Source organism: Bacillus rossius, chromosome 14 (assembly GCF_032445375.1).
Source record: "Bacillus rossius redtenbacheri isolate Brsri chromosome 14, Brsri_v3, whole genome shotgun sequence".
Taxonomy (NCBI): Eukaryota; Metazoa; Arthropoda; class Insecta; order Phasmatodea; family Bacillidae; genus Bacillus; species Bacillus rossius.
Window position 1 is genome coordinate 32714135 of NC_086341.1, and position 72089 is coordinate 32786223.

Genomic DNA, 72089 nt, shown 5'->3' on the forward strand with positions numbered 1-72089 from the left:
TTAAATTCGGGAAAAATTCCATAATTCATTTTATAATTTCTTAAATTAATATAGGGTAGGTGACCCAAATATGAGACCCGGCCTTAATATGAGACCCATGGTTATCTTGAAAAGTAAGAGCTGTTACCTATCAGCCGCTCTTGGAACTACTAGCAGCCTCCATTTCCCGACCACGGATAGAGTGAGACATTTATCTGATGCGCGCGAGATCAAGAATAAAAGTTTATACGATTTTCTTCATTTTGAGTTTTCGTGAGTGGCATCTTGCAGCTTTATTATCAACATAGAGGTACGTTTATATTAATTATCCATTCATACTTTCTTATGAGCAGTGAAGTAAGCTTCCATGTGTATAAATAAGGAACTATGGCAGTTTAAAATTTCAGCCTTGTTGATGTGTTTTGTAGCGGCCATGACAAGGTGCCTAATATGAGACCACTTACGTGTCCTAATTTGAGATAGGGTCTCATATTAGGAGTAAGGGTCTCATGTTAGGTGATTTAGATTTAAAATAATACTGTCGCTGTAAGAACAGTAACTAATAAGTTTAATTATATATAAAATATCTTAAAATTTTGTGATAGAACATAGTTAGATATGTAGGCCCTGCTGAGAAGGCCAGGGAAAGCCACGTTACGATCATCTGCTTACCTCCACACTCATCTCATAAGATGCAGCCGTTGGACGTAGGTTTTATGTTCCCTGTCAAGACATCTTATGCTCAAGAAGTAGAAGACTGGCTGTGCCGAAACCCAAATCATGTGGTTACAAACTTTACAGTGGCTAAACTTTTCAGTGCTGCATACCAAAGAGCAGCAACAATGGAAATATCTGTTAATTCTTTTAATAAAACAGGCCTGTTTCCATATAACCGAAACATATTTCGTGATTATGAATTTGGTGCTTTCTCTAAATCATTAAATGGCCAAGAAACTAGAGAAGAAAATGGAGCTCAAGAGAATTCAGATACAGCCATTTGTAGAGAAGACCAGAGCCACCTAAGAGAAACTTCCATGCAGACAGATCAGCCATGTTGCAGCAGTGCAGTTAGGCCCTTTATCAGACCTGTGGATATTTCACCACTACCAAATTTTCCTTCAAAAGAAACATCCAGTAGATGTGGCAGTGCTAATGTTATCACATCATCGCCATACAAAACAAGCTTGGATGAAAATGTCGCAAGAAAGAAAAAGGCTGAAGCTCGTAAGAAATTGGTTCTTGGGAAACAGAAAGGAAACGAAGCTAGACCTACACAAACCAGATCTCGCAACACGGACAAATTAAGGATTACTACCAAATCATTCATCGCTGTAGATTCTGAGGACTCCAGTGACGAAAATATTTCTCTGCATGACAGTTCAAATGAAAGTGATGGATCTGAAAGTGATGGATGCAGAGTGTTTGTTATGCGGCTGCCTTTTCTCAGAAGACAAACATGGCGAGAAATGGTGGCAGTGCCTCAAGTGCTATGGGTGCGCTCATGAAGATTGCGGAGCTGATCCATGTTTTGTGTGTCCTATGTGTAACAAACAAAAGTGCAAAAAGTGACTAAATGATATCAAATATGGAATTTGTAACATAATGTAGGGGGTGTCTCATATTAGGAACACATTTTTGTTTTCAAAAAATTTCGCATTTTTTTTATTTCTTAGTTTAATTATTTTCTGTATTAATACAAGTGCCCAATCCTGTTTTGAAGTAAAAGTGCATTACATAATATATCATATAAGATAAATAAATCTACCAATAGTGGTTTTAATAACAAAATATAAATATTTTTAAAAAGGGGTCTCATATTCGGTACACTTGCCCTACTGATGGATTCGACCGATTCCTGTCCTTTGTTCGATCCCTGGGCGATGGAAAATAATTTATTTTAGACATAAACTACTTATTCAAAAACATTATTATGTTACTTATAACATCTTAATTTATTTATATATGAGTCTCTAGTAAGCTGATATATTCGCCATCTTGAAAAATTTTAATTATTTTGTTATAAATTCGAGAAAAATTTCAAAATTAACCAAAACAAATCACTTATTAATATACTAAGAGAATCGGTGGATTCCTGTCCTTGCTTCGATCCTTAAAAACTGCAAATAAATGTATTTTAATTAAAATAACCACACAAGTAAAGGTTTCTAGAAATAAAACACCGCCAGTTATTTTACAAACATCAATATTATTACATCAATTTTACACTTATAAAAGTAAAAAAAAATTACTGAAGTCTTTAGCATTTGTTGATTCATGCTTCTGCTACCGTTGAATTAAAGCGAATAGGAATCCACGTCACTTGACGTAGGATCTACCATTTCTTACTTTGATAATATTCTCCACCAAGTACGTATCGGGATACATCCTTGACTGAATCTCTTCGGCATAGAAACCGCCACGAATAGCCATGTGGTCCAAATCTTCAGGTAGTAGGTCCTAGGCTCCGATTCACTAAAATGTGTCACTCGGAAAAGTTCGGGATTCCAATCCGCTGTAAAACCTTCTCGAATATTCCTTTCTGTTGGGAGATTCGCACATATTCACCGAAGTTTGCTTTACCTCTTTTTAGTGTTGGAAAACTCTGTTCGAAGCAAGTAAACATCCGTTATGTCATTAGGAATTATTTAAGTGGTAGAATGCACTGTGGAATTTATTGTATTCGCTTATAAATTTCGACAGGATATCAAGCCAATTGTAATTTCTGTTAGCCGTGAAATGTTCCCACATCTTGGTGCGACAAGTTCTGTTTAACATTTCGACAACGGAGGCTTTGACTTTACTAAATGAAAATAGTGTTTGATTTCATACTTCATCATTAAAGCCTTGAAGGTCGCATTATAGTCTTCTTTATTGAGGTACGTTTGCAGGTGTGACGGTATATGACAATCACGCAAAATATTGGCCATGGCTTTGGCTACGTCAGTTGAAGTCTTTGATTTTACAGGTCTAACCCAAGAAAATTAGTATACATATCGATTAATTGCTACAAGTTATTGAAACCTTTATTTAATCTCAACATGGTCCACCTGGAATAAATTATTAATTCCCTGAACTACTACTTTGCATCGAAGGTATTTTCATCTTGCAGGAGCATAAAGTTCTCGAGCGATTCAAGTTCGACTCTTTGTATGTTGGCGGCTTTCCTCAGTTCTTCGAGTATAAAGACTATTTTTTTGATGTGCGAATAGTTTCCTGCGCTAAGCGCAACATGTACAAGTTGAAGCAGAAAAACTATTCATTGGGGTTGTCGTAATACACATGGTCAAATTTCCGACCACTTTCTAGATTTTTTGAATCTTCAGCATTAGTAGTGTGTAAATGGGGCTCCTGCGCCAGGATGCAGGATGTGGTGCCGTGTGCCGGGTCAATGACCAATTGCTCTGACGTCACGGCGGCCATCTTGGACTCAAAAATTCCTCAAAATTCCTCAAAAATAAGGAAGAAAAGCCATAACTATGATGACAAAAATTTATGACGAAATGCTAACTGCAAAGAAGAGAAATATTAGCCAAATCGAAAAGAAGAGGAATACACGAACACAGAGTGTATTTACAACAACAAATTACGGATAAGAAAACACCAAATTAAGGCAAAGGTCCGGCCATACCTGATAACTTTCATGTGTCGGAATAATCACAAAGCCTATTGAGTGTACAGAAAACAATGGTGGTTCCTTGTTGTTAAAGAAATAGTATTTGTACCAGGAAATAACGTGCGTGTAGAAGTGTTCAAAACGCATGGGACTCCGGGTCAGTACATATTGCTGTTTTCCAGGGGACCAAATGGCTATTCTCACAAAGATTCATAAGAGTAATAAATCTTCTAAAGCTAACCAATACATACTATCACGATAACGATCAGGAAAATGGCTTTTATAACGACGAATATAATGAAAAAATCGTCATTCTCACTAATCTCTTCAGTGAACTAGCATTGCATGGTAGTAGTGCGCCAGGATGCAGAATGTGGTGCCGTGTGCCGGGTCAATGACCGATTGCTCTGACGTCACGGATGCCATCTTTGACTCAAAAATTCCTCAAAATTCCTCAAAAATGACTCAGAATGACACAAAAATTTGTTTCAGGAAACATTTCTCGTTTTCTTCAACAAAAATTCGAAAATTAGGATTTCGAAAAACCTCAAAAGTCGTTTTGCCTTAGTAACCACAAAACTCCTAAAAACGTTTAAGCATCAATGTCAACAGCCTCATATAAGCATTTTGTAGGAATAAGGATATCATGACCGCCATATTGGATTATGACATCACCGTTGCAATTTCCGTTACATCCGCAATCTTGTAAATCTTTATTCATTATCCGTTTTTAATGAGAAAAAATCAATTAATAAAATGTTAATAAAAATAATTTAAAAAAAAACATACATTTAAGGCACGGAGCTCGGATTCCTCGGTTAGAACCCGACACTGTTGTTGCTGGCAGGCACACCCCCGCCACTTATGTCAAAGTATATATCGTCACTTAGTATGACGTCATGTCCGCCGTCTTGAAAATCCGTAATTTTTATGTTAGAAAATCGGGAAAAAATTTAAATATCATAAAAAAAATTAATTCATAGAATTAAACAATAAGAATATAATATATTACTTAAAACCTATGTTGCACTTATCGTTACGGTCGCCATATTGGATTATATATATTTTTCTTTTTTCATTACACCCGCCTTCTTATTTGAGTACTATGTCATTGTTACACTTTACGTTATGACCACCATATTGGATTCTACTAATGTTACAATTCGCATTACGGCCGCCATCTTAAAAATCCGTTAATTTAATGCTAGAAAATAGGGAAAAATTCTAAAACTCATAAAAAAATTCACTTTTTCAAGTAATGATTCATTCAAAACTTGGTTCGATCCCTGGTTAATACAAAAAATAATAATTTAATGTAAAATACCGTTATAATAACAGGTTCGAAAATAAAACACCTCAAGATCTTTAAAAGACATAATATTTATTACATATTCTAAATTTTACTACAGGATCACTTGCGAAACCCAGCAATCTTATAAATATTTAGCCCTGCATAGGCGTGAAATGACCAATTCTTAGCTCCAATCGGTTTATACTAGACAGATACCTTCCAGAACCTTTACAGACATAGTCCTCTTCTTGACAGAGTTTCTGGATACCGTTTTTAAGAGTTTACTTCACATCATCAAAAGTGTAAATTACGGCAGCCGATGTCTTGAATGCAAACTCTTTCACTTTCTCATTGAATGGATATGGCTTTCCATATAAAAAGTCCAACCACAAGTTATACTTCAAAGGTCAGTTTTTTGCTGCGTCACCAGTAAGCTGATTGATTCTCTTCTGTCTGATATCGTCAATAAAATAACAAATGTCTTTAGACTAACTAAACGTATTTAGATAATAGTTTTCTTTCGTCGTTTAACGAAATGCAGACTGCGCATCTTACCGAGTTGAATGTAAGTGAGAATGTACATCCTTTTCGATAAATGAGCTTTCGTTTTGTAGAATGTGCTTCCATTTTATTGACGGTGGTTCCTAAAAATGCTTCGTTTTTGTTGATGGTTCTTCTATTTTTATTGTTGTTTTGACTCTAGTATTATAAAAAAATTTTCTCGATTTGAATAGTGTTTTATTCCATCCGGTGCATGTATATAAGCGAGTCCTAGACGTCTGGTCGCTCAGTTTGTTACTGTCGTTGAATATGTAAGGATCACTTAGATTGTTTCATCTGGTGCATAAGTCGTATCAATTACCTGTACTTGCGAACTCGATTGTATCTTTACCGTATTTAAAGACGAACACGATGGACATTGTACCATCGACTACGTGAACCTTGACGTCAGCGACGATGGTGGAGCAGATCCCATTGGCAACGACTACGTCAACATTGGAGGAGACTTTATCAGTCGTGGTACCACCACCCGAAGAGAGATAGCTGGCTGGAAACCACGGCGAACGACGAGTCGACCTCGATGGAGACTTGAATGGATGCTAATTTGACAACAACTAACGAACATCGGTGCTGTTACTACGACAAGATTTTCTCAAACAACACCAATACTCGACGACACGAAAAGAGCAAATTTGCCAAGAACCTATATCGTAAAATGATTGGCTGTGAGAAATGTCATAAGCATTTTTTCAGAAAAGATTCTATGAAAACGCACATGAAGACATGCAAAGGTCCTACTGTGCGGCAGAAAATAAAGGTTTTGGTGCAACAACGATGCATCGATGTTCATAAGAGTATGCCTAAAAATGGTACTACTGTTGCAACGCCAGAACCTGTATCAGGTCTAGCGGCTCGTCTTCATTATCACGGTATCCTTGCAGCTACTGTGATACGTCGTTCGCATTTCCCATGATATACGAATACATAAGTGGAGGAAATGCATAAAGAATTCTTCTCGCATGAAGATTCGCTGTAATGAGTGCCTTAAAAGGTTTATTTGAATTGACAGTTTGCGACATCATGCGAAAAAATGTAAATGTGAAGTCCGTGCGCCTACTGCTGAACTACCTGCTGACATTTCGACTCCTCGCTTTAGATTGGAGACACGGAAGCGTACAACCAAATAAACAGATTTGCAGCAACCGATTGCTATGACGTCTGAACATGGAACTAAACCTAAGACTGTGTTCGGAGCATTACAAGTGAACGATAATGGCTTCTACTTGGCGCAGTCTGCATTTCGTGTAACGACGAAAGACTACTATTATCTAAATACGTTTAGTTAGTCTAAAGACATTTGTAATTTTATTGTCGATATCAGACAGAACAGAATCAATCAGCTTACTGGTGACGTAGCAACAATCGGACCTTTGAAGTATAACTTGTGGTTGGACTTTTTATATGGAAAGCCAAATCCATTCGATGACAAAGTGAAGAAGTTTGCATTCAAGACATCGGCTGCCGTAATTTACACTTTTGACGATGTGAAGTAAGCTCTTAAAAACGGTATCCAGAAACTCTGTCAAGAAGAGGAGGACTATGTCTGTAAAGTTTCTGGATGGTATCTGTCTACTATAAACTGATTGGAGCTAAGAGTTAGTCATTTCACGTCTATGCAGGGATAAATATTTATAAGATTGCTGGGTTTCGCAAGTGATCCTGTAGTAAAATATAGATTATGTAATAAATATTATGTCTGTAAAAGAACTTGAGTTGTTTAATTTTTGAACCTGTCATTATAAAAGTATTTTTACATAAAATTATTATTTTTTGTATTGAGCAGGTATCGAACCAAGTTTTTAATCAATCATTATTTGAAACAGTGAATTTTTTGATGAATTTTAGAATTTTTCCCTAATTTATAGCATTAAATTAACGGATTTTTAAGATGGCGGCCGTAATGCGAATTGTAACATTAATAGAATCCAATATGGTGGTCGAAACGTAAAGCGTAACGATGACATCGTACTCAAATAAGAAGGCGGGTGTAATGAAAAAAGCAAAATTTATATTATCTAATATGGCGACCAAAATGATAAGTGCAACAGAGGTTTTAAGTAATATTTTATACAATTTTTATTATTTAATTCTATAAATTATTTTTTTTAATGATCTTTAAATTGTTTCCCGATTTTCTAACATAAAAATTATGGATTTTCAAGACGGCGGACATGACGTCATACTAAGTGACGATAAGTACTTTGACATAAGTGGCGGGGGTGTGCCTGCCAGCAACAACAGTGTCGGGTTCTAACCGAGGACTCCGAGCTCCGTGCCTTAAATGTATGTTTTTTAATTGTTTTATTAACATTTTATTAATTGATTTTTCTCATTAAAAACGGATAATTAATAAAGATTTACAGATTGCGGATGTAACGGAAATTACAACGGTGACGTCATAATCTAATATGGCGGTCATGATATCCTTATTCCTAAAAAAAAAATGCTTATCGGAGGCTGTTGACATGGATGCTTAAACGTTTTTAGGAGTTTTGTGGTTACTAAGGCAAAACGACTTTTGAGGTTTTTCGAAATCCTAATTTTCGAATTTTTGTTGAAGAAAACGTGAAATTTTTCCTGAAACAAATTTTTGTGTCATTTTGAGTCATTTTTGAGGAATTTTGAGGAATTTTTGAGTCAAAGATGGCATCCGTGACGTCAGAGCAATCGGTCATTGACCCGGCACACGGCACCACATTCTGCATCCTGGCGCACTACTACCATGCAATGCTAGTTCACTGAAGAGATTAGTGAGAATGACGATTTTTTCATTATATTCGTCGTTATAAATGCCATTTTCCTGATCGTTATCGTGATAGTATGTATTGGTTAGCTTTAGAAGATTTATTACTCTTATGAATCTTTGTGAGAATAGCCATTTGGCTCCCTGGAAAACAGCAATACGTACTGACCCGGAGTCCCATGCGTTTTGAACACTTCTACACGCACGTTATTTCCTGGTAAAAAGACAATTTCTTTATCAATGAGGAACAACCTATGTTTTTTTGTTAACTCAATAGGCCGTGTGATTATTCCGACTCATGAAAGTTATCAGGTATGGCCGGACCTATGCCTTAATTTGGTGTCTTCTTATCCGTAATTTGTTGTTGTAAATACACTCTGTTGTAAATACACTCTGTCTTCTTCTCGATTTGGCTCATATTTCCTCTTCTTTGTAGTTAGCATTTCATCATTAATTTTTGTCTTCACAGTTATGGTTGTTTCTTCCTTATTTTTAAGTTCGTAGAGACGACTAGCAATTGGTTTAAATATTTCTTCATTTTTCATCTCATTTGCAATTTTGGTTGTTCTAGCAAGTAGAGATATTTCACGAACAGACTGTATAGCTCGATGAAGGTCACTGTCTAGGTGCGTAATTGTACTGAATAAAATTATTTCACAAAAATATATATTATTCTTTTTTATTCATCTCCAGAAACTTCTTTCTTGTTGTTGGCAAAATCTGCTTTTGTTGTCAATTCAGTAAGTGATGCATTCATACTAATTCGCATCTTTTTGCTTTTTATATTTACATTACTTTCAGAATTCAGGATAACTAGCCTTCTACACGCTGGTCGATGGCTAGCAGCTACTCTAATAATTCGTTAAACACGCTTTCTACTTTTTAAACCAGTACCTACCGAAACATATGTCCGGATATCGAAGTCGTGAGACTTAAGAAAAGTATGCAGTTTGGTAATGCGACTGCCACGAAGCGAATTTCTGAATGATAAGACCCATGTTTGACGATAAACTAAATGAAATCTTGTCTGTACTTGCCCTTATAAAGAGGCCAGTACTTGACTATAACTATGTTTCCATGTTAATTTTTCTAACTCAAGGATCACATATGCTTTTATTCCTTTTAAGTCATGACAGTATTAACGTGATCGTCATAAGCGTGAAGGAAATTAAGTTCATACATGTGAAAAATTACTATGATGTTCGCGTAGTCTCGTAGTAGATGTTTTGGAATACGACGGTACACATGACACAGGTAAATGCAGTCTAATTTGGTGTGTCTGCACATGAAAGGGTACTCCTTTTTATTTTGCCTCGCTTCTTGCACATGACATCATCGAAAACAAAGATCGAATATGCTTTTGCTTCGCTTGGAGACACCACATCTGGATTATCATTAATTTGAAAATACTCTAGAGCATCCACTGATTGTAGAACCGTAGCTGGACGTAGGTACTTTGGCTGTTGCAACGATTAGGAATAGAGGTACACGTTTTCAAACCTAAGGCCGTTTGGTTCTTCCAGGAAACTCAGTAGAACGCACATTTTCCCGCAGTTGGATGGGCCCGACACTATGCATCGTCCAGTAGAATGCAACAGTAAGCCATGTCACGATTCACGGGCACTGGCTTCGTCATCTTGTGTAATGCGCATGGGAAAAACACTTATTGTTTGATGACTTGCATTGTACTGATAAAATGGTGTAAAAGCAAACACATTTATACTTTCTGCTCAGTTGTGAATAATGATTCGAAGAGGTAGGAACAAAAAACACTTTGGTGCAGGACTTGTAAAATTGCTAATAAAAAATCTGCCTGTCGAGCTACACATTTCTGGCTACAGGTTCTGTGGTCCAGGAACGAAACTAGCCAATAGGCTAGCTCGTGGTCATGTAAGCATTAATTCTCTTGAATAAAAGTTCAATCAAAACGATATTCCCCATTCCCCCCGGCAAGAATATGGAATCAATGCACTGAGTTGACGAGATATTTGCACAGGAAGCCGAAGATGTAAGTAAATCACCGGACGCGGGACTAGGAGAAATAATCACGTGCTGGAGCGTATACAAAATTATGAAGGCCAAGACAAAATTAGCAGTGGATGCTCGTCGATCCAGATCAAAGAAGTAAAAGACTAATTTACGCAAAACCAAGCGCAAGCATAGTGCAGGCGTGCATAAAAAACAAACAAAAAATACAGATTCTCGACGAGAATAATTTTGGAGGAATTTTTCCTTTGATTTTGCCTGCATTGGGTGCTCGCGGTGGCCTCATCGGTGCCACTAAACACTGGTATAGAGCGGGCAATCAACACTTAGAAGAATGAGCGCAAGCAGTTAAAGGAAGCACAACGACACAATGCCAGCATTGAAGCGATTGCCATTGGTAAAAAAAATGGCGCAGGACTCTACTTTCAACTTCAAAAATTAGGTCAATGCATGAAAAAATACGAATGAAAAAATCTTAATTTTTTTACTGAAACGTCCGATCACCAATATAAGTATAATCCAGTACGCTCGAAAAATGAAAATACCACATTTCCGAGGAGTGTATATGCGAGACACTTTACTTAGCAAGCCAAAGACTCGTAAGTGCTCCATTTTTAATTTAGATGTGTCTACAGGTCGTGGTACGAACTGGGAAATAAAGACTGAAAAAATGGCCGAGTACTACAACAATTTTGGAAATCTGAGACCTCCGCCAGAAATTAGACATACATGGGCCAGATCACTACTTTTTTTTTCTTTTTTTTTTTTTTTCAAAAATTACGAAACCGAACAGTAGCTTGCCAAATAAATAGCATTCATTTATTTTCGGTTTTTAAATGAAATAATTTGTATCTAGCACAAAAATTTTTCTTATATAATAACTGTATATATATGTAAATAAATCAGTCATGTCGATAACACTTACTTTGACAGGTCACGCATCAGAGCTGCGGGCAGTCCATTTACCACCCCTGGATTTAGACGGTGAATGGTGTATTGGACTCGTAGATTTTAAAACGTATAACCGTACCGAATATCGACGAAGAAAATTAAAAGAATAGCGACCTGAAAAGTGATGGGACCATTCAAGTAAAATGGTTACCTTTTGGCTATTACGAAATTGTGAACATTGTAAATTACATCAGGGAAAAATTAGCACAGGATGTAGACTTTGAAGTTCGTGGAAATCCAAACACTCAAAAACCCATTTTAACATCCAGTGAAAATGTAGACTTTACAAAATGTGGGACCATATATACGATGGTCAGATTCAAACCGAAGTTGTATTATGCAGGAAGAAGGTATGAATCTACGCGTAAAGTAAACATATTGCCTGTGAATGTCATATGAATAAACTGTAATTTGGCCAGTGGATCGCATCTCAACGTAAGAATAAACACAATGTTGCACGAGTTTTCGCCAATGGTCCCGTCAGGATATAAAATGGTCGAAGTATCGCAAAGTATCATTTACTTTCCAGCCGCCATGAAGTGCGCACAATAAGTCGTCAGAACCGTTGACAAGCGAGGACGCTTGGTGAATTTTGAAGACGAAGTAATTACATCATGTCTGCACTTGAAGCGATGGGCATTAAGTTAATAACATCAAACACTTATAAAAGAAATTGCATTTGCATGAAAAAATTCATTTCTCCACCAGACATCGATGCATTGACACCTAACAGCGAAAAATTTCCTCTTAGTATTGGACAAGTGCCGATTAAATATGGAAGACGAAATCCTCATTATGTAATATCCGGTCATTTATGATGACAATTTCGAGCATGGAACAACAGAGAACCAGCTTTTCCTGTTCAGGCCGTACGCACTAACTTCAGAAGTATGTATTGCTGTACAGCACCTGGATATCTGTACTTTATCTTCGAAGAGGAACGCTGACAAAGTAAAGGGCATACATTCGACACCATCAACATTATCCTGCAACGGTATTCTTGATTTAATCGAGCGTATTACATATGTACACAATGGTGTCGAGGTAGACCGGAAAAGAGATATAGGCCTAACATCGGTCATGAAAAATTACTTTTTGCTTAGACCAAACGAATTGTCTGCTGTAAAGTTGGCTTGTTGGGCTCTCGAGGATGAATGTTAAGCTTCCTTTTTTTTTGCCGATGAAAAGTTCGAAGTTTGCGTTCCTCTGTTCATGCTTCTGGGATTCGCTGAATACTACAAACATATAATCATTAATGTTAAAGAAGAGTTCATACTGCTTCTAGGAAACACCTTATTAATGCAAATGTCTTTGCTGCAGAAAAACCCACAGGATGTCCCGCTAACACTGCAGTCTATTGAATGGAAGCTGCCTAAGTGAGCGCGGTTGAACAATCAATATGCTGAAGAACGTAGAAAATGGTAAGAACATTCATGTACCTTTCAAACCTGGATAGTAAAGTCCATATTCGCTACGGAAAACCCAAGATACATCATCGTCGGGCTTCAGACCGGAAACATTTCAATTCCGGAGTGAGGCGCTCTGTATTCGAAAACTATCAAATATGTAATGTAAAATATTATAAACGGCGATAGCTTTCGGGACATTGATATAAACACGGACTTTGAAAACAGAAGATTTCTTCTCGCATATCAAATAAGTAGTGTAGAATAGCTGGTCAGGCACTTGGGTTCTGTGTGTGGAACCGTGGAGTCGACCGGCATCTTGGATTTCAACATCATGGCAGCCATCTTGGATGACCTTGACCTTGAAATTTAACCTTGCCCATTACCTTGACCTTGAAATTTAACCTTGCCCATTACCTTGACCTTAAAAATTTGACAAAAAATTACTCAAAATTTGTCCAAGATTCGCCAAAATCCGCCAAAATTTCCTGTATTTTTTTTAAAAAAGAATGCCGTAATATAATCTTAAAAAAAAATTAAAAATAAAAATTCACGATTTCGCGGAAAAAATTTCCGTTAAAAGAGAAAATTTCCCATTTTAGTCTTAAAAAATGCCAACGGCTTCGAAATTCATCAAAACAGCTTGAATTCCTTATCTACATCCTCCGAAAAGCCGTTTCTAGTAATAAAGATGCCTTGACCGCTATCTCGGATTTTAATATCATCGTTGCAGTTACCGTTTCACCTGCCATCTTGAAAATCTTTATTTATTATCCGATTTAAATAAAATAATTCTAAAATTTATAAAAAAATAATTAAGACATTTTTTAAATATTATTTAAAACATACACTTACGTCCCAGGTCAGCAAAAATAAAAATAAATGACGACAGGTCCTTCCTCCACAGAAGACGCAGCCAGACTGACCTCCCACCACTAATGCCAAGTTATATATATCGACAGCAAGTATGTTGTCATGTCCGCCATCTTGAAAATCTGTAGATAATTATTATGCTAGAAAATCGAGGAAAAAAATTTTACTTCATAAAATTTTTTGATTAATAGCAGTTTAATTAAAATTATTTAAAAACACCATTCCACATATCGTTACAGTCGCCATCTTCGATTCTAAAAAAAGTTGCACATTTTGTTACGCTCGCCATCATGGACTGTATGACATAATTGTTGCGCGTTTCGTTATGGATACCACTTTGGCCTCTAGATCGTAGCAATTTCCATTACGGCCACTATCTTGAAAATCCGTATTTATTATTCAAGAAATATGGAAAAAATTTAAAAATCATAAAAAAAAATTAATTAATCAAATGGTGATAAAATTTATTTAAACACAGACTTACATCCTTGGTTCGAACCCAGTGAGGTCTAAAATAAAAAAGACGATAGATCCTTCCTTCATGGAAGCCAATGACTGACTGACCTCCCACCACTAATGCCAAGGAATATTTATCACGGGATAGTATAACGTCACATCCGCCATCTTGTTTCCGTCTGCGGGAGGCCGCTATTACGTTTCCGTCTGCTACAGTGCCCTACTATAATGTTAGTTTGATTTTTATCCACTAGAGTGCAGTGTTAATATTAAAATTTAGACGCCATCTTGAATGTTGTAATTATTTAGCTAGAAATTCTGGAAAAATTTCTAATTTATAAAATATTTGCCTTTAATATACCGATAGCTTCGACTAGTTCCTGTTCTTGTTTTGATCCTTGACCGATGCAAATATTTTAATTTTATGTAAAAAATTACTTATTTAAAAAATCAAGTTCAAAATAATAAAAATCATCATTCATTAATTCTTTACGTCCGCCGTCTTGGAAATCTATAACTATGAAGCGAGAAATTTGAGAAAAATTCCAAATATCATCAAAAAATTCAATTATTAAAATAATGTTTGAAACGATTGATTTTCCTGATTGGTTTGATGCTCGGACAGTGATAAGGATAACTATAAACTTTAAATTCTGTTTCCCATTACATTTCGTGGAGTTTATTAATCATTTACTCTAAAAAAAAGACTCTATACAAGATGCCTAGCAGACGTAACAAATACAGTGTCACTATGCCTAACATGGAAGTCTAATTTTGTTCGGTACTTGGAATACATTCCGTCAAGTTCATTTAAAATGCTACACGTATATGCCAAGTGTCTTGAGATAACGAGACGAGGTCATGTACAATGTCATATGTATAAACCAGACGTCTCTGAACCACAACACCTTCTTCGTCAATAGCTCATATAACATACTTCAGCCAGTAAAGACAAAGATTTAGAACTGTCAGTCCTAAAGTATCAAAAAAATCAATTATTACAAGCATTTTGACCAAGGGATCATGTTTTTACACTTATTAGAGGACCAAGTATCCTTGGAAAATGTATTATCAAGACAAAGAGGTTTTGTAATAGTAAATTTTCAAAGCTACTACATAGCTACTACAAATTTGATTACGCGCTTTTAACGAAATGCCACACATTCAACAAAAAAAGAACACACTGTACACACAGGAAATGGAATGAACACACAGTACACACAGCAAATGGAATGAATACTCAGTACACACAGTACACACAGGAAATGGAATTAACACATAGTGCACACAGGAAATATAATGAACACACCAGACACACAGGAAATGGAATGAACACACCAAATACACAGAAAATGGAAATGAACACACAGTACACACAGGAATTGGAATTAACACATAGTACACGGGATGAAAATATAGTACACACAGGAAACAGAATGAACACATATTACACACAGGAAACAGAATGAACACACGTTAAACACAGGAAACAGAATGAAAACGCAGTACAGAAATGGAATGAACACACGCACACAGATAAGGGCTAACACAGGAAATGGAATGTAAACATAGTACACACAGGAAATGGAATGAACACACATTACATACAGGAAATTTAATGGGCATGTAATTCAGACATTGAACATGCAGTAGCGTGGACTCAGCCCTATAAATCATAATTCGTGAAATAAAAACAATCACTTTTAAAGTATTGAATATAATTTATTATTTTATTTATAAAAATACAGTTGAAACTAGTAATTATATTATGTAGACAGCTGCCCTCAGTTTTTTGCGTATTTGAGATACATCTTTGATGTGTGAATAGTTTATTTTACAAGCGAAGCATGTAGAAGTCTTTACCTGTCGACCAATATGTTAGGATCATTCCATGATGAGTAATATAATCTCTTCTGCTGCCATCTTCCATACATATTTATTATATATAATTTTCTTATCTTTTTTGTCCCAGTGATCATGGTAAGCTTTATCAGAATATTTTTTTTAATATAACATTTTCATCGTTTTAGTCTCACGACTTCGTCACAGTCTTCGATCTTGCATGCTTTAGATGCTTCAGGACTGTCTTCGATCGCGAGACCAGCTTCAGAGTCAATGTCGACATTTCCATAGAAGCGAGCGTCTTAAACTAAATAACTGTTGGATTTAGAAATCGTTGACTTAGAAGCTTCTTTATGTCTAAAATCTTCCTTTTCATGTGTGCATCATTATTCCAAATATGGAGGATCTACTGTATATGGGCTTCATTGTATTCTCACTTTTCATGGTGATTATACATCCATTAGTTTCAGTTTTCCTTAAACCATCATCATCTTTCAATTAAAGTTCTTCGTCCCGATCAGTGAGCTAAGAACATCACTTTCCTTAGTATAGGAATTTTATCAATGTTCTCCATTCCATAAGTGGGGTTATCTTTGCATATTCAACGGTGTCGTTTTAAGCTGTCAATTCATGTTAACAACTAGCTACGCCGATTACAGCGCAACATTTTGCGTCGTAATATTTTATTTAACACAATCATTCTTGTCGTGAAGTCGAGCATTTCTTCTCAGGTCATATTCCTTGCTGCAGTATCTACAGCAGCATCCTTCCGATTCAGACGCAGACAACAAACCAGGATCCATGGTAGCTTATTTGACTAATTGTTGATTGAAAATAAGAGTTTTATTTGGAACTCTTATTTAATATATATATATTTTTTAATTTTTCATTAGTGAGAGTTATATATCTTTAAACAACAAACTTGTTGCAAGTAGTTGTGCTTTTCAACAACAGATGACGCTACTTGTTGTGTAGGGGGCAATATTATTTATTTATTTTATTTGGGATGCGGGATGCTCTCTCCCGTTGCAAAAGAAGTTAATGTGCAGCCAATTACCATTTTTCGGCACAATTGTAAATTTGAATTTTTAAATTATTATTTTAACAGTAATTTTGTAGCTTAAACTTAAACTTCTTCCACTCACTGTGCACTCCCATTTAATATTTGCCAGGCTTTTTCCCCATTTTGTCCCCAGCAGCGTATCTGATCTGTGCCAACCCTCCTTGAGGGCAGCATTCAGGCTCTTCTTATCCTCGCTTCGGCGCACGTCTGGTCACTGAAACACGGCCCTATGCTATGATCAGGACTGCTTGTGGCTGCAGCTTCACAGGGAAGCCAGTTTCTCAGAGCTCACCTGAGGTGAGCACCTACTTTCAGGGCTCCCTAGCACATATGTATAGGTGCTACAGGTAAGACATTTATTACGAGCCAGCATTTCCCCCTTACCATCTTTTTACCGAATCACTGCCCAGAGCATTGACCGGTGCTTAACCCTGGCCAGCGATGGCCTATCTCAAGATCTGGACACGAGTGTTAAACAGTAGTGCCCCTGACCTCAAGTGGCGAATTTATCAATTACTCCGAGCGGTTGTCAAGCTCAGCCTGCCCCCAGGTGACTCACACAACAAACATCTGCCTGTCGTTCCTTCCCGAGTCACCATTGGGCTGTACCAGTCTACTCCATAAGCCCCATACTCTTGAAGTATTTTCGTACGATATGTACGAGTCGACTTCGTCTCGGTTTTGGCCACTCCCCTTTAGATCGTACTGTGTGTGGACGCCAGCAGAAACGTCGAGATATCGAAGTCAGTATTTCTCTATCCCTCACTCGGAAGTCTTCGGAAACTTTTGGACCTGAAGAAGAATTTCCCCTCCTTGCTTGTTAAATCAAGCACCTGTTTTAATTAAGTGTCACACCGACACCCCTGAAAACTAGTTGGTGCGACGTCAGACAAACCACTTCGTTTCCCGGCTAGAACACAGCAAGATTCACCATCGGCAAGTCCACTAGGATGTAGTCGTCTCTTCAAGGGATGTTTTCCTTAAGTTCTTAGATATTAAATAGTAAGTCTGTGTTTCAATGTAGAAATTTTTATATTTTGCTTAATTTTTATCAATATAAATTATGAGTGACTCATATTATAAAAGAAACAGCTCATGAACTTCAGAGAGTTATGTGGGTTACATTTCCACCACTGACCTTTGGACGACTTCTGTTTAAACCCCCTCTCAGGCTGTGTTAACCTTATGGCTATCATGAAAGATCCAATTACTCATGTAAAGAAAGTTGTAAATTTTTTATATTATTGTGTAATGTGATTTATTTTTTTGTAAGATTAATTAATATGTTTTAGTAAATAATTTACAACATAAATCCAAGAATTGATATATAATATAATAAATAATTAAATATTTACTTGCAAATATTAATTATCTTGCTCCAATCCAAGTTGTCCTTAATGCAGATGACTGGTCTACGGTTTCGCTTCGCCTTTTCAGCAAGCATTATATTTTCATTTGGTCTTATCCAGTTCAAAAAAGTGCAGGTTAGGTCCCAATGCCTTTCTCAAAAAATTTTTTTCTAAAATAATTCATTGTAGAGAGGTACTATGACCAAATATTTCTTTTACAAGGCTACCATATCCATATGATAAATATACATAGATTCTTTAGCCATATAAAAGTGTTACATTCCCCATAAGTAGCGGCAGGATGCAGGATGTGGATTGTGATTGTCGGTCCGCCACTTGGATTGTGACATCACGGCAACCATCTTGGATGAGTGTAACGGGACACAGCGTACCGGGACACAGCGTAACGGGACAAGTAAATCACGGCGGCCATTTAGGACCCGCCATCTTGGATCCGACATTTTGGATGACGTCATTGTGTTCTCGAAAATTCCGGTGACGTGTTTTCCGCCATATTGGATGATGACGTCACCGTTGCAGTTTCCGTTATGGTCGCCATCTTTAACTTTTTTATTTATTATCCGATTGTAATGAATTTTTTTTAAAAATTATAAAAAAAAAATTAAATAATAAAATTTTAATAAATTATTTATAAAAATCATACATTAACGACACGGAGCTCGGAGTCCTCTGTTCGAACCCGGTGAGGGCAAAAAAAATGGCGACCGATCCTTCCCCCCGGTGGCTGCAAGCAGACTGACTCCCACCACATGTTTCATAGCATATATATAATCCGGCAGTATGACGTCATGAACGCCATCTTGAAATTTGGACGCCATCTTGAAAATTTTTATTTATTATCCGATTTTAATTTAAAAAATACCAAAATTCATCAAAAAATTAACATATTTGAATTCTGTTTGATTATATCGATGCACGTCCTTGGTTCGATTCCCGGCGAGAGTAAACAGTCGATCCTTCCTCCATGAAAGCTACCTAGACTGATCTACCACCACCAATACCAAGGTATATATCGTCAACTGGTATGACATCATGTCCGCCATCTTGTCTTCATCCGCTGGAGACCACCATCATGTTTTCGTCTGCTAGAGTGTGCCGATACCATATAGTATAAATATCTGGTTACCATACCTTTGACCTTGACCTTGAAATTTGACCTTGACCTTGAACTTTAACCTTGACCTTGATATTTGACCTTAACCTAGAAATTTGACCTTGACCTTGAAATTTGACCTTGACCTTGAACCTGACCTTGACCTTGAAATTTGACTTTGTCCTTGAAATTTGACTTTGTCCTTGTCGACCATCATGGATCCGACATTTTATGTTCAGTACATGCTACCAGGAGCTACCACCTGCTGGAGTACGCCATATTGTGTATGTACTTGTATTATAGAGTACATTTCAATCTGGATAAATTTATTCTAACCTGCTACAGTGCAGTAATCATTTATTATGGAGGTGCCCCCCGTAATCTTGAAATTCTGCTGCCATCTTGAAATCATGTAATAATGTAGCTAGAAAAGCGGGAAAAAAAACCAAAATTCAATAAAAAAATTAGTAATCCATATAATGATAGATTGGATCGACTAAGGTCCTTGGTTCGATCCCTGGTCGATACAAAACAACTTTAATTTAAAAAAAAATACTAAAAAAGTGTTAGGTTTGAGAAAATAAAAACACCACAAGTTCTTTTTAAAAAATTTTATTACATAAATTCAATACACTACTACAAGTACAAAAAAAACACCGACAAATTACCAAAGCCTTTTGCATTCCTCGATTCAAACAGTCTTCTTATTGTACGGACTAAGCCTTTTACAAAACTTTAAATGTCTATCCGATCCGTTCATCACCACAGCCATAGACGGACTGAAGTTCATAGCACTTATATAAAGTCTCATTAGGCGGTACAACACATGAGTCAAATCAATATAAATTCATTATACGTCTCGGAGCATTTTTTATAATGACGATGTAAGCTATCGAGACGTAAAATTAGTTTATTGCACTTATTACACTGAAATTGTATTCTTTGAACATTATTAGATTAACCGCTTCTTTCATGTCTGCGTGCATTTAAGGTGATAGTAAATGATGCACCACAGTATTTGCACTGATGCGAAGTACGCTCTTCAATAATTGAAGTATTCAATGCTGATGAAACTTCAGCTGATGGTGGAACAGCACATATCGAAGTCTTCTCCAGTGTTGTCAGAGGCGTTGCCAACGGGATCTGCTCCAACATCGTCGGTGCCGACGTCACAGTTCCCGTAGTCGATGGTACATCCTCCATCGAGTACGACGTTAAAGTCGGTAAAGATGCCATCGAAATCTCAAGAACAGGCAATTACGCGACTTATGCACCAGAAGAAACAAACTAGGTGATCCGTACACCGTCGACGGCAGTAACAAACTGAGCGTCCTGCTGTCTAGGACTCGTTTATATACATAAACCGGTTTGAATAATACGTTAGTCAAATCCAGAACAATTTACTAAAATACTAGAGTCAAAACTACATTAAAAAAATAGAAATACCATCAACAAAAAAGGAAGCACATTTGGAAGCACCGACTACGAAAAGGCAGCACATTTGGAAGCACCGACTACGAAAAGGCAGCACATTCGGAAGAACCGACTACGAAAAGGCAGCTCATTTGGAAGCACCGACTACGAAAAGGCAGCACATTTGGAAGCACCGACTACGAAAAGGCAGCACATTTGGAAGCACCGACTACGAAAAGGCAGCACATTTGGCAGCACCGTCAACGAAAAGGCAGCACATTTGGAAGCACCGACTACGAAAAGGCAGCACATTTGACAGCACCGACAACGAAAAGGCAGCACATTTGGAAGCACCGACTACGAAAAGGCAGGATATTTGGCAGCACCGACAAAGAAAAGTCGGTAAAGATGCCATCGAAATCTCAAGAACAGGCAATTACGCGACTTATGCACCAGAAGAAACAAACTAGGTGATCCGTACACCGTCGACGGCAGTAACAAACTGAGCGTCCTGCTGTCTAGGACTCGTTTATATACATAAACCGGTTTGAATAATACGTTAGTCAAATCCAGAACAATTTACTAAAATACTAGAGTCAAAACTACATTAAAAAAATAGAAATACCATCAACAAAAAAGGAAGCACATTTGGAAGCACCGACTACGAAAAGGCAGCACATTCGGAAGCACCGACTACGAAAAGGCAGCACATTTGGAAGCACCGACTACGAAAAGGCAGCACATTTGGAAGCACCGACTACGAAAAGGCAGCACATTTGGAAGCACCGACTACGAAAAGGCAGCACATTTGACAGCACCGACAACGAAAAGGCAGCACATTTGAAGCACCGACTACGAAAAGGCAGGATATTTGGCAGCACCGACAAAGAAAAGGCAGCACATTTGGAAGCACCGACTACGAAAAGGCAGCACATTTGACAGCACCGTCATCGAAAAGGCAGCACATTTGGAAGCACCGACTACGAAAAGGCAGCACATTTGGAAGCACCGACAACGAAAAGGCAGCACATTTGAAAGCACCGTCATCGAAAAGGCAGCACATTTGGAAGCACCGACTACGAAAAGGCAGCACATTTGGAAGCACCGACAACGAAAAGGCAGCACATTTGAAAGCACCGACTACGAAAAGGCAGCACATTTGGCAGCACCGACAACGAAAAAGCAGCACATTTGGAAGCACCGACTACGAAAAGGCAGCACATTTGTAAGCACCGACAACGAAAAGGCAGCACATTTGGAAGCACCGACAACGAAAAGGCAGCACATTTGGAAGCACCGACAACGAAAAGGCAGCACAGTTGGAAGCACCATCATCGAAAAGGCAGCACATTTGGAAGCTCCAACAACAACAAAAAAAGGCAATAAGGAAGCACAAGTTACGAGAAATAAGTCTTAGTTAGAAATCAGAATACAAGAAATAAAAACATTAAATTCTTATAATTTAAAATATTTATTTTATTGCTTTGCATTATAAAAATGCAAGTAAAACAAGCCATTATTGTATGTAGCCAGCATTCCTCAGTTCCTTGAGTATGAAAGATATTTCTTTGATGCACGAATAGTTTCCTGCACACAGCGAACCATGTAGAAGTTTTAGCCGGTCAACCAATATGTTTGGATCTTTCCATGATGTGTAATCATTCTCTTCTACCACCATCTTCCTTACAGCTTTATAAATATTATGATCTCTGGTGTCTTCCGTTTTACCACCAACCTCAGGGTAACTTTCATGTTTGAGACGGTGATCATCACAAGCTTGATCAGATTTATTTAATATATCACGTCGTTTCCACCGTTTCGGTCTCAGGATACCGCCACATTCTTCGATCTTGGCAGCTTTAGGTGCTTCATCATAGTCTATGTCTTTGTCAACAGCTTCAGAGTCACTGTAACAATCACCGTAGAAGGAATCGTCTTTACCCAATTTACCGTAATAATTCGATGTTGATGATGTTGATGTGTCTTCGTCGTCTTCATGCTTCCTTTTTAGGAGTCCATCATTTTTACAAAGTAGGAAAGATCTACTTGAATTCGGGTGGAATATATTCTCACTTTTCACGTTAAGGATTCTTCCATTGTTTTCATTATTCCGTAAATCATCAACCTCCTTAAATTTAAGTTCTTTGTCGAGATCGGAAGAGCCAAGAAAATTATTGTCGTAATGCAGATCACTCTTCCTTAGGCTAGTAGATTCATCGTTGACCTCTACTTTGTACGCACGCTTGGCGTTACAAGATCTGCCATGTGTTTTTAAGTTATCTCTCCGTGTAAACGACTTGTTAAATCGAACACATTTTATCATATAGCGCAGTGTATTTTTAACACACTCATTTTTCTCGTGTTGTCTTTTATTCTTTCTCAAGATAAACTCTTTACTGCAACACTTACACCTATGTTCGTTCGATACAGCGTCAGATCCCAAATCAGAATTCATAGCAGTTACTGAGACTAATGCCAGATACCAATTGAGTGTTTTAAATTAGATCCAATACTTAAATAGAAATTTTTTCATATTTCATCAGCGAGAGTTAATTTATCTCATGCAAAAGTACTTGGTGCAAGTAGTTCTGCTTTTCAACATCAGATGACGTCACGTGTTGCTTGCAGGTAAATAATATTTATTTATTTTATGCGGGATGCAGGATGCTCACTATCGATCGCATAAGAAGGATGGCTTCGATAGTCTCCAAGGAGAAGGAAGTTCATCTTTCCTGCTAGTGCTTCTCAGATTTCTCACGGTCCGACGTCTTGGAATGCGAAGTCACAGCGGACATCTTGGATGGGTGTGACCTTAACCTTTGACCGAAACCACAGGTATGATCGCAAGCACACGGAGAAAACCATAAGATGTCTAGTCAGGTATAATCAGGAGCACACGGAGAAAACCACCATAATATTGTCAAGAATAATCGTAAGCTCACGGAGAAAACCACCATAGTATTGTCAAGAATAATCGGAAGCACACGGAGAAAATCACCATAATATTGTCAAGAATAATCGGAAGCACACGGAGAAAACCATCAGGGAGGATGTCGTTTATAAACATCATAAATTACCAATTTTTTAAAAAAGTCCAAATTTAATCCTGCTTAAGCATTATGAGAGTTCTAGCACAAGTCTGCTTGTGAACTCTTTGCTTAAGCAACATTAGAGTTCTAGCACAAGCCCGCTTGTGAACTCTTTGCTTAAGCAACATGAGAGTTCTAGCACAAGTCTGCTGTGAACTCTTTGCTTAAGCAACAAGAGAGTTCTAGCACAAGTCAGCTTGTGAACTCTTTGCTTAAGAAGGATAAAATTTGGACTTTGTTAAAAAATTTGGTAATTTATGAAGTTTATAAACGACATCCTCCCTGATGGTTTTCTCCGTGTGCTTCCGATTATTCTTAACAATATTATGGTGATTTTTTCCGTGTGCTTCCGATTATTCTTGACAATACTATGGTGGTTTTCTCCGTGAGCTTACGATTATTCTTGACAATATTATGGTGGTTTTCTCCGTGTGCTCCTGATTTTACCTGACTAGACATCTTATGGTTTTCTCCGTGTGCTTGCGATCATACCTGTGTTATTTCGGTCAAAGGTTAAGGTCACACCCATCCAAGATGTCCGCTGTGACTTCGCATTCCAAGAAGGCGGACCGTGAGAAATCTGAGAAGCACTGGCAGGAAGGATGAACTTCCTTCTCCTTAGAGACTATCGAAGCCATCCTTCTTATGCGATCGATAGTGAGCATCCTGCATCCCGCATAAAATAAATAAATATTATTTACCTGCAAGCAACACGTGACATCATCTGATGTTGAAAAGCAGAACTACTTGCACCAAGTACTTTTGCATGAGATAAATTAACTCTCGCTGATGAAATATGAAAAAATTTCTATTTAAGTATTGGATCTAATTTAAAACACTCAATTGGTACCTGGCATTAGTCTCAGTAACTACTATGAATTCTGATTTGGGATCTGACGCTGTATCGAAAGAACATAGGTGTAAGTTTTGCAGTAAAGAGTTTATCTTGAGAAAGAATAAAAGACAACACGAGAAGAATGACTGTGTTAAAAATCCACTGCGCAATATGACAAGTTGTGTTCGATGTAGCAAGTCGTTTACGCGGAGAGAGAGCCTAAAAAGACATGGCAGAACTTGTAGCGCCAAGCGTGCGTACAAAGTAGAGGTCAACGATGAATCTACTAGCCTAAGGTAGAGTGATCTGCATTACGACAATAATTTTCTTGGCTCTTCCGATCTCGACAAAGAACTTAAATTGAAGGAGGTTGATGATTTACGGAAGAATGAAAACAATGGAAGTATCCATAACGTGAAAAGTGAGAATATATTCCAGCCAAATTTAAGTAGTTCTTTCCTACTTTGTAAAAATGATGGACTCCTAAAAAGGAAGCATGAAGACGATGAAGACACTTCAACATCATCAACATCGAATTATTACGGTAAATTGGGTAAAGACGATTCCTTCTACGGTGATTGTTACAGTGACTCTGAGGCTGTTGACAAATACATAGACTATGATGAAGCACCTAAAGCTGCCAAGATTGAAGAATGTGGCTGTGTCCTGAGACCGAAACGGTGGAAATGACGTGATATATTAAATAAATCTGATCAAGCTTGTGATGATCACCGTCTCAAACATGAAAGTTACCCTGAGGTTGGTGGTAAAACGGAAGACACCAGAGATCATAATATTTATAAAGGTGTAAGGAAGATGGTGGTAGAAGAGAATGATTACACATCATGGAAAGATCCAAACATATTGGTTGACTGGCTAAGACTTCTACATGGTTCTCTTTGTGCAGGAAACTATTCGTGCATCAAAGAAATATCTTTCATACTCAAGGAACTGAGGAATGCTGGTTACATATAATAATGGCTTGTTTTACTTGCATTTTTATAATGTAAAGCAATAAAATAAATAATTTAAATTATAAGAATTTAATGTTTTTATTTCTTGTATTTTGATTTCTAACTAAGACTTAGATCTCGTAACTTGTGCTTCGTTTTTGCCTTTTTATTTTGTTGATGGAGCTTCCAAATGTGATGCCTTTTCGATGATGGTGCTTCCAAATGTGCTGCCTTTTCGTTGTCGGTGCTTCCAAATGTGCTGCCTTTTCGTAGTCGGTGCTTCCAAATGTGCTGCATTTTCCTTGTCGGTGCTGCCAAATGTGCTGCCTTTTCGTAGTCGGTGCTTCAAAATGTGCTGCCTTTTCATTGTCAGTGCTTCCAAATGTGCTGCCTTTTCGATGACGGTGCTGTCAAATGTGCTGCCTTTTCGTAGTCGGTGCTTCCAAATGTGCTGCCTTTTCGTTGTCGGTGCTGCCAAATGTGCTGCCTTTTCGTTGTCGGTGCTTTCAAATGTGCTGCCTTTTCGTTGTCGGTGCTGTCATATGAGCTGCCTTTTCGTAGTCGGTGCTTCCAAATGAGCTGCCTTTTCGTTGACGGTGCTGCCAAATGTGCTGCCTTTTCGTAGTCGGTGCTTTCGAATGTGCTGCCTTTTCTTAGGCGGTGCTTCCAAATGTGCTTCCTTTTTTGTTGATGGTGCTTCTATTTTTTTTGTTGTTTTGACTCTAGTATTTTAGTAAATTGTTCTTGATTTGACTAGCGTATTATTCAAACCGGTTAATGTATATAAACGAGTCCTAGACAGCAGGACGCTCAGTTTGTTACTGCCGTCGACGGTGTACGGATCACCTAGTTTTTTCTTCTGGTGCATAAGTCGCGCAATTGTCTGTTCTTGAGATTTAGATGGCATCTTTACCGACTTTAACGTCGTACTCGATGGAGGATGTACCATCGACTACGGGAACCATGACGTCGGCGCCGACGATGTTGGAGCAGATCCCGTTGGCAACGCCTCTGACAACACTGGAGGAGACTTCGATATGTGCTGTTCCACCATCAGCTGAAGTTTCATCAGCATTGAATACTTCAATTATTGAAGAGCGTACTTCGCATCAGTGCAAATACTGTGGTGCATCATTTACTATCACCTTAAATGCTCGCAGACATGAAAGAAGCGTTTAATCTAATAATGTTCAAAGAATACAATTTCAGTGTAATAAGTGCAATAAACTAATTTCACGTCTCGATAGCTTACATCGTCATTATATAAAATGCTCCGAGACGTATAATGAACATGGTTATTGATTTGACTCATGTGTTGTACCGGCTAATGAGACTATATATAAGTGCTATGAACTTCAGTCCGTCTCTGGCTGTGATGATGAACGGATCGGATATACATTTAAAGTAATGTAAAAGGCTAAGTCCGTACAATAAGAAGACTGTTCGAATCGAGGAATCCAAAAGGCTTTGGTAATTTGTCGGTGTTTTTTTTGTACTTGTAGAAGTGTATTGAATTTATGTAATAAAATTTTTTTAAATGAACTTGTGGTGTTTTTATTTTCTCAAACCTAACACTTTTTTAGTATTTTTTTTAATTAAAGTTGTTTTGTATCGACCAGGGATCGAACCAAGGACCTTAGTTGATCCAATCAATCATTATATGGATTATAAATTTATTTAATGAATTTTGGATTTTTTTCCCACTTTTCTAGCTACGTTTGTACATGATTTCAAGATGGTGGCCGAATTTCAAGATTACGGGGGGCACCTCCATAATAAATGATTACTGCACTGTAGCAGGTTAGAATAAAATTATCCAGATTGAAATGTACTCTATAATACAAGTACATACACAATATGGCGTACTCCAGCAGGTGGTAGCTCCTGGTAGCATGTACTGAACATAAAATGTCGGATCCATGATGGTCGACAAGGACAAAGTCAAATTTCAAGGACAAAGTCAAATTTCAAGGTCAAGGTCAGGTTCAAGGTCAAGGTCAAATTTCAAGGTCAAGGTCAAATTTCAAGGTCAAGGTCAAATATCAAGGTCAAGGTTAAAGTTCAAGGTCAAGGTCAAAGGTATGGTAACCTGATATTTATACTATATGGTATCGGCATACTCTAGCAGACGAAAACATGATGGTGGTCTCCAGCGGATGAAGACAAGATGGCGGACATGATGTCATACCAGTTGACGATATATACCTTGGTATTGGTGGTGGTAGATCAGTCTAGGTAGCTTTCATGGAGGAAGGATCGACTGTTTACTCTCGCCGGGAATCGAACCAAGGACGTGCATCGATATAATTAAACAGAATTCAAATATGTTAATTTTTTGATGAATTTTGGTATTTTTTAAATTAAAATCGGATAAAAATAAAAATTATCAAGATGGCGTCCAAATTTCAAGATGGCGTTCATGACGTCATACTGCCGGATTATATATATGCTATGAAACATGTGGTGGGAGTCAGTCTGCTTGCAGCCACCGGGGGGAAGGATCGGTCGCCATTTTTTTTTGCCCTCACCGGGTTCGAACCGAGGACTACGAGTTCCGTGTCGTTAATGTTTGATTTTTATAAATAATTTATTAAAATTTTATTATTTAATTTTTTTATATTTTTTTTAAAAAATTTCATTACAATCGGATAATAAATAAAAAAGTTAAAGATGGCGACCATAATGGAAACTGCAACGGTGACGTCATCATCTAATATGGCGGAAAACACGTCACCGGAATTTTCGAGAACACAATGACGTCATCCAAAATGTGGGATCCAAGATGGCGGGTCCTAAATGGCCGCCGTGATCTACTTGTCCCGTTACGCTGTTCCCGTTACGCTGTGTCCCGGTACGCTGTGTCCCGTTACACTCATCCAAGATGGCTGCCGTGATGTCACAATCCAAGTGGCGGACCGACAATCACAATCCACATCCTGCATCCTGCCGCTACTTATGGGGAATGTAACACTTTTATATGGCTAAAGAATCTATGTATATTTATCATATGGATATCAAATGGCCGCCGCGATCTACTTGTCCCGTTACGCTGTGTCCCGTTACACTCATCCAAGATGGCTGCCGTGATGTCACAATCCAGGATGGCGGACCGACAATCACAATCCACATCCTGCATCCTGCCGCAGGAGCCCCATTCATATACTACTCCCATATATCACTGAAGGCTCAAGGACCGAATTCCATTTCTCTTTCAGTGCTTTTCGGCCTCCATCAGAGCTTACATTCAGCGAAATTACACAATTTACAACATCTGAGAGCAACCTTTTTACTTCAACCTCAACACAATTGATGAACCAACCATCTATAATTGAAATTTCTCCTTTTTAATTTATATATATATATTTATCAAATTTTTAAGATCACCTTTTCCTGACCAAACCCTGACTCTTCCGTTAAGTGGGGTAATATGTGCTACAAATTTGACATTTTTGGCACAATTTTATTCCTTCACATAAATTATCTAACATAAACTTCGTTAGCCCACTGTTCATCCTGATCATATATTTCCTACTAGAGTCCCGCGATGATTTACTAGTGCCAAAACTGTTACTGATGTAATTTTGCAAAGCTAGTTTCAGCCATAATTATTCTTTCCGCCTCGGGCCACGAACGTGACCAGTAACAGTGTCCGACTTCGTGACCGGGATCGCATTTCTCAGCATCCTCCCAGGGCAGCCCACTTCCCAGAGCCTGGCTGAGGTTGGCAGCTTCAGGCCACATTATAATGTTCCAGGGCTGTCAGGCACGTATCGTCACCCATCCTAAGACTTTTCACACAAGCCAGCAGACCCCTCTCCTCCATATTTTCCAGGAACCACGCCCAGAGCAACTACTGGGGCCATTAACCTCCCTAGGCGACGAGGACATATCGCTGGCTGGCAAAAGTCCTGCTGTCGCCACTTCACGACAAAAAAGACCACCACAAATTTAGTTGCGCGACCTTTACCGGTCGCTACCACACCTCTCTCTAGTTCCCTTATAGCCTGACAGAGCACGAAGGAGTTAGTGCCATAAGGGCCAGGCTTATGCTATTCCGCCCTCGCTGGACATCTGCGTTTTAACACCGAATCGATTCCGCTTGTTCCTCGACAGAGCCCTTCAAGTTAATCTACCAGCCAATATTGTTATTTTTATGTAGCGAACACTTTGCGTGCTATTTCCAGTCAATTAGAGGCCTTTCTCCCCACTCTCTAAACCTTTGGGTCTCTGGCCTAAGTTTTAACTACATGCAGCCCTATAGATTGAGATATATGTCCTCCTGTCGTCACCGCAGTCGCATCTCTCCAGAGCTTATCGCCCGCGACTTTATTCACAAGCTATCGCGCCACGACTAAATTAAGGGATTTAATCCCTAAGTTTGGGCGTGTTCCCTAAGTTTTTTAATTTTTTTATTTTCTAGTTGGCAAGTCACTATTAGTTCAGACTACTTGTTACTATCGTAACATTTCTCACGTCGGGCTATCGCGAGCACTTGTGCAGCCTCTTCCGAGGGAGTTATTCTCTTCATTCTACCCACAGACTGGTAAGTGGACAATACAACGCTATTTTGGATATAGTTGCCCCTCCATTTAACTTTTTGCTCTAACTTTTCGATTCTTATTGCTTCGCAATAAATTTTCCATTGTTGAATACTCGAGCCCTTTGTTAGTTCCAGTGGGGTGCAAAATTCAGTCAAAGAATTAGTTTAAGAAATGTTGCAAGAGCGCAGGGTTTTATCTGGCTCAAGCCCATCCCTGAAGTCTACTAAATTTATGCCTGTCCCTCTAGAATGAATGCTGCGAGTATCACCACGCTTCTAGTCACCGCCAATGAACAGTCAACGATAACATATTGTTAAATCAAATTATATATAGTCCCACACCGGTTGGGCTAACAAATGTTTCAACTTCTTAATTAAATCCATTAGTGTTCCTTTTTTGTGAAAATATGATTGTTAAATTTGTAAAATTTATAATCTATTTGTAATTGATAACTTCTAAGGGCCGGGGTGCCTCCCATTATATTCCTATCATAGTAATTTTGTAATTTCTAAGATTATAAAATGAAAGTAATGAAAATCTTATGTAAGAATAAAAATGGTTAGCTTTAAGCAAACTTTTTTTATTTATTACTCCAAATACGATTCACCTTCTACATTGTAGCAGATAAAATATTTCTCAGGGATTCTTGGTCCTATGGTAGTGTAAGACATGCTTATTTAGTTGGTGTTTATTCTTGTAATTGGTCAAATCCATACTATAGGTTTGGAGAATCTTGTCTTGGCTGCTTGCACTAAGTCATAATTGTTCTTGAAAGATGTGACAGGTGTGGACGAAGGTGTCTTGATTCGGATTTGCTTGGTCAATATGCCTAACATTGTATATGTTTTGGCCTCGTTGTTCGGAGATGCTTGGTCTGTATTAGTGTCACGGTAATGACCTGGCTTCGTGGTTAGGTGTCACTTAGCCTATATGCTTGTGTTTTAAAGTAAAGTAGTCATAGTGTATATAGAACATAGCCTTTATTTAGGCATAGTGATATCGAGTAACATATTTATTCAGCCGGTAGAAGTCCTGGTATACAGTGAGGATGATTAATTAAATAAATATTTAAAATCATAAATTGAGTTTTGCATTGATCAAAGGTCGAAACAAGGACGAAAATCTACAGAATAAATATTAATAGGTTAATTTTATAATTCTTAAAAGTATTCTTTTTTTCCAAAATTTAGGTTAATGATAAATAATTTCAAAATGGCGTCCGACACGAGCGACAAGATAACTGTCGCCCTGTAAATTAATACTAGTGCACTTTATTAAAAAAAAATTAAACCAATATTACTTGTAGCTGGCACTGAAATCAAATGTGGTGGACATTACATTATTCAAGATGATAACTTCAAGCAGACGAAAAAAATTGGGGATTTGACGTCGGAATCAAAGAAAGTGACTGTGATGTCGGAATCCAATGTGATGGGCTCCAGTAGACGAAAAAAGGATGGTGGCTGGAACATCATAATCCTAGATGACGACCTACAGCAGACGAATACCAAATGGTTGATATTACATCATAATTTCAAATGTCGTTTTGTACTAGCATAATGAAAGGTGCAAAATGAAAGTGTTGGGCGGTTGATGATTGGCTCAATGTAAGGATAAATGCAATTTAAAGAAGTGGCACGGTTGATCGCGATGATGCCATAACAAAAAGTACAACATCAGGGTGTGGAACGCTCAATTTCGTGATGGTAGAATTCATTAGGGCGAAATACATGATGGTAATCAGTTCAAGAGTCAAGGTCAAAGGTCAAGTTATAATTTGATAGCCAAGGTCAGTCATGGTAAAATAAAAATGTCAAGTTCAAGGTCAAAGTCAAGGTACAAGGTCAAGGTCAAGGTCGAGGTTAAAGTTAAGGTCAATTATCACGGACTAAGTCAAGGTCAGAGGTCACGGACAAGGTCAAATGTCAATATCAATGTCAACTATGATGCCTTCCAAGGTACATACCTGGTACAGGGCGAGAAACTGCAGAAAACTAAATCGGTCCCGGGCATGCAGGTCAGTATTTATATCATAAACCATTGACGAGGGGTTAGGGGGTCATAAAATAATATAGTGTTACGGAGATTTATCCGAGAGAAAAAAAATATTGCAGTTGAAGAATTTAAGTTAATATATGCTTTGCAAAAGGTGGCGGGAGTAAGTCTTTTAGTTGCCTACACAGAGAAATTATAAAATATTTTTTACCCTCACCGGATTCAACCCGATTAATCAATGCGGCAAGTACTATTACTGTAGTAAAATTTTAAATTATTTTGTTAAAATAATTTTTAAATTTTTTCCGTTAAAATCCTATAGATATTACGGAATTTCAAAATTGTAATTGTAACTAAAAATTCAAAATTTCTAGAATCAAAAATAGTGTAAAGTTTTAATTAAAAATTGTATATGCATTTTTTAGTTTATAATATTTCTAATTAAAATTGGATAAAAAACACAAATTATAAGATGGCGGCCATAAAGAAAAGTGTCACACAAGGGAGTGGGAATTCGATTCCAAAATGTCAAAAAACCAAAATACCGGAATTAAAAATGACTGTTCCCAGATGGCCACCGGATCAAGATCCTGTGTGGACCTGACCCTGCGGGGAAGGTGATTGTCGTCAGAGGTGTCAGAGATGTTGCTGGTTCTAGTATCCGAAACATGATCCAACAGGTTCGCGGAATGGGTGCAAGGATGCGAACATATAGCCTCTCCGCACCAAGGAGCAATCCTCTGCCTCCACGTGGGCACCGCTGCTGGGGGCGAATCATGGTGGCCATATTGGGTGGGTAGCCTCAACCTCTGGTCACAGCATCGCCTAACTAAAGAGGACAATGCCGGGCGTAACCCTGTCACAGTTGCATCCTCAATTGCATGTATGCGATCAGAAATGGTGAAAGGGCTGAATCTGTGGGCAACAGCAGATTCGACTGCCGAGCCCCGGTGCATCGGCCTAAAGAGCCCCATAGTGAATGGATCAGGCCTATGATAATGGAAGGACTGAGTATGGCGCTTTGGAGCTGTAAACCGCTCTACTATGTGTGACTTGATCCCCTGGCTCAGAGGTCGGGGGAGGTACCGAGGCAACCCCGATGCCCTCCAGCATACGCACAGTTGGTCTGTCATTTCTAGCCTGGGGCTTTCTGCGATTGTCGCCGCATGAGTTCAGGCACTTTCGGGCCTTAATCGGCTGTAAATCCGCCGGGCTGAGGTACGGTGGGTCAGAGGGTATTCCGAGGAAACGAGGACATCCAGTGGAGTAACTCTGAACAGTGACGGTTTGGTTAATTGCCGGCGAACGGTCTGCTGAGTCAACGCCAAGTTGGTAGTAGTACAGGAAGGATCCATTATGCTTGAATGGTGTCCTGCTGAGGTTTCCTCTAAGTCCCTGGATTCTTGTGTGGTAGGCCTCATACTTGGTATTGGTGGTTGTTATCTCTTGGAGCAGGCTCCAAGGGTTCTCTAGCCCGATGCAGGGTCGACGGAGTGAGCGACGACACAGCTCCGGTACTAGCCCTGACAGCTAGTAGAGGTTGTATAGGCCTCCACTGGACCACGGGTTCAATGGGTGATTGAGGGGTCCCAGTGAGATGTGGGAGAACGGGGTAAGTGATAGCTATGTTGTATCTATAGAGCTTGGGATGCGGCCACTAGTCTGGTTAGCTGAGTGAGGCAGGAGGTGACGGTGGTGTCTCTACTGGGATGGGTAGCCTCAGCCTCTGGGCATAGCTTGATCTCTAACACCGCTCCTGTTACGCGTAAACGGCATATCCGTATCCACTCCCATGGGGGCCCCAGGCCGGCAGGGCTCATGCTAAGAGGGCTGGGTTAGCAAATAAAAGGGGGAGCAATCCCTTGACATTCTTGTTCCTAAATGGCAACCGGGTGAAGTTCAAATGTCAAGGTCAAAGTCATCTAAGATGGGTGACGTGACATCCTTGCGTTCGGTCAGTGACCCCACATCACACCTCACTCGTACTCCTGTACCTGGACCGGCCAAAACATACTACTGACTCCCATTGACTTGCGACGGTCCCCTTTTTATTCATCCAGTGAGGGCAACAAACGTTTCCTTCTGAATTTTTCTACATTATTGTCTCCACACGATCACGTTAGATGTTATCAGGCCATCTTCACTTGTAAGCCTATGTATGAAATTGGGACTGTGTCCCAGGATTTGCGCAATTAAAGGAAGAATCTGAGTAGCCACACGTTTGATTCTAACATTCCAGAACTTTATTGAGGATGGGAACCAGTACCTTTAGCAGACGTAGGTGGTATCCTTCCTTACGTGAAATAGTACACCCTCTGGGGCGTTTCTATGGGAAGAGGAATGAACCATCGTCCTGCCCCCACCAACAGAACACACCACAAAATTTTAATAGCCCTTGCACCCTAACCGGGCCGGCTGCATTCGTCAAATACCCCAGCCAGTACTTAAATCAGATGAAATCAAATTCGGAAACTAGAGGCTGCCTAGTGCGGCGCTGAAACAAAGTGGTCATAACAGGCGGGTAGCCTGGAATAAGGTGGAAACACTCTCACTCTTAAGTCTTTCGCAAAAAAAATGGGAGCAGTTACGCACGTAATAACTTCATATATTAAAAATAATATTTTAACACAAGCACATTTATAAAAATATTCACAACAATATTTAATTCCTTAATTTGCGTATATACTTTTAAGAGAGTAGTTATGTACCTATGTAAACACAAGGTTTGTTTAATGTACAAAATTACTTTAACTAATTAATTGAAATTTAATCCAACATCTGGAATTTTTGTAACAAGCGTTTTGCTCAAAAAGCAGGTGCGTGGTTCTTGACAACAATAAATGTTTAAAGATTTTTTGTTGGTTAAAGAATAGACAAGACGTCATGAAAGTACTTAATTGTTATTTCAATAGTAATATATTAATACATCAATGGTTAACCAACCGAATTAAATTGTTTCAGATATTTTTATCAATAATGTAATGTTATTTCGACACAAAAAACAACTCTCGTTTTTTTTAATTGCCTACAATTTATTTTAGTTATTATCGAAGCCTTACAAGGTATATGCAGTGGGTATCGGCGTCATCAGTGGCACGATATCGGCAAACAACGTAAAGATGAAATCTAAAATAGGCTCTATAGGCAAAATTGTAAATCGGATGCACAGCATCGTCACGAAATATAATGCTGAAATTAGACATCGGCTGCACGGTGAGGGCACTGAAGGTAGTATTGAAATCAGATTTCAACTGCAATGTATCGGTAATTAATAAAATAGTGACATCTGATATCGGCTGCACTGTATTGCCACGGAAAATAAGTGCGAAGTTAATTTTCGTCTGACATAAAAATATATTCCAACTATTAACGCAAAGCTTTATAGTTCTTTCCAAATCAACTTACTGGGCCGCAAATTTTAATTTACTTTTTTTGTTTTATTTTCTTGCTCCCAGCGCAACGTAACGTCAAGATGCACTCCGAGTTCCAGAACACGAGACGATGACGTCTCCAGGGAAATTCGCAGAACTCCAGTTTCTTGTCGGGTCGGTACAAGGAAGAGGGAATATAGGGCTGGAGAAAAAAAAAACCGGGGGATGGGCGGAAATGAAAGGAAGCTCATGTATGTGTGTATGCGTGTATGTGGATTTTTTTTTTGTTCGTACCGAGGCATCGTAAGATAGTCCCTCGTTCCCGTTAGCTTTCTTTTATTTTTTTGTAACCCTCTTCATACGTACGTCTTATGGCCAAGTGTCAAAGAAATTGCTCCGGACAGGAGCACACGACCCAACGAGACGCGAAGACATTTTTTTGGGGCAAGACAATATCTTTCTTTAAAACCGTACTTCAAGGTGTTCCCCCGGTGCTTAGCGTCTTATCTTCGTCGGCCAGCCCATGGCTCCATGGTTATTTCTGGAGATTAAAATAATAAAAAAAAAACATGTTAGAACGTTCACACTTACCGTCAAAAATTGGGATATAATGTCTTTTGAAACACAAAATAATTGTGGAAATAATTAAAAACATAAGTGAGGATATTTCAGAACTTGGTAAAGAAACACAACTCATCCATACTAATGATTATTTAATTTTTTTTCAGGTATGAATATTATTTATACGAATAAATAATGATGGTGATTTTCAATTTAGTGTTTTGTCCGAACTTTTATGGCTAGATATATTTATTAAGTTTAATTTATGATTTGTTTAATATCATATAATTGTTAATTGGGTTAAACATGAGCTTTTTTCAGGTATTAAAAAATTCATTAGTGAATTCCTTTTGGTTTATTTTGTGACAAAAATTAAAATTAAGAGATTTATCGTGATAAATTAACAGAAGTATTTCATAACAAATATAAATTAATCAAAATTTAAAAAAATCAATATTGTCTGCGAGTCGGACACTTCAAGTACGACATTGTCAAGGAATAAAAATAGACTAAAGTGGTGTAATAGTTTTTACCAGAGCATGAAATTAAACTTAGTTAAAATTAATTTTGGATGGTGAACTTCATCAATGTGATTTCTTAGTTTATGTTTTCATTTAGTTCACAATTAGTTTCAACGTTTTTTACCACGAGAACATTTCGGGCTAGTGATTATTGACCAACGCTTAAAAAAATGACGTGGCTGAGTCTGTGCCCATCTCTAAAAAAAATTTCAACTCTTTATAGGTTTTTATTCATAACCAAACATGACAGGAATAGAATTTTGAAGAATAAAATACCTATAATTTTTTAATGTATATTTTGTGTGTAAATTTCTTAGCTATCACTTTGTTGGTTCAGAGATGTTTTTAACTTAGATCAAATAACTTTTTCCATTCACTCAATTTTGAGAAAGACTTGGAAAACAAGCATTTTAGTTTTTTAATGGCACATTTCGTTCATTTCTGTTTTATGAATAGCGGAAACAAAACAAAACCTATATTTATACAACATAGGTCTGGAATTTAAAAAAATATCATTTTTTTGTTTTTATTACGTTTAATGTATATGCCTACTATTATCAGCTATTTTAGTCTATTTATTAATATGGTTTGCTATAGCAAATATTGCTATATCAAAATTGCTCTAACAGTGTTTAATAACTAAAGGGGAGAAATTTGAAATTTTAAAAATACTTCACGTTACAATTAATGCATATTATGGCTGCCCTGTTTCATGCGTCTACATTTAATGCAAAACAAAACAAACAAACAAAAACAAAAAAAAATTCACACCTTTTCACCCCTTACTGTAGATTATTTACAAATAAAGGAGAAATATACTTCTTAACTTTTAAAGTTAACTTTTGAAATTATATTTATTACCTCACAGTTTATTATATTCAGTGATTTGTTCTTATTACCAAACAAAGCCTACTTTCTTTAATCTTTTCAAGGGCAGAATTTTGGAGGTTGTAAGAGAGGAATTTTTGTATGTTTTCCATCCATGTATTTTCACTTCTCTTATTATAATTAAGTTTGAAATTATAATGTTTTATTGCAATAGGTAATTTTGGTTTTTGCAATGATATATATCCTAGTATATCCAAAAAAAATTATTATATCCGTCAGGCAGTATTTGCACGATGAAGGAATAATCTGGCAGTCAAACACACATCCATACAAACTGATAAAAAATTAAAACAAAAATTTATTTTATTTCAAAAATCTTTATTGCGTTTTTTTGATTACATCCTCTTTAAAATCTTTCTGCATCATACATTTAAACGATTTTATACTATGGACGAATAACGTAAATGTAAACGAAGTTAATAGGAAGTTTTGGTACAATGATAATCATAATAGTATTTTGAATAAGTAGGTGAAATATTATTATATTTGAATTAAAGAGTTTTCGCTTGTGCCGAGGTACTGCCATGCGAATACAAGTGGTTAAATTACGTGCCGAGATATCAAGCAGAACAAGAAATACCATGCTCTATGGTTCACCTTGATAAGTTTCTATCTGGGATGTCCATTCTCCAGGATAAGTTAAAACATTCACATTGCATACCTTCTTAAAATAATAAAACTTTAATACTTCTGATGGCAAAACGGATGCTTTTCAAAATTTTGTTATTTGAAACACTGAATTCTGCTAATATTTTACGAAATACTGACATATCTTAGACGCATTTAAGAGGTTTTAATATTCGGAAGTTAATCATTTCTAATTTTTTTAAATTGTTTATCTGAATTATGTAAAATGTTACAGGTGGTAAATACAAATAACACAGCTAAAAATAATTCTTAATTTTTGATACTGTGTTGTAAATGCAATTTAAATCAATAAAAAGTTTTAAAAGTATAGAAAATGAGTCCATTTTAATTAATTTTAGCCCCGCACAACAAACTGTAACATGAAATGATAAATAAGGAAGAAACTGTCAATAAGAATAATAGGCGAACGCTTTTAGAAGGAGAAGGGAACTGGAAATATAAAAGTCACCCCTTTCTCGGAGGGTGAGATAATGCGTCCCAATTAGCAAGGGGGAGGGGGCTGGTAGTGTGGTATTGTGTGCGCAGTCCAACATCCTCGTTACAACGTGAGGAAGCTTCCGTACTTGGATATGCCACTCTACCCCCCCTCCACCGATGCCAACCACTGTTACCGCTCGTGTGTGGCTGGAGAGGGAAAGGGGTTTGATTTGGAACCACCCTAACTCCCCCCCCCCACATAGGTACGGAGCCCCCTCACGGGAGAATACATTCTACCCGTCCGGAAATTGGGTGGCTTTCAGCTGCGCACACGGGGACGTGTTCACCTCTTGTCTCTTGCACCGAAGGGCGATACGGCAATGTACACCTGATAGGCGAGAGTGTACACAATGTAGTGTGTACTTGTACACGCGCGTTACAAGTAATAACTCTTTTTGATCGAAGACACAGAATTATTTTTAAATTTTTTCTAACAATAATTAAATAAAATTAATACATGTTTTAGCGAATAAAGTGGATATAGTTTATATATTTATATGCCAAACGGTTTTAACAGCTTTCAATCCAAATGAATAACAGTTAGCTAATATATCAAAGTTAAAACAAAAACTGTATTAAATTAATACACTCATGTGCATAAAATAATTATTTTATTTATTGAAATAGCCTTGTTAATTTTTGATTAATAATTAAAACAAGTGAATATTCTGCATATTTATACTAATTTATTAGTAAAATTTTTTTTATTAAATAATAACAAAGTAAATTATAATTTTATACAAGTTTTTCTAAATATATACAACTATTGCTTGTTTATTTTAATTCAAGGAATTTTTTATTTAATTGTTTTCTGAAATTTATTTTAATCATTTTGATACATAAGGAGTGCTGGTTTAGCAGGATTGCTACAAATTTGAAATTTCACAATTCCCTGATGTTACAATTTTCCAGATCTGAATAGACAAGTTTCCCTGACCTTCCAAACACACAAATTATCCCGCGGCTCACTCTGTGTTGCTTTTTCTTGGGAAAGGGGAGGGGGGCGTGTTAGATGTATGTACTTTCAAATGTGTCAAATTAGCTTAATTAACGACATTTAAGATGGATACACATGTTTGTATACAATTGCTAAATATTCACCAAAAGCTATCGAATGTAGACTATCGAACTTGTATGTAAGCATTCGGAAATTATTTTCGCTCTTTGTGGTTATAGTTAAAGGACCATTGTTTCAGGAGAAGAAAAATAAACGAAATTTTGTGATTAGTTAACTTTTGAGAAGTTTTTGAGGTGCCTGAACGTTGTGATAAATGGTATTTTCGGTTTAATTTTGCACTCACAATGAAAAATTAAAGAAATATATGGTATTTTTCCTGACTTTCAAGGTATGTCCTGACTATTTTATTTTATACGATATTCGCCTATTTTCCCTGATTTTTATAAATGTAGTAACCCCTTTTTTTATGAGTACGTAAAAACATCCTGTACATAACAAAAACTGCAATAAAACAATACAAAGAAATTATGTCAGGTCTTGTGGAAATTATTTTGTTTCATATAAATTTGAAAATAATAATTAATTATTATGTCAACAGTTTTTTTAATACCCAGTATCTTTCAATGTACTAAATTAAAACTGCAAGCATCATGTACCACAGGCTCATTAGTAGTATATAAATGATAATACTGGGACAGACTTCCGCAGGAGAAGCCGAGGACACCATCTTGGATCCGCCATTGTGTTTTATAAAGCTTTCCACCATTTTGAATTCCACCATTTTATTTTCTAGTAATTTCCGCTATTTTTAAATATGATGTCACCAATACAACTATCGTTACGTTCGCCATCTTGTATATCTGTACATTTTATGCTATAAAATTGTGAAAATTTTGAAACTTATAGAAAAAATTATTAAAAAATTTATGTTTAAAAACAGAGTTGCAATTTTCGTTACTGATGCCATATTGAAAGTCCGTATATTAATGCTTGAAAATCGGGAACTTTTTAAATATTTAAAAAAAAAAAATACAATACAATTTAAAAACACCATTTCATTTTTCGTTACAGCAGCCATCCTAAAATTCCATAATTACTGCCAAATTTAAAAGGGAAAATTTTAAGTTTATAAAAAAATTAATTATTGAATTAAAAAATATATATTATTTCATTAAATGTACTTACATCACGGAGTCCTAGGTTCGAACCCAGTAAAGGAAAAAAAAACAGATTCTTACTCCATGTAAGCCACCGACAGACTGACATCCCACCACCAATGCCAAGGTGTATATATATATGTGTATATATATTTATGTATTTCTTTGTACTTAAAAATTTTGTGTGGAGAGGGGTTATGTGGCCTTTGAATATTTTTCAGCTAAATGCTTATCTGAACTTAAAATTTGTGTAAGTTACCAGTTACCACGATTTTTTAAATATTTTTTTTACTTCTTCTGTGTAACTTGTCAGTTTCAGTACTTTAACATTTTAATGATTTTTTAGGTTAGTGTCAGGCAAGGGATTAATTCAATAGCTTTGTATTTTGTAGGTATCAAATCAACCCTGTGACAGGTCTTCTGTTGCCTAACAAAAAAGTAACCTGTATGAATTTGTATGCTTATCACTTAATGATACGTGAAGATGATTTTAATTTACTATCACGTTGTAGACAGTTGGCCAACCAATTTTATGTCGACATGTATGTTAAAGTTGAGAGTGAGCGTCTGCGATTTATATCGTTAAACAAAAGTAAGCTGAGGGCTGAAAATTATATTCACCTCCAGGATGCCGTCGCAAATGATACAAATGTAAACGCTAACGATTTAGGTAAAATGGTCATCTTACCGTCATATTATGTGAACAGCCCTCGATACTTACACGAGTATACCCACGACGCATTGGCTTATGTGCGTAAATATGGTCGCCCTGATTTATTTGTTACATTCACATGTAACCCAACCTGGTCTGAAATAGTCGTTGAATTGATGCCAGGACAAAGGGCGATTGATAGGCATGATATAGTGGCAAGAGTTTTTAGATTAAAAGTTAAAACACTTGTGAATGTTACTAACAAAGGCAAAATATTTGGTGAGGTTTTGTGCTTTATGTACACCATCGAATGGCAGAAGCGTGGATTACCACATGTGCATATTTTATTGTGGTTAAAAGACAAGTTGAAACACAACCAATTAGATGACATAATCAGCGCTGAAATCCCGGATAGCAACAGTGACAAGACACTCCATGATATTATTGTTAAAAATATGATTCATGGTCCATGCGGGCTTGAAAATCCTCAAACCCCTTGCATTAAACATGGGAAATGTACTAAAAAATTCCCACGTAAGCTAAATAAAGAGACTCTCCACAATGAAAATGGATACCCGCTGTATCGTAGCAGAGCGCCAGCAGACGAAGGTCGAATGGCATCTGTGAAACTCCGAAATGGCTGTCATCTTACTGTTGATAATAGTTGAGTGGTCCCCTATTCACCGATTTTATGCAAAATGTTTAATGCCCACATCAATGTGGAGGCTTGCAGTTCAGTACGTGTAATAAAATATATATGTAAATATATTAACAAAGGTAGTGACCAAGCAATTTTCAATTTCAGAAACAAAGAACTAGCAAATCCCGTAGATGAAGTAAATACATATTAGTCTGGTCGTTGTGTCAGCAGCAATGAAGCCGTGTGGCGGCTGTTAGGATTTCCATTACACGAAAGGCATCCCGCTGTTACTCATCTCAGTGTGCACTTAGAGAATGGTGAACGGGTCTATTTCACTGAAAATAACTTCCACGAGCGAGTATCCAATCCGCAAAAAACAACACTATCCGCTTTTTTTGAACTTTGCTCAAAAGATGATTTTGCAAAAACTCTTCTATATGTTGATGTACCGAGATATTATACCTGGAATGCCACCAGAAGAGAATGGAAACGCAGAGTTAAAGGAATTCCTGTTCATAATTGGCCTGGTATTAAATCTGGAGATACTTTAGGTAGAGTTTACACAGTCCATGTTAGTAATATGGAATGTTTTTTTTTTTGAGAATACTTCTACACCATGTGCGAGGGCCAACTTCTTTCGAAGATCTCAAAAAACACAATAATCAAGTATTTTCAAAATACAGAGAAACTTGCGAGGCAAGAGGGTTTTTAGAAAACGACAGTCATTGGGATCTAACACTGGAAGAGGCTGCTCAATGTAGATCAGCAGTCGAGATGAGAATAATTTTTCCTATATTAATATCAACATGTGGACTTTCAAATCCTCAACAACTGTGAGAAATTTATAAAAATGGCATTGCAGATGATATATTACATAGATTACTACAAAGTAATCCAGATGTAACATACAATGATTTTTATTTACGACGAGGCACTAACTAAGATTGAAGACCAAGTGATGACTATTACTGGAAAAGATTTATCTGACTTTGGGATGAGTAGACCATGTAGAACCGGTGATGTTAGTAGTGATCTAATACGAGAATTAAATTACGATACCGCATCTTTACACCAGAAAATAGAAGAGTCTGTCCCACGTTTGAACTCGGAACAAAGATTGATATTTGATAATGTCGTGCAAAAAAATAGAAACCGGTGAAGGTGGTTTGTTCTTTTTAGATGCCCCGGGGGGCACTGGTAAAACATTTCCTTTAAAATCTGCGTTTAGCTCAAATCCGGAAAGATAGAGGAGTTGCTGTTGCAGTAGCCTCCTCTGGAATAGCCGCCACGCTGCTGAATGGTGGTCGAACGACACATTCGGTCCTAAAACTGCCATTAAACTTGGCTCACGAGGAAATGCCAGTTTGTAACATTAGTAAAAACAGCGAGCGGGGACGAATGTTACAACAATGTAAGCTGTTGGTTTGGGATGAATGTACGATGTCACACAAAAGAGCAATCGAAGCCCTAAATCGGACTATGAAAGACATCAAGAGCAACCAAACTATAATGGGAGGGATGGTGGTACTTTTAGCTGGCGATTTTAGACAGACTCTGCCGGTGATAACTAGGGGCACACCGGCAGATGAAATAAATGCATGCCTCAAGGCGTCTACAATATGGGTAAATGTAAAAAAGGAATTGGTCTAACTGTAAATATGCGAGTACAACTGCATAATGATAAACAAATGGTGCAGTATGCGGCAGCTCTACTAAAAATTGATGAAGATCGTTTGGCAAGAGATAATGACAGAATGATAAGATTAAACCACGAATTCTGCAACATTGTACAAAACGCAGATGATCTACAAAATAAAGTGTACCCTGATATACAAACAAATATGGGGAATAGAGAATGGCTGTGTGAGAGGGCAATTTTTAGCACCAACAAATGAAATCGTCGGGCAGATCAATGAAAAAATTATGTCCCACGTAGAAGGTGACTGTGGAGTATCTTTCGGTAGACAATGTCATGGACACCGAGCAGGTCACGTCGTATCCTGTAGAGTTCCTCAACTCTTTAGAGTTGTCGGGAGTGCCCTCTCATAGGCTCAAGCTAAAAGTTGGTGTTCCAGTCCTGTTGATGCGTAATCTCGATGCAACCAGATTATGTAATGGCACACGGTTACAGATTACACATCTGGGACGGAATATTGTAAAGGCAATAATTATGTCTGGATTTGCAAAAGGAGAAAATGTTTTGATTCCCCGTATTCCTATAATTCCAACCAATTTACCTTTCAACTTTAAAAGAGTGCAGTTCCCTCTGAAAACAGCTTTGGCCATGACTTTAAACAAAGCGCAGGGTCAAACACTGAAAGTAGCAGGTGTAAATTTAGAAAAACCCGGTTTTTCCCATGGACAACTGTATGTAGCGTGGTCACGAGTATCCAGTCCACAAAATCTTTACATTTTAACTAAAGATGGCAAAACAAAAAATATTGTATACATAAATATATTAACCTAGGTATACTTTTTAAAATGTGAAATATTGTTAAATATTTCTTTAAAATTAAAAATATTATCTTATGAAATAAAAAATAATTTATGATATAGGAAATGACAAATAAATGTACATTAAGCTACCTTCTCTTATTCAATATTCTCAGAAATAGCATATTTTTATTTGTAACAGGGTAAGGTTTTGGTTTTGGTAAGAATAATTCTAACTCAAAATAAATATCAGTTTATTATATTTATTTTGGAAATCATATGTGTGGTTAAAATAAGAGAAAAAAATGATTAGTTTGGTTTCTGTCTGAGTAGCCAAAATTGTCATATTTACTTAAGTCTCAATTTTAACATTGTCGTCCGTATTGGCAAATATCCGAGGGTTAAGAAATTTGGAGATTTCGAAATAGTGATACTAAGCAAACTAAGAATCTACTTATATGATAGATAAGAAATTTGAGAATTGTACTTTACATTACAAATAAAGATGTGATTGTATCAAATTTCCTTAAATATTGGAAGTTATTTGTAATAAAGTGAAATTGTCAAATTATTTTAAAAATAGCTCTAACCTTAATAAATAAAAAGTGTCAGTGTAAACAATGGCATAAACTTATGAGTTTTAATATATATTTTTAACTGTCTACATCATTAAATTAACGGAGAGAAGTGTGATTTCGTAAAGGTAAAATATCTTCAAAAACTCTAACAATAAATTTTTAACATCATATAAATAATCTGTACTAAAATTTAAAAACAAATTTTCACCTAACTTATTGAAAAAATTTCATTCTTAAATAGTTAAGGACTGTAAAAATAATTTCTGTACCTAAAAATGTATTGTGTCTATTTATTTCGTAAAAATATTTGGAACTTTTTTCCATGGTAAGAATTCAGCAATACTCAGAAATTGCGCGAGCGAAGCCGCGGGTTATTAGCTAGTTTGACTATATTTTGAATTATTTAGCTTATTAATGTGCCAGCTAATACTGAAAAGCTATACAGGGAATGGTTTGCAAATAACTTTAACAATTATTGGATGTACTGGGACAAAACAAAGAATAAATTCCTGGTTAAGAATACGAATCGTGTATTACTGCGAACACTATGTGTAGTGATATAGTTTTTTTCATGTAACTTCACAAATTTACAAATATCTGTTAGTTTACATGGATATTTATGTTAAATTAAAAAAAAAACCTGCACTGTAGGGTGAATGTAGCTGGAGACTTAGTCGTGGAAAACAACGTACTGCGCCTGCGGCTCAGACCGAGGACTAGGTGAGACGATTCCTCTTAAGGGTATGCTGCAAAACCATATCATCCTCGTGTTCCGAAAGCTTCTACACTGTACAGATAGTTCATCTGCGGGCTCTCGTAGATTCATAAGTGACTGAATTTTTCCATTTACCCCAGTGTTTACTAAAATAAATTAGTTTAATGAAGCTGAAATTATGTTTCCTTTATCAGGATCAGTTATACTTTGTGTCAGGCATTTTTCGCGATAAAAGCTGAACGCCCATTAGACTGCAATATCGTAGGCGTGCGCCCAATGTTTCTTCCTTGTGATTGGCGGCGATTTAAAACATGTCCATTCTGGACACATTTGCTGCCACACTGAATTATGGTGATTGGTGAGCTAAGGATAGACACGAACCTGAAATAAACACAGCCTACCAAGAAACACAGACAATGCTACAGTTGGTTAACTGTCAGCTATACTGGAAATATTTTCGCGAAAAATACAAGCCCCTTGTTATAACTTTAATTATTCGGCGTAAGCATAAAGCTTGATCCCAGTTCGTCGAGGCTGATTTATGCTATAATAATACCATTTCTAAATAAAAAAAATATTATATAACATATTTTTTAATTGGAGTAAAATAATACGAACGGCACTCAGACAAGATGATTGTTTGTTACACTGTGTGCTATAAATAACCACCAAAAACCACTGTAACAGATGATTATGCAAACACAAAGACAAAAAAACCAAAATCCTGCCTTTGTCAAAAGTAAAAAAAAATGGAAAAAATATTACGTGGAATTAATTAGTAAAAACTATTATTACAACACAGACAGTGGACTAACATTGACTAGACCGTAGCAACAAAAACATTAAAGACAAAAAGACCTTGAACAGTACAGGAACAAACAGATGAACACAATGTGGTACTTAACAGATAATGTGGACAACGCAACTACCACACAAAGAAACACAGGCGAACCGATCGATGTGATAAATGAGATTTTCTGGACACCACAACGATGTTAGCACAGACGATCCCAGCAGGCTTTCTAAGGCGAAACATTTGCGACGTTTCGGGAATTGAGATCTGTTCTTTTCATTAAGTATTAGGTTTTATTAAGCTGCTCTATTTAAAGAAAACCACACACAAAAGCATTAATGTTTTAAAATTATCTGTAATACCTCGTAGCGTAAAGTAAAACGAACGCTCGAATTCACTGAAAAAATATCTGAGATCAGTTTATTTACTGCCGGATTACAGAATGTTTCAATCCGAATGATTCGTGATTAAAGAGTCCTTGATATCAAATCGTGAATGTTTACTACATGTCAAGCTAAAATAACGAGCACATCTTTAGAATACTGTGCTTCATCCCTTTTAAATTTATGTGCGTAACTGTGAGACTTTAACTCTTTTGAAACAAAGAAAAAGATTATGTCTACAACAATAAAAATCCTAAAAATAGCGAGAAGTCAAAAAGAGAAAAGAAAAAGTCAAGGACCGCTGACACTCTGGCAGAATTCAGAATCACTCTTACACCTTTTATTCTTCGTTTCGTTTCTTTTCTCGGCTCAACTCTCATTGGTCCAGGTGAGAGAGAGACAGGGAAGAAATAGTCCCGATGTTCGAGATCACCTCGTCCTCTTCACAAGACGACTGTGCCGCCAGCTTCCCTGATTCCCGTCGTGAAGTGTCTCACTCAGAGATGTCGCAGACAATATTCGCGAAAAATCTCGTCTCCCGAGGTGAACAGCTATTCGCTCAGGAGAGCCAAAACCTTTCAACCCCCTAGGCCACCCTTACCTTCCAACCAATGGAATACGATTAGTGAGACGTGGGGGCCTAGCTGAGGAACAGGGGGGAGTTCTGGAGCGACTTTAAGGTGTCATGGAAGCTACACTGTGAAAAATTAAACTTTTGTTTCTTATACATTCTTTGAAGACTAGATTAACATAACTTATTGTTAGAATGATAGCTTATATAAAAGCGTAAACTTGATAATAATTTACTGCATTGTGAAAAAATTGGTTTTTGAGTCAATAATAAATTTGGTTGGAAAATTGTTACCCAAATATTGTACAAAAGTCTTCATATAAAGTAGAGTTAATTGTGCAGAAGTCTTCACACATTATTGAAAACTAATGACTTACCTGAAAAGGAAAGTGTTGCTGCCATACAAATTTTGATGAAAATAAATTAACAGAATAAATTTTTTATGTCCTACATAGATGTAATTAGGAATGCACAGTATTTAACTCGCTAGGCTACAAAAATATATTCGGCAATTATGTTTTAAATAATTTCCCGCTGAATCTAACACAGTTAAATTTTCTCACTTCATATTTACGGTCACTTATAACAATCATTCAGAGGTATTTTGTAAGCTTACATAGGTTATATATTTAGAAATTTAAGGGTATTGAGTTGACTTGCTTCGAAAGTGAAAACACTATAGGCTAATCATCTTAGAAAACGAAGAATCCTTAATTTATTTAAGCTGCATCATTCGCTAAAAAAATTCGTTAAACTATCTCTTGACTATTAACACTGTACCAGAGTGATTCGAAAATAAATATCCATTTAGTTATCAACGAGAGACATTTGACGTTACAGAATATTAATTTTTTACAATTTAAAACTTCAACTCTTGTATAATTTTTTACAAATTAGCCAAAAGTCAAGATGCAAATGTCATAGCTTTAAAACAGTTTTAAATCACTTTTTTAAAACTTCGGCCGCCTGAGAATGAGACCACTCTGTAACAGAATCGCGAAGTGCACTGTCATAGTCGAAGCGGCGTGGCGCAAACCACTGTTCCTTGTACCTGAATATATGTTGATCAATCGGTTTCTAATTCTGGGCATCTAACGTTTGATGGTATTTTCTGTCAAACAGCTCCTTTTCTTACAGATGCAACTGATTAGTCGACTGCCATACAATCGTCTAATACCACTCCTAAAAACCCATTAAACAGTTGCTCACATCACTACAAATATATGTTATTCTCTCCACATATTTCCATACATGCCCAAATTGATTTTTTCTCTTAATTTCCTTTACACAGATATCTTCTCATGTGTGATATCTTAGCTCTTGATATGCAGCGTTTGGTGAGAGTAATGTGAATGGAAAATGTGTAACCACGGTGCTGCCATCTGTAGCGTATGGCAGGAACAAAAGTTCAGAAAGCCAAAAGGAAAATTTATATTTTAACTGTTAAGTGAACTTTATCAAAGTAGGCAGTATTTAAATAAAATTATTTTTGTCAATTATCAGGTGCAAGCCCTAGTTTAGTACTTTTTCAAGTATATTTCGCTTTTATCGGAGCCGTTTGATTATATAGTTTAAAATTTCGGTCTGTAAATTGAATGATTCGTTATACGACGTTGCTGCTCCGGGAGCGAATTCTAGAGGCGGGCGCGTAATTATACGTGTGATTTGCATCCAGAAAATTAGTTGAACAATACAATTCTCAAGCTCGGCATTATTATAAAGAATTCTACAATAACTGTGATGCCCGATTGTCGTATTATAAGTGTATTTTCCACACCAGAACACATGAATTTGCTCGTTACCAAGGTTAGTTATTTATACATCACTGACGAGTACTGAAAGACTAGAACAATAGTTTTTTACAACTATTTGGGGAGTTTAACTCCAAGAACTGCGAGAGTTCTTGGGTGCTTATAACCCTGTGCGGCAGTATCGAGAACCAACATCTTAGGAAATCAGCATGCCCCGACGCTCGTTTGAGTTGGCTATTTCAAGTTTTCGTATTTTTTTCACGGTGAACGGGATTTCCTATGACAACTTTAGTTTTTATACTGGTTTAACGTACGTTTCAACTGCAACACGATCTTTTAATTCCACTCTTCAATACCTCTTGAAGATTAGCTCACAGCGCCAGAAGCAGGATGTTCCTATGTTCGCTCACATCTCGCACACTTGTGAACGGATGAATTTTTCAGATCCCCCTCTTAGAAAAATATATTTTTATAGTTGTACTTCTTAAGGTGCCTTTAAGGTTAAAATTATTGTATGCATTGTAAATTTGTTTTGTAAATGTTACAGATATATGCACGTAAAATCACAGATATTGCAAATTTGTACATTTCAATGAAAACAACTCTATCCCTACAAAATTGTATTCTTAATGATAAAAGAGATTCAGCTTATCACCCTAATATTTATTAATTATGTTGTCCCTGTGTATTCAATTTTTTAAGTTATTGATAAATCGTTCCCTGGATAGCTTTCTAGTATTAACTACGCACAGAATAAGCACGATACAACAAATAAAGAAAAACAGTAGAATATACTATTATATTTTCTATGGTTTAATAATAATATCATGGTATGAAAAATCAATTAAAATATAGAATTATACATTAACTTTCGAAAAAAACTCACAATTATTTTGAAAAAATTTATTTCATATAGGTCTATAGAAAAAAACAACCATAGCCATGAGATGTACAATTTTACAATGTCATTCTTGTAGTTTTAAAAGCTATTTCATGGCAACTTAATTCTAAAGGAATATGTTTTTAAAAGTACAGGAAACATTATTCTTTCTGCCAAGGATAGAAGTTTTAACACCATGAAATCTATAATGCGCATGTGCCTGGGTGCCGAAGTCGTCCAGATAGGACTCCATGCGTGGCAGCATTAACCTGTCTATATTTGCTTTCATGAACATGGGGGGATGCACCAAGCGTATCGGTGTGCGAAATTAATAATAGCAAAACTATCCTGGAATACATCTCATAGAGGTTAACATTCACAAAAAAAATAAGAAAATACTTCGAAATCTTGTGGTAACACCATTGAAAATATAATATTCTTTAAAAAATTTTACGGTGTAAGAGACAGGTCCCGTCAAATATGACGCTGGAACCCGAGGCGGAAAGGTAATGTCCGCTTCAGGTAATGTGTCGGTGCGAGCACCGGGAGGCAGCAATTTTCTCCCGATGTCTTCAGGGCCGGGAGCTCTTCCCTTGCCGTGTAGAGCAAGAAGTGAAATTAGTCCGCACGTTTTGGCATCACTGCTAGCCAGGTGGAGGATCAAAATGTCATTTGACAGCACGTAAACCTATAATGCGTATCCAGTTGTATTATAAAATGAAATATTAAAATACAGAAGGAAATTGGTTGTGTTTGTGATGAAAATCTGTATAATTACCAAAATATATTTGATTTAGAAAGTATGCACCAGATTTTAAGGAGCATTGTTCACGTGAGCAAGTTGTTCTTTGTAAAATATAAACATAATTTAATTGTGTTTTAAAGTAAAAAATAAAATAAAGTAAGCAGTTAGATATAATTGTGGTTTGAACTTTACAGTTACCACACTTTTTTTTTGTTTTTTATGCTATGCTTTATAAAGTTTTGATATAAACTGTATACTCGATAAGGTACATTGTTACCACAAGTAATTGTTCCGTGTAACGCATTCAATTGTATTTTAAAGTAAAATTTTGAAATAACGTAAGCAACTAAATGTGTGTTTGTGATGCAAAGCTATATAAAAACCATTAAATAGTCTACATTATATTGAAAACACATAATTATAGAACTTTGAAATAAACTGGAAACGCAATGACCTCAACTGAACACTTGGCGGTAGTTCAGAGATACTATGAGAAATATGAAAAGAAAGTCGCAATTATAGTTTTACAGTTTAACGGCCATAACTATTTGTTCCTCTTTATATTATCAAATTAGTTTTGCCAAATAATAATATTAAATTAGGTGGAACAATTTAAGAAAATAATGTTTGTATGCTAAAAATAATTTCCCCTGTAAAGATGTCTGTGATAAGAAATAAATTCTTCTTTAGGAAGTATATACTGTACACAGAAACCACTTACGGTACTAGAACAGGCGCCTTAACAAAGGCGAATTTTCATTTTTAAGGATTAAATTATTTTGTTCCTTAAAAACTGTTGAAATAAATTTGAATTGTTCCTTTTTTATATCTCTTTCCCTTAAAATAAAATTTGATTCCTTTCAAAACATGGTTGCTTACATGATAAATTCTCTTTACTTTAACGATATCTGGTTAAGAATAAGTTAACTATTAATTCACTGTTAAATTAGGTATTCCTAATTGACAAGCATGTCATCCTTAACACTATAAAATTGTTGAAAACTGAAATTTTTTTACCAAAAATTGTTTTAATTACGTGATCCCAACTTAAATAAATGTGTTGAATTTCGAAATTACTGTTTTTCACAAGTTTTTTGGGCATAAAACAATAATTATTATGATTGTGTTTCCTTCCGTTGATTGATCTTCCGATTGTGCTTCCTTTTCATACATTGTCCTTCCGATTGTGCTTCCTTTTCATTCTTTGTCCTTCCGATTGTGCTTCGTATTCGTTGATTGCGGGTAGTAAAATCTTTAGTGAATGAATATTTACTTGTTCAAAACCTCTTGGTCTTGGTAAAATATTTTTCAAGGTCTCTTGGTCCTTTAATATGAATAAAACATGTTATGATTGTCTAATTGACTGTAATTAGCTAACGACGTAAAAGGTCATTTGGTTCGGAAATGTCTAGCCTATACGTCTGGAATAGTTCATGACCCATTCTCGTGGTCCGAAGACGCTTGGACTATATGTACATGAATGGTTTGGAGGTTATTCTAAGTATCGAAAAACTAAAACCATAGCAAAAAATAAACCAGAAGTTAAAACTCCCATGAAATAACAGAAAACGAATCCTCTCGAGAATTGACTCGCCGATTGAGACATCATGTCGCAGAGAGTAAAATTCAAAAACCAATAAGAGAAGCAGAGAAAAATTCTTCACAACATAGGCTTACATCCTATATATATATATATATATATATATATATATATATATATATATATATATATATATATAAGACTGCAACCCTAAAAATAAACAAGCACAACCCTTGAGATCAGGTGACACTGCAAATAATAACACTAAAAAATTCCAAGCATAATCGTAAGAGAGTAATGCGAATACAAATGCAGTATAACTTTGAGGAAATTAATAATGCAGACTTCAAAAACCAAAAAACCCATTTCCAAAAAAAAAAAAAAAAAGCCATAAATAAAATTACAAGGCTGAACACCACCCATAAATGAATCACAATAGAGCTCTGTTACCCAACTACAGCAAGCCAAAAAACGAAAACCAATTTACGGAAACTCACATTCTAACCAGTCTTTAAAAGATATCTATCTACGAGAATAATATCATATATTTTAAGCATCTATTAAACATATAAAAGTACCACATTCTCATGTTGGCATACACACTGAGTAGTTTATAAAGTGGGTTCGGGGGACTGGCGCTGGTGCTTGGTGACTGGTGCCGAACGCTATCTTGGATTTTGACGGTACGGCGGCCATCTTGGATGATCTTGATGTTTGACCTTGACCTTTGAACTTCAGAATTAACCGAATTAGCAAAAATTCACTAAATTTCCATGTTTTTTTCAGAAAAAATTCCCGCAAAAATTCCTCAAAAATTTTCACAATTCGAAAATTAAAATTGCGAAAACCTCAAAAGTCATTTTGCCTTCAAAAGATTACTAATTCCTAAAACGGCTGTATAAAACATGTCTATACCCTCCGATAAGCCATTTCTATGAGTAAGGATACAATGACCGCCATTTTGAATAATGACGTCACCGTTGCAATTTCCGTTACACCTGGAATCTTGAAAATCCGTAATTTTTTTGTTATAAAATCGGGAAAAAATTTAAATTCACAAAAAAATAATAAAATTTAATGATACATAATTAATAATAAAATAATTAATTAAAAAATATTTAATTTACACTTACGCCATTGAGCTCGGAGTCCTCGCTTCGAACCCGACGAAGTAAAAAAATTACGTCAGGTCCTTCTTCCACGGAAGCCACAGGCAGAATGACCTCTCGCCATTTATGTCAAGATATATATCTTGACATAAATGGCGAGAGGTCATTCTGCCTGTGGCTTCCGTGGAAGAAGGACCTGACGTAATTTTTTTACTTCGTCGGGTTCGAAGCGAGGACTCCGAGCTCAATGGCGTAAGTGTAAATTAAATATTTTTTAATTAATTATTTTATTATTAATTATGTATCATTAAATTTTATTATTTTTTTGTGAATTTAAATTTTTTCCCGATTTTATAACAAAAAAATTACGGATTTTCAAGATTCCAGGTGTAACGGAAATTGCAACGGTGACGTCATTATCAAATTATTTATATCAAATTTATATTCAGTTGAGGTCATTGCGTTTCCAGTTTATTTCAAAGTTCTATAATTATGTGTTTTCAATATAATGTAGACTATTTAATGGTTTTTATATAGCTTTGCATCACAAACACACATTTAGTTGCTTACGTTATTTCAAAATTTTACTTTAAAATACAATTGAATGCGTTACACGGAACAATTACTTGTGGTAACAATGTACCTTATCGAGTATACAGTTTATATCAAAACTTTATAAAGCATAGCATAAAAAATTTGATATAAATTTGATTTTTATATATATATATATATATATATATATATATATATATATATATATCGTCATCTAGTATTTGTCATGTCCGCCATCTTGAAAAGAAATTTGTCTTATGTTAGAAAATAAGGAAAAAATTATAAAAATATATTAATATAAATTTGATAAAATATTACTTAAAATTTACACTTGCACATATCGTTACAGTTGCCATCATGGATTATATAAAATTTGCATGTTTCGTTATGCCCACCATCTTGGTTGCGTACGATGTAATCGTTACACTTTTCGTTACGACCGCCATATTGGATTCTATTAATGTTGAATGTTTTGTTACGGCCGCCATTTTGAAAATCCACAATTTTAATGCTATAAATTCCGAAAAAAATTCCAAAAAAAAATATTTTATATATTGCCTACATCAAATGTTTAGTTACTAAAACGATTTTCTCCTCGGTTCGATTCCCGGCGAGAGTAAACCAATAATTTATTAAAATATTTAAAAAAATTCTCTATTTAATGTAATAAAAATGTCTTATAATACACCCGACATATATAATTATGTCACCACTTGTAAAAATTATAGTTAAAGGCACCATATTGAAAATCTTCATTTATAATTCGATTATAATGAAAAAAATGTTCAAAATTAACCAAAAAAATAACTTTTCAATTTACTGATTGATTACGCTGATTCCCATGCTTGGTCCGAAACCGCTGAAGGCAAAAAATAAAAAAAAAAGACATCCTCGACTGAAGCCACCTACAGACTGACCTACCACTACCAATAATAAGGTAGGTACATATCGTCAGCTGGTATGACGCCATGTCCGAAATTTTGTCTTCGTCCACTGAAGGCCATCATATTGTTTTTGTCTGCAAGAGTAAGCTGATGCCATGTTAGTGTTATTTTCTGTTTACTATACCTTTGACCTTAACTTTTAGCATTGAACTTTGACTTTGGCCTTGCAATTTGACCTTGACCTTTTAATTTGACCTTGACCTTGAAATTTTCTTGGGCCTTGACGACCATCATGGATATGACAATTTGTGTTCAGTACACACTACCAATAACCACTAGAGGACATTGCCACCATCTTGTTTTCGTCTGCTGGAGGACACCCTCTTGTGTGTACTCGTCTTATAGAGTACATTACCATCATGCTAGTGTTATTCTAACCTGCTAGAGTGCAGTAATCATTTATTATTACTGAGGTACCCGCCATCAGGTTATTTGGGCGCCATCTTGGAATCGTGTAATTATTTAGCTAGAGATTCGGGAAAAATTCCTAAATTCATCGAACAATTCCAAACTTGGTTCCATCCCTGGACGATACAATAAAAAAACAATTTTATGTAAAAATACCTTAAAAATTACAGGTTCAAAAATAGAACACCACAAGTTCCATTACAGGCATAACATTTATTACTTAATTTCTATTCTACTACAGAAAACAATTGCGAAAGTTAGCGATCATATAATCAATCAGGTCTGCATAAGCGTGAAATTACTAATTATTAGCTCCAATCGGTTTATACAAGAGAGAGACCAGGCAGAACCTTTACTGATATAGTTATCCTCTTCGTGACAGAGTTTCTGGACACCATGGTTATCAGTTTGCTTTACATCGTTAGAATTGTAAATTACTGCAGCCAATGTGTTGAGTGCACACTTCTTCACATTGTCATCGAACCGATATGACTTTTCATATATACAGTCCAACCGCAAGTCATATTTTAATAGACCGTTTGTGCTATGTCATCAGTAAGCTGATTGATTATGTCCTGTCTGATATCAATTAGAAAAGTACAAATGTCCTTCGACTCACTAAGCGTATTTAGATAATAGTAGTCATTCAATGTTCCACGAAATGGAGACTGCGCCAAGTAGAAGCCATTATAATTCACCTGTAATGCACCGAACACAGTCTTAGGTTTAGTTCCATGTCCAGACGCCATAGCAATCGGTTGCTCCACATCGGTTTTCTTGCTACTATTACGAGTCTCCAATCTAAAGCGAGGAGTCGAAATTTCTGCAGGTAGTTCAGCAGTAGGCGCACAGACTTCACCTTTACATTTTTTCGCATGATGTCGCAAACTGTCAATTAGAGTAAACCATTTATGGCATTCATCACAGCTCATGTTTTCGTGCATCATGGGAAAATGTGAACGACGTATTCCATTAACTGCAAGGATACTGTGGTGATGAAGACGAGCGTTTCAGACCTGATCCAGATACTGGCATTGCCACAGTTGTACCATTTCCAAGCATTCTCTTATGAACATCAATGATTCGTTGTTGTATAGAAACCTTTACTTTCTGCCGCATAGCAGGACCTTTACATGTCTTCATGTGCGTTTAAATATTATCTTTTCTGGCAAACTGCTTATGACATTTCTCACAACCAAACATGTTGTGAGGAGGATTCTTAGAACATTCTCTCTTCTCGTGTCAACGAGCATTGTTGATGTTTGAGAAAATCTAGTCGCAGTAACGACATCGATGTTTGTTATTTATTGACGATTCGCCATCCATTGAAGTCTCTATCGAGAGAGAAACAGGGTTCGTCGAGGTTTCCTGCACAGCCAGCACTACCGGCATTAAAGTCTCTTCTGCTGGTGGTCTACGACTGTTGAAGTCTTCTCCAGTGTTGATGTCAAAGTTCCGGTAATCGATGGTACAACCTTCATTGAGTTCGTCGTTAATGGCAGTAAAGATGCCATTGAGTCCACAAGATCATATAATTACGCGACTTATGCACCAGATGATACACACAAGGTGGTCCTTACACCGTCGACGACAGTAACAATCTGTGCGACCTGCTGTCTAGGATTCGCTTATATACCCGCGACCGATCGATTAATTTAATACAAGAACCATTTACTTTAATACACGTGCCCAAAACACACATTAAAAATAGAAGCACATATGATCGAAAAAATTCGTTGCGGTGCGATACGTTCTCGGCTCAATAATTCGATCTGAACAATATATGCAAAGCTCAAGAGCTCCAACAGCTACAAAGGTCCAAAGCTCCAACAGATCTAAAAGCTTCAAAGCTCCAACAGCTATAAAGCTCCAAAGCTCCAACAGCTCCAAAGCTCCAAACCTACAACAGCTCCAAAGTTCCAAATGCTCCAACAGCTCCAAAATCTTCAATTCGCGCAATCAGGTCTATCTACATTTGGATATAATGCTCTATTTACCATCGGCTTGAGGTGCTCCAAGAGCTCCAATACGTAATATTCACGAAATTGAAACGCAATGTACACACAGTATACACAGTAAACACAGGAAACGGAATGAACACACAGTACACACAGGAAACGGAATGAACACAGAGTACACACAGGAAACAGAATGAACGCACAGTACACACAGTACACACATGAAATGACATGAACACACAGTACTCACAGTACACACAGTAAACGGAACGAACACGCAATGTTCACGCAATTGACGTGCAATACACGCATTGTACACGTATTGCACGCAATGACCACTCAACATTCACGCAGTTCAAGTGTTTAATGAAAACGAAGCACATTTGAACGCACAATGATCGAAAAGAAGCACCTTTGGAAAAACAATCACAAAAAGGAAGCACATCTTACGAAAAGGACGTACATTTTCACGAACATTCAACTCCTCAGTAGTTTGCGTTCGTTAATTTTACTTTAGGATACAATGCCTCCTTCAGTCATTGACTAAAACAGTGTTTTGGCTCCAAAAATTAATGACGACAAAAGTATTCGACTCAAAATAGTCTTTGATCTAACGCTATTTGACTACAAGGCTACGAGGCTTCGAAGATACATGGCTCCAACAGCATTATGTTATAAGATTACAAGGCTACTTGGTTACGTAGCTACAAGTCTACGAGGCTCCAAGGCATCATGACAACGTGACATTGAGCCATGAGGTTACGACACTATGCGATTGCGAGTCTACAAGGTTACGTGATCGCGAGGACTTACAAAGCTTCCAGACCACAAGGTTACGAGACTGCGAGGCTACAGGACTACGAAGCTTTAAGGACATGAGGCTACGTGGCTACGAGAGTACTTGACTCTAACTGACTACAATAGCACCATTCAGTGGTGAGAGTTCATTTACCTCATGCAAAATAACCGGTTTAAAGAAGTGTCGATTCTTTTCAACAAATGACACTACATGCTGCTTACAGGTCAATATTATTTAGTTATTTTATGAGGGATGCAGGATGCTCACTAACAATCGCAAAGAAGGACGGTTTCGCTAAGCACCAAGGAGAAGGAAGTTCGTCCTGCTTATTAGTGATTTTCAGATGTCTCAGAGCTTATTATTATATACTAGCTGCAATACCCGGCGTTGCCCGGGCTGAACACAGGGTGTAGTTAGTAATTGGCTTCTTAATTTGAATGTCAAGTGTGAAAATTAATTTATATCACTTTCAGATGCCGACAGACGTTGTTAATTATTTACCTGGTCTGTATGTAATTTAGACTTTATAAAGCAATATAGAAAAAAGCTGAAAAATAAGAGATTACTAACATTGAAAGTATTCCATTATATAGCTAATGCTTGGCTTGCATTGCAATGCCTCATTCAGTTTTGTTTTGTAATATGTTTGAAGTATTTCCACATATACAAATCATCTATCCATTCATCTATATATATTTATCTATATCTACATCTATATACATCAATGTATCTCTCTATCTCTATTTACCTCTTTATATCCACATATATACTTCCCACTATCTCTATATTTTCTATATGTAAGTCTCTATACATCTATAGGTATATCTCTTAATATAAAACATTTCATTCTCTATACCTCGCTCCATCTCAACTTATCTCTCCGTCTTTATCTCACTCTATATATATTTCACTCTATCTCTGTCTCTCTTTTATATTTAAATAAATTGTGTCATGCGTGCGCAATTATACAACAAAAAAAGACGAAGTGCCGCTATATAAAATGAAATAAACACATTTTTTGACACGATTCGTGTTCCAAATATTGAAAAATTGTTATACCGTCTCAGTAACCTTCATTGGCATGCGCATAAAAAATCACCAAAATTTCATAGCAATCGGATGAATGGTATAGGAACGCATACGGCACAAACAAACGAAAATTAAAGACATGACAAACGCATCAAACGATGGTGCGTTTAAAATTCAAGGCAACTCTATTTATTGACGAAGTTAAGAACAAAACTGTTATTAGCGCCTTTTTTTTGCTAGGCGCTGCGAGCTCCACTTAGCGGACTGGTCTCACCAAGGAGAAAAATATTAATTTTCCAGACCTTACTATGTGTAACATCGTGTGTCAGACATAGATAAATCACACTCACACTATTTGTATGTCTATGACCTATGATTTTTTCTGTTATAAAATGAAATTATCACTTTTTCACTCCCTTGGGGATGGAATATCATATTAATATGGGTTCTATGTGTTAATCCAGGTTATAAGCTAGCTGTAGGCAAAATTTCATTCAAATCCATTCAGTATTTTTTACGTGAAAGAGTAACAAACATCCATCCATCTATACTTACAAACTTTTGCGTTTTTAATATTAGTAGGATGACTGAGTAATGGTATAGTCGTTTGAAATCCACCTGATAAAAATGTTACAAGTGATGATTACGTAGTAGATATTCGAATAATTAAATTTAACCCTGAATAAAATGTAATTACTCATTAAGTAAATAATACTTCATGCATAGATCGGTTTCTCATAAAATAACCAGAAGCACTTGGAAAAACCACAGGAATAATCAGAAGCACACAGAGAAAACCATCAAAATATTGACAAGAATAATCGGGAGCACACGGAGAAAACCATCACACATATTTCTTTGATATCAAAAAATCACAGAAAAAATAAAAAAAATAATAATAAATAAAATCAAAGAAATTAAAAAATTACAAATAACGCTTTTGTCAGCTTGTAATCTTCTCATTTGTAGAACAAGGATAGAGTTCTAGCACAAGACAGAATTTGTAGTACCTAATTACTTTAAATACTAGTTGGAATGTGAGTGTCTGTATATTGGTTTTAATTTTTTGGCTTGCTGTAGTTGGGTAACAGAGCTCTATTGTGATTCATTTATGGGTGGTGTTTAGCCTTGTAATTTTATTGAAGTCTCTTTTGTTTTTTTGTTTTTGGGAAATGTTTTTTTTTTGTTTTTGAAGTCTGCATTATAAATTTCCTCAAAGTTATACTGCATTCGTATTGGCATTACTCTCTTGCGATTGTGCTTGGAATTTTTTAGTGTTATTATTTGCAGTGTCACCTGATCGCAAGGGTTGTGCTTGTTTATTTTTAGGATTGCCTTCTTTTTTTTATTACGACTATATTTAAACGCATTATCGTTGAATTCTCACGGTGGTGATGGTCTTGTTTAGATTATCGCTTTGTGGTTATTGCATTTATTTTTATTTCCAAGTTTGTTTTTGTAATGTGGGTTAATTTTTTTTATTTATATTTATAGGATGTAAGCCTATATTGTGAAGAATTTTTCTCTGCTTCTCTTATTGTTTTTTGAATTTTACTCTCTGCAGCATGATGTCTCAATCGGCGAGTCAATTCTCGAGAGGATTCGTGTTCTATTATTTCATTGGAGTTTTCACTTCTGGTTTATTTTTGCTATGGTTTTTATTATTTGTGATTGGCGAGTAAAAAATAATTTTGTTATCTGCATTCCACTGTATTGTGTTCGTGATGGGTATGTGTGTATCTGTCGCACGCACACTTCTATAACATTTGGATAATATTATATTGTTTACATTATAAATTTTAATAAATTTATTAATATTTATATATTTATAATTGTTTAATTTTCAAACATTTTTTATGGAATTAAAGAAAAGTAATTTTTTTTTTGTCACAGCTTCATGGAAAAAACTGATCTCATGTTTTTGACGATTGATTAACTTCATGTATCACTGGGCTATATATATTGTAATGTGTGTTTTGCGTTCAGGTGAGTTCCGTGGCACTACTGGAAGCGTACGTAAAATAACAAACACATCTTTAATCTCATAACATCCTTGCAGCAAACACCGTGGCGATCACAGTGGGCCAGTGACAAAAAAAAACTTTCACTATTCGCTCGCTACCACCGCGTGAGTTTTGGCGCGCTCTGGAAGCAAGAGGGGGGATCACAGATGGTTGCACTCTCTGGGAATGAGAGGTGGAATTTTCTGTTTCGCTGCCCGCCACATGTGACCCACACTGGCGATTCGTCTTACGGGCTTCCATTCCAGAGTCTTTCCTCCACTTCAAACAATAAAATATATTTCTGCAAAACAATATAACAATAATTTTTAATATTTGAGTAGACTGCAACTGAAAAATATGTACTTTTTTATTACTAAAAACCATTTACTCTTTTAAAGTCTACTTATTATAGGATTACTATGTTATTAACCACGTGAAAAATGGATGGTTATACTATATAGGACCTACATATAAAAATTAATTTTAATTATGCCTATTAAAACTGTTTCCATTATAAATATAAATATCTATAGTTTACTACATTTATCATGTTTCCACATCATATGCAATGGATGGCTAGAACTGTAGGGATCCTACATATGAATAATTTATTTTTACAATGCTTATTAAAACTGTTTTCATTATTAATATATGTCTAAAGTATTCCACATATTTTATTTTACACTATGCCTATATACATCCATGGCCATGTGTATATTTATTATAGTAGATATAACAGAATAATAGTTACACTTATTTGTTTTTATTACTGAACAGTAAATTAAGCTTTACACACAACGTACATTAAAGGCTATATACCACTGTATATAATGGTATCTTTTACACATTAGTGATGCTAGTAACTAGTACTGGTCGACAGCGAAAAGCAAAAAAAAAAAAAAAATGGTATTTTAAATGTAACGGTCTTGTCATCATCTAGTACTATAAGATGGCGGTCTATGTACATGACGTCATCGTCTAGTATTATAAAACGTCTGGGGATTTTTGGTTCTTGTAATGGAATGAGATCCAGCAACCCCTCTATTTTTTGAATGTGATGCCCTCTGGAAGCAGGTGGTGTAGCTGGTGATCGCGGTGTTCTTTGGGAGCGGGAAGCGGCGCTCTCTGTCGACTACTCTTTTAATGTGGCGTCGTCTGTAAGCAAGAGGTGGGATTAATGTTGGCGGCATTTATTTTTTGAATGTGACACACTCTGGAAGTTAGTGTTAGAATTAAAGTATGCGGCATGAAATTTTTGACAGCGCTGTCTGTAAGCAAGACGTGGAAATACTTTTGGCGGTATTTATTTTTGAATAAGGTGCCCTCTGTATAAAAGCGGTGGAAATAAAGATGGTGGCATTTATTTATTATTTTAAATTCATACATAGCTAGTACTGTTAACACTAAAAGCGACATTTTTTTTTAAATTTACCCTTGTACCATATGTTCCTTATTTATTTATTTACTCTTTAACTGACCTCGTAGTCTAGTAGTTAAGGTCTCTGCTTTCCATCCTCGACGTACTCACGTCCTTCGGATCATATCCCATCCTGGATTTTTGTACACTACACCTGCGTTCGGAAACAAAAATGTTGGACGTCAACAAGACGGTGGCCACCAACAGACGGCATCAGGATGACGGCCACCCGCAGACTTCTTATTCGAATACACACATGCCATGTCAACAACACTGTCCTTTAACCCCCTCCCCCTTCAAGTGGGGCTCTGTTTACAATTCGCCTCCCTCCCCCGCCCAACATACGCACCATATTTGAAATGGGCCCCCTTTATAAGCCCCACTAAAAAATTTTTAATCATAGAAAAGTCAGTCGACTATTCAATTATTTTATTTTATTTTGTGTCTTTATGCAGTTAATACTGGAAAGATATTCAAGAGCGATATACAAATAACTTCAACTTTTAGAGGTATTGCAAGAACACAAAGCTCAAATAAAAATTTGTTCCCCGTGTATCTGCGAAAACTATTTTGTAGTGCAACTGTCGTTTGCATGGAAATATGCAAATTTAAAAATAACTGAAATTTTTCATGAATATTTCTCTTCCATTTACAAAAAAAAAATAATAGTGTGCTGAATCGTATAATTTCACTCATTATCGTATCAAAGGACCTCGATGTCAACGTTTCAATAGACATCAATACACCATTAGCCAAAAAAAGGTCCACTTTTTCCTTAGGGCGAATAAATATTAGATTTCTTGGATATCGGAAATATGGTCTGCTCATTCTCACTGTTATAGAAAAGAGAAATATTATGTACTGAACGATGTTTCACGAAGCTCTTTGATTTTAAAGTAACTGCAGATTCTTGATCTTAATTTCAAACACACTTCCTCCAGAGCTACACATACAATGTAAAACATCACACAAACCCTGCTTATTGACCGTTGTGACAAAAAAATTCCAGTTAAATTTATTCAAAAATTATTTGGAGCAAAAAAAAATATTTATCATTTTCTTAACACGCAAATAACTACTGAGACTGTTCCTAGATTACAAATTATTCACTGATAAAAGCGAGCAATTAGAAAACTGAAGACTTTTGCAGCCAAACCAGAACTATAGGGAAAAATCACATAAAAATTTACAAGGAAAATCTCAGATGAATAATTTTTTTCATCCTGAAACTAAATTTCTTATTTGTTCAATATAATCCTTTTTTAATGCTGTATGTATTTCTATGCTTTAGTATTCGTTCTTCTGGAAAAACTTAAGTTTATAACGCTTATCAAATATTTTTTTTAATCTGTTCAGAATTTTTGAGTTTACACCTTAGAAACAGACAAATAAGCACGCAGAAATTTGTCTTCGTATTATTAACATGGACGTTGTTGGACACACCTCTGAGCACCAGTTCGTTAGTAACTATTTCCGCGAAATTATCATTATTTTTTTCTTTTCATATCGTTCATTTTCTTTTCTCCTCCTGTGACTCATGAGACCACTTTCCATCCATCCTCAAGGGCGTAATGTATAATACCCGGACGGCTGCGGAGGACAGCTAGAGGTGTGTGGACATATGGCGGGCAATGTCCCTCTTGGATCGGAAGAAATCAAGAGGAATTTCAACCCCCTTCTTCTTCCCCTGGAACACCCCGGGGAACACACGTAGCCCATGCGAGCCCACAATGTTTTAAACATAACTTGGGCCTCCCCCATCCCTCCCTCTGCCCGATATTGCCGGGAGCAGGCTGCGCCGCGGCTGATCTCGGGTTATGACAGGAAGCGAGTCGTTTCGACGACGTAAAAAAAAAGGAGGGGGAGAGAAACTTCGCATAATCCCGAGCCGCAGGAGGAACATCTGTGTCTCCCACCCCCGGTGTTGCCATCTGCCGAATCTGGCACCCTGAGGTCACGAATGTTTCACTTCGTCGAAGAAAAAAAATAGCCAGTCATGGGGACTGTCAACAGAAGTAAAAACTTAAAAATTTGTTACTAATTGTGTAATATGACATAATTTCTACGTCAAATGTACGTAAAAAATAATTTTGGTATTATATCAGTACGATGTCAACATGATATAATTTATCCTTACATCATTTTTTAGTCACAACAAATATAATTGGTATGTAAAAATTACTTAAAAATTCACTACCTAGCTATGACTTACGAGTGATGTCAGACCTAGGTCACGTCGGTGACGCGAGCTCACAAGATGTTACCCATCCAAAAAGAGTACAACACGCACATGATACAGTCGAGTATATAAAATGAATTAGTGTATATATGCGTATACATGTACACAGTTCGCTGCGTCTCGCCAGTCTGGCGCAACACGTCACTAGCATGTCGGTGACGCGAACCCGTAATTTTTGCTTCTACCAAAAATCGCCCAACGCTGCTAAAGAAGTTTTCACTTCAATAAATATATTTTAGGCCGTATTAATGGTTGTGAACCAGATATATATTTAAATATTTTTATATTTATTTATATACACATTCTTCTCAAATTGCATATATATTGTATGGGCGGCAGTAAATGCCAAATTAATTATAATTCATAAGGAAAATATGCCTGGAGACTAAAACCTTACAGATTTACAGGCGCAAATAGTAGCGCGGGCTCCAGGAGACGTCTCAACTGGTAATCAAAACGCGCGAACACAGCGCAGTGACGTTCAGACATTCCGCACGAAGCAGGCAACGAGCAGGCGACAAAGACGCCTAGAGTTAGCCACACGCACTAGCATCCGGCAGCCTGGTGTACAACACAGTGGATGGTTGGTTGCGGTACGTTCAAGCGTTTTTCTGATGGAGAATTAACTGTTAAAAGAACGCGATGGTGCGATTACAGATTTGACGAACAGTACTCTCACGCCAGACTCGTTCGCAGAGAAAGCCTATGTATTAATGGTTTGCGGCTAGGTAAAAAAAATTGGTTGTCTGTAAAGTCGGTTTACGGAAGATAGTTTAACGTAACAACGTCATAACATATCATTGATGAAATGATTGCATACTTTTATGAATAAAATTGAATATTTTTTATTGAATTATCACTATTTTGTATGGATACAAAAGAGTGAAATGAAATCTATAATTTAATTGATAAATTTACTTTTATTTGCACTCATTAATTCAAATATGTTCATTACTTTAACGAAGAGATTATTTTAACTATAACTTTTATACATGTTTGCTACTTAAGTTCTTCCAAGCTGAGTTATTATGTTAAGGATAGGACGATGATAGGACAAATAGGAAACGAATGGGAGTGTTTCAAGGTTAATGTGCTTCCAAAAAGTCAAATCGATGGTTGTTCCAATCGAGTGTAAGAGAAATAGATGCGGCGCAAGCGTACAATGAGCGTAACGGGACAAATAGTAACGGGACAAATAGTAACGGGACAATGTGCGTAACGGGACAATGAGTCATCCTTTTTCGTACGTGCAGCCGGCGTTCATCGATTTATTAGACGTTGACACGTCAATAGATATTGCAGCAGGAGCAGAGCCCCTTTACCAAGGACACTTCCACAACAGACATGATCCGAATAGGATGGACTATGAAAGGCTTAACCAGTGACTTTATGAAACTGGAAATTCCATACCACGATTGGTTATGTACACCAAACTGCGTATCGGTTAATCTGAACGTCTAATTTCGGCTGGTTCCCTGCTTCCCGCGGGGCGTTTGAACGTCACTCCGCTGAGATCGCGTGTCCTCTCAGCCAGTTGAGTGGTTCGTTGAAGCCCATCACATTCAAATTCGCGCACTAATTCTCAAGCCTTTAACTTCGCAGAATTCCGTTCCCCCACATATGTACCTTAGGAAATTTTTTTTTTTTTTGGTATTTCCTGTCACTCTTTGAATCATGACCGCAATTTGTGGTTTAAATCCTTTTGGTGTTCATAAAACATTTCTCAAGAATTCTTAGTCCTTTAGTAAGAGTTACACATATTCCGTTGGTCTGATTATTTATAATTGATTTAATCGATATTTTGGTCTGACAGGTTGAAAAATTTGTCTTGACTGCTTGAAATATGGTATATTAGCTATCAAACAAAATGTTCTTGAGGTTTATACATATCTGGTCTGTACGTCTAAAATTGCTCATGACCTGGACTCGTGGTCTGAAGATATTTCGCCTATACGTATATAATTGTACATCAACTGGTTAGTTGTATTTCATGCATCGAAAAAAAAAAATACTTTCTTGTTAGGCAGCGCGAGCACATATTTAATTCGTCGAACAGATATCTTGTCTATTGGTGTTTATTTTTTCGTATAGTGTTACGGGAAACAAATTAAAAATGTATTTAAAGTTTTAGCTATCCTTATCACTCGCCGGGAATCAAACGAAAGACGGAAATTCATCGCCTCAAGAATTAATTTAATAAGTGAATGTTTTGATGAATTTTATAATTTTTTCAGAATTTATAGGTTAATTATAAAGAATTTTCAAGATGTCATCAAATTTGTCTTCATCATTTTACTGGAGACTGGTGGTAGAGGAAATTAAGTTTATTTTATGACTTTTAAACAAATTTATTGAAATTAATATTTGTACCATAAAAATTAATTTTATTTCTGTCAAGTATCGAACAAGTACAGGTACCTCTCTAATCAATAAGGATATTAGTTAAAAACATTTCATGAATTTTGGATTATTTCTCCAATTTCTAGATAAATAATTATGATTTTCCAAAAGAGCGCCCAAATGTCAAGATGGCAGGCGCCACAGTAATAAATAATAACTCCAGTCTAACATGGTGGCAGTGCACTCTAGCAGACGAAAACAAGATGGAAGACGTGACTAAATATTAGCTGGATTATATATACATTTGTATTATTATTGGGATGTCAGTTTGCCGGTGGCTTCCATGGAGGAATTATTGCTCACCATTTTAATTTTTGCCCTTACCGTGTTTGAAATGAGAACACCATGATGTAAGGTTGTTTTAATTTTTTAAAAGTAATTAATTAATATTTAATCATTTTAAAATTTTTCAATTATTATCTTATAATATTTTAAAAATTTCAAAACGTTGGACGTGACATAATAGTTCAATATGGCGGAATATTTTTGTATTTAGCTTTATTAAATTAATTTTTTTAATGAAAACTTTTTCCAGATTTCATAAATTAAAACATCCAGATGGCAGCCTTAAAGAAAATTACACTATTCTAGAATAATATATGGTGGTTGTGACGTTAGCAAGAATTTTTCTTATTTTAATTGAATTGTGAAGTTTTTTATTTTTATTTTTTATAAAAAATTACATGTTTACCTTTGCCGGAAATCGAAAGAAGGACCAAAATTAATTATGTGACTAATCGTTTCAAGTAAGCTATTAATTTTATTCATTTATTATATATTTAATTTAAATTTTCGGAATTAAAGAAATGAAAGAATTTCAAGTTAATGGACAAGGTCAATATCAAGGTCAAAACTTCCCACCATATGTTATATGGAGGCTTGTAGATGTGTTATTTAAGCCTCTTGGCGTATTTTTGATTGTTTCTCAGGCAAAACGTTTTTGAGATTTTCGTATTCTGAATATTTGAATTTATGAGGAATAAAAATGTAAATATTTTACTTAAAACCGGAATCTTTCCTTCAAAATAAAGAAATGAATTCATTAATTTTTTTTTTTGAGATTTTAAGGCCGAATTTTTTTCTTCGAAAAACTGGAAAATATGGCGGATTTAGGCGAATTTTGGACAAATTTGGACAAATTTGGAGTCATTATAGCGCTGTTTTGGCCAATCTTGAAGGTCAATGTTAAAGGTCAAGATCAAGGGAAAAGTCATCCAATATGGTCGGTGTGATGCTAAATCGAAAATGGCATTGACAATCTTAAATCCTCAGTTTGAATGATGGGCTAGTATCGGCTATTATACATATACTACTAATTTCCTAATTTTATTTTCATTACACATATACGTTTTATTTGTGGTCTATATATTTCTCCGGAGCACTTGATAACCCGTACTTATTATAAGTGTTTATAAACATTTTAACTATTGTGCCAACTAGTATTTTTGGTACAAATCTAAATTTGAATTTTTTGAAAATTTATGTCACCAGTCATTCTTTTGCTGCAAGAACTTAAACTTTATCCGCCTCCTGTACACTCCCGTTTAATCTTTGACACACCTGTACCCCCAATCGTTCCCAGCATATAAATTTGTCTACCATCTAGTGACACAGCATGGCTGTCGTTTTATCCCCGTCTTGGTGCACGTATGTCGCCTGAAATTCGCCTCCTAGCCGGACAAGATGTGCTATGTCCTGCAAGCCATCAGGGCAGGCTGTTTCTAAGACCTCGCCTGATGTGAGCACTCCGTGGTATGATTTCGAGTCATTTTCACCAACGTCCAGTCAAGCCTCCGGTCTTAGTAGAGCCTCGTTCCCAATGTCACAGCAGTTTCCACCCCTCCCTTATCAAAGTTTTCTTGGGAACACTGCCCAGAGCACTGACCGGCCACAAACCCCGGCCAGGGTTGGCCTGTCCCAAGGTCTCCACACTAGTCCCAGAAAGTACTGCAAATGCAGTCTAGCGCCAGTGTGGCGAATTATTTCCCCTGGGTGTTTGAACGCCCGCTAAACGCCCGCCCCCTGGCGTCCTCCGCAATAAAAAGTAGCCCGTAGTTCATTCCCAGGCCACCAGAGTGCTGGACTAGTCCCTTCCATAGGCCTAATACTTTAGCAGTCGCCTCGTCTGAGTCGATTTTTTTTTTGGTTCGGACAACCTTCAGTAGGTCGCGCTGACATCGGCCAGTACCACCAACATAGAGATATAGAAGTCGGTATTTCTCGACAAGCCCTTCGGCAATCTTTGGAACTTTTCGGTCCGAAAGTCGAAGCCTTCACCCCCTCTTTTCTTTTGATTGCCGTCATCTTTTAATTACGAGTCGCTGACGTCCAAAACAAACTTCTCGCCGTGACTTCAGACTGACCACACCGCATAGTCGACATCAAGACTTCTCTACGGTCGTCATTTAAAGATGTAATCATCTAGGCAAGGAATGTGATTTTCACAACTTTAGTAATCAGTAATTTGTCAGTCTGCATACCTCATATAAGTAGTCATGCTTCGTTTATAATACTGCTTAATATTTTCTTATTTTTTTATTTATGGAAACGTCCGCGACATCCGCGAGTTCGTGAGCTCCGCACCCTGGCTGACGCTGGTGAGTTTTGACAACCATTATTCACCGACCATCATCTTAGTTAGAAGGCATGTTCTGCCTATTTTGCCAACTGACTGTGAACCAGTCCTAAACATGTTTGTTTCGGATCTGTTCACAGACAGGGTCCAAGAACCGGATGAGTTTCCAAGGGCCAGATGCAGGACTAACCCCTCTACCTTCAATTCCTTTTTTCAGCAAAGGGGTCGACTAAGGCCTTTCGGGACTTTATTCGCTCCAAGTGTGCTGGGAGTTATAATAATAAACTGTTTATTGTTGTGAATTTTCAAATTAGGGCTGGCTCTTTCTTTTTATAATGTAATTTAAAATCCATGTTATATATATTTGTCAATAAATTTATCAAATTTTAAATTATTATGAAAGTAATCAAATGTTAAATAAAAATAGAAGTACTTATATCTGGACGAAATCATTATTTTTGCCTTCTGAACTAAATAATCCACTTGTTGCACAAGTCATTAAGAGAGAGTGAAGTTTTACAAAGTGATAACAGAACTTGGGTGTACTCTGTTATTACAGACAGTGTAACACTCTCGGTATACAGCATTTGGTGCGAAAAATGTCGTGAATATGACGGAAATTCAAGGAAAGGAAATGTGTAACAAATACGAAGTTGAGGTTTGTGGTAGATAACGCAAACCAAATTTCAAAAGTATTAAGATAAACTTTATATTATTAACGTTTAATAAAATTTAAAGGTTAATGTTATTTATTAAAATTCCTTCCAAATACAGTTCCAAAGCTGGTAGTAGTATATATTGGCGGTCTGAGGACAGGATTCTCAGGAGGAGCCGGAGGAGTAGAAGCCATCTTGGATTGTGACGTAATGGCGGCCATCTTGGATGAACTTGAATTCAACTTAAACCTTGACCATTATAATTTGTCAAATATGATTAAATCATTCGCCAACATTTGTCACAAACTCACCAAAATCCAAATATTTTCCGTTTTTAGGAAAAAAAATTCTGTCATAAAATATCCAAAAATTATAAAAATGTTATATTCTATTTCGAGAGTAAAATTTTAGTTTTTAGGAAAATTTTCCCCCTTTTAATCTTTAAAAATCAAAACTGTTTCATAATTCCTAAAAGAATTTTAAGAGTCCTAAAATCAAGTCGCCATGAACCGCTGAGGACATAACCTTAACAATTAGGAAAAAAATTGTCGGCATCTTGAATTGAAAATTAAACATTGCTATTTTCGTTACGGCCACTATCAGGAAATTCCGTATTTATTATGCAAAATACTCGGGAAAATTTAAATAAAAAATAAATTTTATTAAAATATTTTTAATAAAAAATTCCACCATCTTGAACTAAAACATCACCATTCCACATTTTTCTATGCTCGATAACTTATATTCTTGAAAATTTATACATTTCTTTACATTGCATTCTTGGTTGTGTATGACATTATCGTTGTACATTTCGTTTAGGCCGCTATCTTCGATTATGACATCACTACCGTCAACTTAAAAATTCGTTAAGTTCATATTATAAAATAAGAAAAATAAAACAAATAATTTAATTAAAAAAATTGGTTGCCTTGTAAAGTCGGTTTACGGAATATCGTTTAATGTGACAACGTCATAACAAAACATTGATGATATGATTGCATACTTTTATGAATCAAATTGAATCGGTTTTATTTTAATAATTGAAAAAAATAAATAATTAAAATTATACTAGTAATCAGATTTTTAAAATGCAAGAATAATTAATCTTATTGCCGAAATTGTTGTTGTAATAAACAATCAAATCCACAGATTAAAATTCGTCGAGAATATTTTACATTTTTATGTCTTCCAGTGCTCAAAATTGTATGCAATTGTGGCCCCGGGCACGAAATTTTACTTATAATTCATTAATAATAACGCACATCGCGATAAACAAAGAAAAATATGTATTAACGAGTGCCTGGTTCCCGCGGCAGGTCATAGAGAGCACGATTCGTAAGGTTCTCGTCCGTCACCGTAGGAAGCAGCACCATAGGGGAATTATATTATTTCGTTTTTATAATACGATTTTATAACAAATACGCATCCCAAATAACCCAAACTTATTTATAATGTGTTGCAATAGTGTTTAAAACATTGTGCAAAAGATCCCGGGTGTAATTTGAATTATAATGTGTAACTGTAAAACACCATTGTTCGTTAAAAACGTATTTGAAAATGCAACATTACTTTTAAATAACCGTACAGATTGTGATGAAAATCAGTGGACTATCGTTAAATTACATAATATTAATAATTCAAATGACGAAAACATGATTGAAAAAGTCAAATCGATTGTTGTTCCA